General features: G+C 46.6%; 5 protein-coding genes, 1 non-coding gene and 1 pseudogene across 10 annotated transcripts in view; 2 read left to right on the top strand and 5 right to left on the bottom strand.

Moving 5' to 3' along the window:
• Positions 1-1062: 1062 nt before the first annotated feature.
• LOC113875675 lies at positions 1063-4102 on the top strand (annotated as a pseudogene).
• A 7851-nt stretch (positions 4103-11953) lies between these two features.
• Positions 11954-20263, bottom strand: UPK1A (uroplakin 1A). Its single transcript, XM_027514354.1, has 7 exons — positions 19958-20263; positions 18276-18476; positions 15603-15677; positions 15360-15467; positions 14030-14209; positions 12648-12731; positions 11954-12569 (listed from the first exon to the last, which is right to left on the bottom strand). The coding sequence occupies exons 1-7, from the start codon at positions 20120-20122 to the stop codon at positions 12525-12527; spliced, it is 858 nt and encodes a 285-aa protein (XP_027370155.1). The 5' UTR covers positions 20123-20263; the 3' UTR covers positions 11954-12524.
• A 9250-nt stretch (positions 20264-29513) lies between these two features.
• Positions 29514-29585, top strand: TRNAT-UGU. Its single transcript has one exon. It is a non-coding gene; the product is annotated as a tRNA-Thr (tRNA).
• Positions 29586-29985: 400 nt separating this feature from the next.
• LOC113875704 (cytochrome c oxidase subunit 6B1) lies at positions 29986-38586 on the bottom strand. Its single transcript, XM_027514401.1, has 4 exons — positions 38425-38586; positions 36748-36864; positions 35340-35440; positions 29986-30177 (listed from the first exon to the last, which is right to left on the bottom strand). The coding sequence occupies exons 2-4, from the start codon at positions 36851-36853 to the stop codon at positions 30124-30126; spliced, it is 261 nt and encodes an 86-aa protein (XP_027370202.1). The 5' UTR covers positions 36854-36864; positions 38425-38586; the 3' UTR covers positions 29986-30123.
• Positions 38587-47379: 8793 nt separating this feature from the next.
• Positions 47380-50154, bottom strand: ETV2 (ETS variant 2). The gene is made up of 6 exons (XM_027514420.1): positions 49652-50154; positions 49477-49554; positions 49122-49199; positions 48386-48844; positions 47834-47946; positions 47380-47595 (listed from the first exon to the last, which is right to left on the bottom strand). Exons 1-6 carry the CDS (start codon positions 49719-49721, stop codon positions 47395-47397), a joined length of 999 nt encoding a protein of 332 aa, XP_027370221.1. The 5' UTR covers positions 49722-50154; the 3' UTR covers positions 47380-47394.
• A 3393-nt stretch (positions 50155-53547) lies between these two features.
• Positions 53548-61040, bottom strand: RBM42 (RNA binding motif protein 42). Of its 4 annotated transcripts, none has more exons than XM_027514304.1 (10): positions 60819-61020; positions 60433-60577; positions 59056-59140; positions 58881-58955; positions 57298-57363; positions 57044-57219; positions 56245-56577; positions 55815-55932; positions 53874-54068; positions 53548-53793 (listed from the first exon to the last, which is right to left on the bottom strand). In XM_027514304.1, exons 1-10 carry the CDS (start codon positions 60944-60946, stop codon positions 53681-53683), a joined length of 1434 nt encoding a protein of 477 aa, XP_027370105.1. In that variant the 5' UTR covers positions 60947-61020; the 3' UTR covers positions 53548-53680. The 4 variants fall into 4 exon arrangements, with proteins under 4 accessions (XP_027370105.1, XP_027370108.1, XP_027370106.1 ...); XM_027514305.1 differs by having other exon boundaries at positions 53681-53793; positions 57044-57198; positions 60819-61040; XM_027514307.1 differs by lacking the exon at positions 57298-57363 and having other exon boundaries at positions 53550-53793; positions 57044-57198; positions 60819-61040.
• Positions 61041-67184: 6144 nt separating this feature from the next.
• HAUS5 (HAUS augmin like complex subunit 5) overlaps positions 67185-69222 on the bottom strand; it is a 10343-nt gene continuing 8305 nt past the window's right edge. The window contains exons 18-19 of one of the 2 annotated variants that reach the window (XM_027514218.1): positions 69156-69222; positions 67185-68987 (exon numbers count right to left, since the gene is read on the bottom strand). The exon at positions 69156-69222 is cut by the window's right edge and continues 66 nt beyond it. In XM_027514218.1, coding sequence (XP_027370019.1) covers positions 68870-68987; positions 69156-69222 — 185 coding nt within the window. In that variant the 3' untranslated portion in view covers positions 67185-68869. The remainder of the gene's footprint in view (positions 68988-69155) is intronic. The other variant, XM_027514219.1, reaches the window with a different exon arrangement.

Here is a 69222-nt window from a genome sequence, read left to right on the forward strand (position 1 = left end):
GTTCACTCAAACTCATGTCCATCGAGTCGGTGATGCCATCCAGCCATCTCATCCTCTGTTGTCCCCTTCTCCTCCTGCTCCCAATCCCTCCCAGCATCAGAGTCTTTTCCAATGAGTCAACTCTTCGCATGAGGTGGCCAAAGTATTAGAGTTTCAGCTTCAGCATCAGTTCTTCCAATGAACACCCATGATGGATCTCCTTTAGAATGGACTGGTTGGATCTCCTTGCAGTCCCAGGGACTCTCAAGAGTCTTATCCAGCACCACAGTTCAAAAGCATCAATTCTTCAGCGCTCAGCTTTCTTCACAGTCCAACTCTCACATCCATACATGACCACTGGAAAGACCATAGCCTTGACTAGACGGACCTTTGTTGGCAAAGTAATGTCTCTGCTTTTCAATATGCTATCTAGGTTGGTCATAACTTTCCTTCCAAGGAGTAAGCATCTTTTAATTTCATGGCTGCAGTCACCATCTGCAGTGATTTTGGAGCCCCCCAAAATAAAGTCTGACACTGTTTCCACTGTTTCCCCATCTATTCCCCATGAAGTGATGGGACCAGATGCCATGATCTTCGTTTTCTGAATGTTGAGCTTTAAGCCAACTTTTTCACTCTCCACTTTCACTTTCATCAGGAGGCTTTTGAGTTCCTCTTCACTTTCTGCCATAAAGGTAGTGTCATCTGCATATCTGAGTTTATCGATATTTCTCCCGGCAATCTTGATTCCAGCTTGTGCTTCTTCCAGCCCAGCGTTTCTCATGATGTACTCTGCATATAAGTTAAATAAGCAGGGTGACAATATACAGCCTTGACGTACTCCTTTTCCTATTTGGAACCAGTCTGTTGTTCCATGTCCAGTTCTGTTGCTTCCTGACCTTAGGGCCTCCTTATTTCCTGAAACACAACAATGCTAAAATTAAGCCAATTGATAATCCCACAATGGCCTGTAAATGTTCAAGTGAAAGAATTACATGAGAATTCCCTGGTGGTCCAGTGTTTAGAATTAGAGCCAGGAGTTCAATCCCTGGCCAGGAAACTAAGATTCCACAAGCCATGCAGTGTAGCCAAAAAAAGAGAAAGCATCGCACACCTGTCATTTTAAATAAAAAACTAGAAATGATTAAGCTTAGTAAGGCAAGTTGAAAGTCAAGATAGGCCAAATGTTAGGCCTCTTGTACCAAAAAGTTAACCATGTTGTCAATGCAAAAGAAAGTTCTGGAAGGAAATTAAAAGTTCTACTCCAGTGAATACATGACTGCTAAGAAAGTAAAATAGCCTGTTTGTTGCTATGGAGAAAGTTTTAGTGGTCTGGATAGAAGATTAAATCAACTACAACATTCTCTTCAGCCAAAGTCTAATCCAGAGCAGTGCCCTAATTCTCTTCAATTTTAGAGAATTATGATGGCTGAGAGAGGTGAGGAAGCTGCAGCAGAAAAGATTAAAAGCTAGCACAGACTGGGGGACTTCCCTCGTGGTCCAGTGGTTAAGACTCAGCAATTCCAATGCAGACGGTGCAGGTTCCACCCCTGGTTGAGAAAATAAGATCCCACATGGCACACAGTGGGCATCCCAGGTGGCACTAGTGGTAAGGAACCTGCCTGCCAATGCAGGTGATATAAGAGACATGAGTTCCATCCCTGGGTTGGAAAGATCCCCTGGAGGAAGGCATGGCAACCTACTCCAGTATTCTTGCCTGGAGAATCCCCATGGACAGAGGAGCCTGGCAGGCTACAGTCCATTGTGTCACAAAGAATTGGACATGACTAAAGTTAATGAACAACAGACTGGTTCCAAATAGGAAAAGGAGTACGTCAAGGCTGTATATTGTCACCCTGCTTATTTAACTTCTATGCAGAGTACATCATGAGAAACGCTGGACTGGAAGAAACACAAGCTGGAATCAAGATTGCTGGGAGAAATATCAATAAACTCAGATATGCAGATGACACCACCATTATGGCAGAAAGTGAAGAGGAACTAAAAAGCCTCTTGATGAAAATGAAAGTGGAGAATGAAAAAGTTGGCTTAAAGCTCAACATTCAGAAAACGAAGATCATGGCATCTGGTCCCATCACTTCATGGGGAATAGATGCGGAAACAGTGGGTGTCAGCTTTTATATTTTTGGGCTCCAAAATCACTGCAGATGGTGACTGCAGCCATGAAATTAAAAGATGCTTACTCCTTGGAAGGAAAGTTATGACCAACCTAGATAGCATATTGAAAAGCAGAGACATTACTTTGCCAACAAAGGTCCGTCTAGTCAAGGCTATGGTTTTTCCAGTGGTCATGTATGGATGTGAAAGTTGGACTGTGAAGAAGGCTGAGCGCTGAAGAATGGATGCTTTTGAACTGTGGTGTTGGATAAGACTCTTGAGAGTCCCTTGGACTGCAAGGAGATCCAACCAGTCCATTCTGAAGGAGATCAGCCCTGGGATTTCTTCAGAAGGAATGATGCTAAAGCTGAAACTCCAGTACTCTGGCCACCTCATGTGAAGAGTTGACTCATTGGAAAAGACTCTGATGCTGGGAGGGATTGGGGGCAGGAGAAGAGGACTACAGAGGATGAGATGGCTGGATGGCATCACTGACTCGATGGACGTGAGTGAACTCTGGGAGTTGGTGATGGACAGGGAGGCCTGGGGTGCTGCGATTCATGGGGTCACAAAGAGTCGGACACGACTGAGCGACTGAACTGAACTGAACTGAAAGTGAATGAGCACACACTCATACCACGCAGTCGGTCAAAAAATTAAAAACAAAAAAATCTAGCAGAGATTGGTTCATGAGGTTGAAGGAAAGAAGCTGTCTTCATAACAGAAGAGTACAAAGTGAAGAAGCAAGTGCTGATGTAGAAGCTGCAGCAAGTTATCCAGAAGATCTAGCTAAGATAATTAACAAAGGTGGCTATGCTAAACAACAGATTTTCAGTATAGATGAAACAGCCTTCTGTTGGAAGAAGATGCCATCTAGGACTTGCATAGCTACAGAGAAGAAAATGTCTGGCTTCAAAGGACAGGCTGTGTCTCTTGTTGGGGCTAATGCAGCTGGTGATTTTATGTTGAAGCCAGTGCTCATTTGCCATTGTGAAAAGACTAGGTCCCTTAACAATTACACTAAATCTATGCAGCCCGTGCTCTGTAAATGGAACAACAAAGCCTGGATGGCAGCACATCTGTTTACATGGTTTACTGAATATTTTAAGCCCACTGTTGAGACCTCCTCTTTCAGACAAAAAAGATTCCTTTCAAAATATTACTGCTCATTGATAATGCATCTGGTCATCCAAGAGCTCCAGTGGAGATATACACTGAGATTAATGTTGTTTTCTGCCTGCTAATACAACATCCACTCTGCAGCCCAGAAACCAAGTAACATTTTGATTTTCTTAAAATGTATTTAAGAAATACATTTTCTAAGGCTATGCTTCCGTATATATGATTCTTCTGATAGAGATGGGCAAAGTAAATTGAGAACCTTCTGGAAGGGATTCACCATTCTGGATGCCATAAGAACAGTGTGATTTATGGGATGAAATAAAACATCAATATTTAAAAAGTTTGGAAGAAGTTGATTCCAACCCCTTGAGGCGTTCAAGACTTCACTGGAGGAAGTAGCTGCAGATGTGGTGGAAATAGCAGGAGTTCTAGAATTAGAAGTGCAGCCTGAAGATGTGACTGTATTGCAGCAATCTCATGATAACCTTTTCACAGATGAGGAGTTGCTTCTTCTGGATGAATGAAGAAAGTGTTTCTTGAGATGGAATCTGCCTCTGGTGAAGATGTTGCGAAGACTGTTGAAATGACAATGGAAGATTTAGAATGTTACATAAACCTAGTTGATAAAGCATCAGCAGGGTTTGAGAGGACTGACTCCCATTTTGAAAGGGATAAAACGCTATTAAACAGTACTGTATGCTATATAGAAATTGTTCATGAAATGAAGAGCCAATTGATGTAGCAAATTTCATTATATTTTAATTATTTGCCACAGTCACTCCAACCTTCAGCAACTATCACTCTGATCAATCAGCAGCCATTAACATCAAGGCAATATCCACCAGCAAAAAGATTACAATTCACTGTAAGTTCAAGTGATGGTTAGCATATTTTTTAGCAATAAAGTATTTTTAAATTAAGTTTTATACATAATACTATTGTACACTTAATAGATGACAGTGTAGTGTAAATGTAACTTTTAGAAATACTTGGAAAACAAAATATTCTGGTGACATCCTTTATTATAATATTGACTTTATTGCAGTCATCTGGAACTGAACCTGCAATATTGCTGAAGCATGCTTGTATTTTAGAGGAATGTTTTCAGAAGATTAAACTTGATTGGGGTTTTATCACTCACTTGGCTTGATGATTACTAAGGTAATCATTATAAATATAAGTATCTATGGTCAAAATAGGGCATTTACCCATAAAATATTTTGATAGTTAAATAAAAAGCATATTATGTGTCTCATGGTGTCTGTTAACCTCATTTCTTCCTGATCAGAAAATTTGCCTTTACTGAGTTAAAGGTTTGGTGCCATGGCATGGAAATGTACTCATCTATTTTGAGTTGAAGAAGGTTAGGAAAGTCTAATAAGGAACAGAACTTGTGTCTTGCAAGCCTCCAACAAGTGTCAGTGATTGCACCTGTTATTTCTAGACCAGTCCTCTGTAAGTCCTGATGGTATCTCAGTTGACATCAGGCAGGGATGTGATCAGTAGATGTAATGCTTGGACTAGCAAGTAGATCTTCTGTGTAATAAAACTTTGCTATAATTGCTTATTAGTTCCATGGTTATTTTTTGGTCCATTCTTTTATATTTTTTACATAGATACTTAATGTCATCTGCACACAAAGACAATTTTATTTCTTCTTTTTCAATCTCTGTACATTTTATTTACTTTTCTTGTCTTAATGCATTAGCTAGGACTTCTGGCAGGATTTTGAGATGAGCGATGAGACGAGACATCCTTGGCAATTTGACCTTAGGTAATCTGACTACTAGGGACCTTCTTTTAATTATGTATCCAACAGTACTGAAGTAGAACTACAAAAAGACCACTTTCTTAACTTTTTAACTTTTATATTTCCTTTCCAATCCAGTGCCCATGGCATCTGAGGAGGCAATCTGAGAAGTATATAAGGGAAACTTGATGTCTTGAATAGATCTCCTGCTTGGGTTTTGAAACATGAATTCAGGCAAAAAAATCATCTCCTTAATCTTCTGTGATATCTGAAATTCAGAAAAAGGCACTTATTTATAGAACAACTCTTTGGTTACTGGAAGAGTGGCCCAAGGCATAGACTACTGTTGGCATTAACCATTTCCCATCTTGCTTCTGTCTGGGAACTGTTGGCTGTTTGAGGAGAACACAGCTGTGAAACACTCTCAACTAAAGGCATTTGACTACTTCTGCCAGGGACTGCTGGCATGTTTTTTTCATCCTGGTACATTTTTAAAATAGCCTCCATAACTCCCCTCCCTTCTGCACACCTCCCACACTAAATCTGGCCTTCGCCATTGACTTGTTTTGAACAATGGGATAATAACACATTTGGCAAAAGCAGAGACTTGAAAACTGAGTACACGTTTTGGGATTTCTCTTTCTGCTCTTGGGAAACCTGCAAATGCTGCCATGTGAATAAGCTTGGGCTGGCCTTCTTTAGACACATGGCCCAGTGAGAGTCCTCATCCCAGCCACTTATACGAACTTCTAGCCTGCCACATATGTGAGGGAGGCCACTCTAGACCAGTCAGCCCCCAGCCACCCCATTAGCTGACAAATTGCATGGGTAAGCCCAGGTGAGAAAAATGGAAGAACTGCCTGGATGACTATTGTTGTTATTCAGTCACTAAGTCATGTCTGACTCTTTGCAACCGCATGGACTGCAGCACACCAGGCTTCCCTGTCCTTCACTATCTCCCAGAGTTTGCTCAAACTCATGTCTGTTGAATCGATGATGCCATCCAACCATCTCATCCTTCTCTTCCTGCCTTCAATCTTTCCCAGCATCAGAGTCTTGTCCAATGAGTCAACTCTTTGCATCAGTGGGACAAAGTATTGGAGCTTCAGTTCAGCTTCAGCATCAGTCCTTCCAATAAATATTCAGCGTTGAGCTCAGCCCAAATGGTCCCACAGAATCAGGAGCTAAAAAAATCATTATTTTAAGCCACGGTGTTTTGGTGTAAGTTAACAAAAATTAACTTATATACCCTGGATCAGAGTGGTTTCTAGGCAACCAATATCACTTGCCTTGGCTCTGGGTATAGATCTTGAAAGTTGAAAAATCCCTTCAGTTTCTGCACTTGTCTAATCAACTGTCTGAATATGTTTTTATGAGATGAATTTTAATGCCAGGGATCAAATGCCAGGATCTTTTGATCATTTTTTCCAGCAGGAGTGGAATTGGTTCTTCAAAATGACCATTTTCTCTATTTTGCATCTTTCTACTTCTATTTGCAGACTATCTGAAAAAAATGAAAAATCATGATTCTATTTCATGTTTTCAATAGGTTTCTTACTTGGGTTAAGTGGTGCATTCCTAGTTGGGTTCAGGAAACGTGGAGAAGAGCCACAGGACCTGCTGGTTGGTCACAGCTCAGCAGTAACAAGAAGGAACCACTGGAATCTGGAGAGAAGCTTCGAACTTCTGCTGTGTCCCTCCAGCACCCTCTACTGATAAGACCTAACCTTGTGCCAAATGATACATTTTAGAATTCTGCAGCATAGCCATGATGTTTTTCAAAACCAAGAAATTAACACTAGTATGGGACCGAGTGACTGGGGAAGAAAAAAAAAAAAGACCATTAACTAAACTCCAGACTTTATTTGGACTGCTCTAGTTTTTTCACTAATGTCTTTTTAGGATTCAATCTAGGATGCGAGCTAAGTCACTTCAGTCACGTCTGATTCCTTGCAACTCCATGGACTGTAGCCCATCAGGTTCCTCTGTCTATGGGATTCTCCAGGCAAAAATCCTGGAGTGGGTTTCAATGCCCTCCTTATAGACTGTTCATAGAGAAAAATGCAAATTGCAAAACTGAATTAATGCTAAACACAATGCAATCTAGGATACCACATTTCATTTAGCATTAATTCAGCTTTTCACTTTGCATTTTTCTCAGTGAACAATCTATCTTGGAGATGATTTAATATAGCAAAAATAAATGGAGCTCCCTTTAAACTTAGCCGCATACTATTCTATGGTGTAAAAAAATGAATTGTATCACTAGTTCTCTTCAGTTACTGCGTTTGTTACCCTTGTATGTGGGTTTTTTTTTAACACACTTGAGAGTGTATATGCAAGATAGATTCCCAGAGGTGGAATCAGGTGGGTCAAAGGGGTGTGAGTTTTATATTTTAGTGAATAAATCAACTTGTTCTCATGGAAGGAATGTAAGCTTGAGTGCTATATAACATTGGTTTATCCTTTCCATTCTATGATCTCCAGTGGTGAGAGGTTGGCTCCACGAGACGGAAGGGAGAGGTGAGCTTGGGGAGGAAGAAAGGAGACAAGCCACAAGGGCCCCTCAACTCCAGGCCGAGGAGCTGGACTCTGTGCTGAGGGCACTGGGGAGCCATAGCAGGTTAGAGGTCGGATTCAGCTCTAGACAGATGTGGTCCTGCAGAGGTGCAGTAGGAACAGCCATCAAATGGCTGCCTCTCTCTTGGGTGGTCCTGGGAGCCTCATCCCTTTGCTCCTTTCTCACCCTCAGGAGTGGGCCTCTGAGTGGTAGGGCCGGGGCAGACAAACCCGTCCTGCCAGATGAGGCCTACCTTGGCCAGGTTACACTGCTGCCATTCCGGCTGAGCAGAAATGTGACCCGATGAAGCCAGAAAAAGGAGTGGCTGATGTGGGGCAGAGGTGGAGGTCCACCTACCCATGGCCCAGAGGCCAGCTTGACTCCAAACCCCAGCGTCTGACAAAGCCTGACCTTGTCTTAACTGTTCAGATAAAGTTTGACAATGTTTAGCAAAATAATTCTTTTCGCAATACACATCTCATGTCCAACAGTGAAGTTTTTATTAATATTTCTATTTTCTTCTTTAAAAAAATCTATCAATCATTATCTATTCAGCCATCCAGCCGAATGATGAATGATGAATATCATTCATCTATTTTATTTATACAGGTTACTACCAGAAATGAGAGAAACGAGAACAGCTTGTTTGCAGTTGTCTGCAGTGGGGGTTAGGGGCGGGAAGGGGCTGGTGTCTGGTTTTCCCAGCTCTGGTCTTCCTGGGACTGCCTAGTGGTGAGCTTCCTTTAAGTTTCCTTTGCCAGTCACTTATTTGGATCTTACTGGAAACAGAAAGGCCTATAGAGGGACCCCCTCCCCCATTGCTTCTACTTCACCAACTGCCTATCAGAAATTGGTTCACATCACATTTAAGCAGGCAAATTTAAGTGCCACTGTTAAATTGCAATGGCCAATGTGAGACCGATGTCCAGCAGGAGTATTTGTCTTCTGGAAGCTGTGGTTGTGTGACTGGAGCTAGCACTGAGTAGGAGTGTTAAGAAAATTCAGCTGAATAAATCTGAAGATCTAACTGGCTTAATGCAACGGGTCATGATTTAGACAGCATCCCATCTAGCAAGTAGAAAGGAACTCTTTTAATAGTTATTTTTATGGAGGACAAAAGCAACAGTTTTCATACAAATTTTTGGAAAATACCAAAATGCCCAAGAAATGAAACAAAGCCCCCCTTCAAGTGTCTCCTCTTCCTTGATAACCAAGGTTAAACTTTAGGATTTTACAAAGCTTTTTTTACAGTGTTTTACAGTTTTAAGGCAAACAACACACATATTTATCTTTTTATCAGCCTTACCCAGCAGTTTATTTCTGTATTTGATTCTGATTATACAGGATTGAGAAAATTCCTGATCCATAATAAAGAGGTCTATGGATTCCTGAGCTCTTAGAATATAATGAACCCTATGCCATGAAGTAGGGGCTGCAGGAACCCCATTTTTCTTTGTACTTTTCTTTTTTTGGCCATACCCTGCCACATGCACTATCTTAGTTCCCCGACCAGGTGTCAAACCCACGCCCCCTAGTGGAAGTGTGGAGTCCCAACCACTGGACCACCAGGGAAGTTCCAAGAACCCAATTTTAGAGAGGTGGGTACATGGAGGCTCAGGGCTTCCCTGGTGGCTCGGTAGTAAAGGATCTGCCTTCAATGCAGGAGACCCAGGTTTGATCCCTGGATCAGGGCAGATCCCCTGGAGAAGGAAATGGCAACCCACTCCAGTATTTTTTGCCTGGGAAATCCCACAAAGGAGCCTGGTTGGCTCTAGTCCATGCGGTTGCAAAGAGTCGGACACGACTTAGCGACTAAATGGCAACAGGGAGGCTCAGAGTGTGGTGGTGGAGGGTGAGAACTCAGTACTGCCTCTTTTCCTTTCCCAGAGAATCTGAGTCACTGACTAGGTCACTGTGAACTTCCACCTGAGAATACATCTGATTTTAAAAGTAGATTGTGACAAATACCCTCTTTTCCTTGACATGTTTACAACGTGGTCAAATATGTGCTCAAGGATGGAGGAGAAGTTTCATTCCTGGGCCTGCAGAAAAGCCTGTTAAGCCAGTTAATCTGGAGGTATGCTTATGTGTTAAAATACGGTACATATAACATCTACATCTACCTGGTGTTTAAAAAAAATTCTGTCTCGAAAAGCAAAGTTGTACATTGCTGAGTATTTCAGAAATCCCTTTATTAGATTTTGTTTTTGGAAAGTAACACATTATCTTTACAAAGCATTTTTTCCCAAACATCATAAAGATATATATGGTATGGAAATTCCTCCTCCTCTTGGCCCTCCATCCCAACTGTTTTTCAAAAAAAACTTTATGAGAAATATGTATATATCATTTTTATAAAAAAGAAATCACTTATGTATGTGGTTCTGCTCCTTGCCTTGTTTACTTACAGCAGAGTATGATGATCTGTGACATATCTGTATTCTAGAAAACACAGTCACAGTTTCAAAAAAAGAAGTGAATTCACATAAGCTGACATGAAAAGATGACCAAAATATATACTTAAGTGAAGGAAACAAGTTGTAATACATATTTCGAGCATGTTTCTATTTTTTTATATTTACTTATTTATTCTTGGTGGCATCAGGTCTTACCTGCAGCATGTGGTATCTTTCATAGTGATGGGCAGGCTTCTCTCTAACTGTGGTATGGGCTTAGTTGCTCTGTGGCATGTGGGATCCTCATTCCCTGACCAGGGATTGAACCCACATCCCCTGCATTGGAAGGCAGATTCTTGACCACTGGACCATTAAGGAATCTAATCCAAAGCATGATTCTATCAAACATGTGTATATATGTGCTTATATAAGCATATATCAATACATTGATAAAAATGTTTGAAAAGCCAAAGAGGACATTGATCATGTATTAATAGCATTACCTACAGGGTTGGAGAAGATCTGGAGGGATGTTTACTGGGGAATGGAACATGGGACACTTCCCATTTGTAAATTTTTATAATTTTTTAAATGGAAGCATTATAAATTATTTTTGCTTTCTAAAAAGTATTTCCCATATTCCTTTAAACATTATTTTAAAACCTTGATCTCTTTCTTTAAAAAGAAAAGACCTACCCTGCATAGAGATCTACAGGAATAAAAACACTGTACGTGCTTTGCCAGTATTTCTACTTGCATTCCTTGGAGATTTTTTTCATGTTAAAACATTATTCTTTAGTATTGTTTGTGGTACTCTAGAGTACAGACATAACATAGCTAATTTAACCAGTCCACCACTGATGTTCATTTGTTACATAATGAACACCCTTATATATGCTTTCCAATTATTTATACCATTATGACATCTTTTTATATCAGCTCACATAGATTTACCTTCTTTATGACAGCCACAGAGAATCCCAGTCAAGGATATAACATGAGTTGTACAACCCACCCTCTGCTGATGGATGTTCTGTTGTTTCCAATTTTTCACTGTAATAGATTTGACCATTAAAGTATGTTTTCAAAAGCTGACATATGATTCCAGCATTTGCAGGCCATTTGCAGACCAGTGGAGGAAATGAGGACCCTGACAAACCTCACTTAATGGGTAAGGACGAGTTCTCCCCATACGGCCTAACCACTGTCAAGTGGCCAGAGCATGGGCCTGCTTCAGACAGAACAAAAGAACAATGATGAGATTCTTAAACTGTTTGCTCTCATGCACCCCTTAGAGAACTTACTGGAAGCTTTAGTCCCTAGTAGGAGGATGTCTGGGGCTTCCCAGGTGGCTCAGTGGTAAAGAATATTCCTGCCAATGCAGGAGACACAGGTTCAATCTCTGTATCAGGGAAGATCCCCTGGAGATGGAAATGGCAACCCACTCAAGTATTCTTGCCTGGGAAATTGCACGGACAGAGGAGCCTGCTGGGCTACAGTCCATGGGGTTGCAAAGAGTTGGACAGGACTTGGCGACCAGATAACGACAATAAAGGAGGATGTCTGTCACCTGTACTGGCCCAGCAGCCCTGCACTTTGATTTTCTTTTGATAACCAGTCCCCTTCCTAACACCACCCCCTGGATGCATCTTTAGCAGGAATGTTAATCCACATTGGTTTCCCTTCCCAGACTGAAGAGTGGGGCTAAAACCTAAGCCAAAACAGTGAGATTTAATTCCTGACCTTGGTGAAAGCTTTTGGGAAAGAGGCCTTTTCTCACTGCCGTGTTGCTTAGCTATAAGGATGCCAGTCTGGTGTTACCAGAGAAATCCTGCCAGAGAATGAAGCAGGTTTCCTGGAAACCTAGATTGAGCCCCTGGATCCAGACATGCCTGAAGCCAGCACTACCGACTTGGTTACATGAGCCTGTACATTCCATTTTATGTTTCAGTCAGTGCTGGTTGGGTTTCTGCTACTTCCTCTGGGATAGTTCTTATTCATTTACCTTGGCCTTAGAAGAAAACAAACGAACTCATTCAAGTAGTATTTATTGAATGTCCGTGCTCAGCCCCATGCCAGGTGATGCAGGGGATGTTAAAGTGACCATAACAGAACTTGTCCCTCTCCTCATGGCAATCCCAGTTCTACCAGAATTTAAACAGACAATCACAAACTATTCAGTGATGATGATGACATCCACCATGGAGGAGGAGCTCTGGGAACTATAAGAAAGGCATCTGTGAATGGGGTGGTGAGATCAGGAAAGGGCCCCCCCGAGGACAGGACTTGAAGTTGACCCTGAAAGATGGGCCAAGAATCAGTCTAGTGAAAGGAGGTTAAGGACTAACGGTCTGTACACACATGCTACACACCCCTTAGAGAATTTGCTGGAAGCTTAGTCCTTAGTAAGAGGATGTCCAGGGGTTTTAGGGCACCCCGACTCTCAGCAGGGCTCAGAAACCTGGTAAAACATCTTTGGAGTGGAGGGAGGACTGGGCCAGGGAGGTGGGACAGGGAGAGGCGAGTCGGCCATCTCAGCCAGAGGAAGCCAGAGCAGGAGGAGGAGGAAGCCAGGTGTGCACGTGGCCTTCACTTCTCGTTCTCACAACGTGGTGTAGAAATACATGGCTATCAGCATCACGGGGAGCTGAAGAGGAGGCGTCAGGTGAGGGACACTCCAGCCTCACACCCCCATCCCACCCAGCTCAAAGGCTCCGCCTCTCACCGTCCACATCAGGATGGCAAACCCAAACCACGAGATGCCCCACGTGTAGCTGTCGATGGCGTGGCCAATATGTTCAAAGCAGCCCTGGGCAAGTGGAAAGTGGGAGTGTGAGATAATGCCCAGGGAGGCTGGCTGCTGAAAGCAAGAGTCACTGGGCACCCTTGGGAGAGTCACTTCCTGCTTCCAGTCTTGCTTTTCTTTCCTGTGTGATCACCAAGGGTGGGGGTTTCTCACCCTGGGGATCACAGCAGTGTCTCCCTCCCAGGGTGATTTCGGGGAGTCAGGGCTGTGACGATAACCCAGACTGCACAGGCAGGTGCTGCCTCCGATGGTGCAGTCTGAGGGCGATTCTGCCTGGAGCCGGCTTTCCATGCTGCCCCCAAGTTCCAAAGGTTTGAAATTTAACTTTAGGATCAGACCAGTTCTAATAGCTTCTCGTTTAGAGGTGAGGCTGAGCAGGGCCAGAGCCCCACACCACTTGCCTTCATGTAGATCCCCTGCTCCATCTGCCTTAAAGGTTCAGGATGTGTGCCCTGGAGTCAGCAGGACAGAGCTGAGGGCCAGCTCTGTCCTTTGTTGGCTATGGGGCCTAGCTACGATTCTGACCCTCTGAGCCTCAGTTTTCCCATCAGGGAAATAGCAATATTGACAGCACTACCGTCCAAAAAGTAGCTGTGATGATTCTGTGAGATGAGGCGTGTAAGTGCTCCGCACAGAGCCAAGGCTCAAGGAACAGCTATCTGACTCTAGAGGGGTGATGGCTTGCATCAGGCTCCTCTCTCCATGATACTTGATCTAAGACATGGCGCTGAAGGGCGCCCCTAGCCCACTGGGACTGGTTCCCCTCCTCTGGCTTCTCTCTTTGCCTCTGAACTCCGCTTGCAGGAGTTAAAGCACCTGGTTGGGGCCTCACTGCCTGAAATCACATCCCAGCTCCATCCCTCACTAGCAAGATTCATCATCTGTAAAATGAAAACATTACAACCTTACCTCATTAGGCTGCCGTGAGAAGGAAATAAGTAAAAAAGGAAAATGTAAAGCACCTAGAAGGATGCCTGCTACAAAGTAAAGGCTCAAGAAATGTTAGTGGTTATTGGTGGTGTGCTGCCGGTATTGTTCTTGTTGCTCTGATCCCCAGACAACCTGAGAAAAGTTTCAGGTGTCACCAGGTCTGGATCAGACCAAACCTGCGGTATGCATCCCGCTGACCTGCACAGGGAGGTGGCGGGTCGGTGGGGGAGGTGGAGGGCGGACAGATGGAAGATTGGAAAAGTCAGATGGGGGTTGGGGAGGAGATGACAGACAGACAGTGGGAGGGAGAAAGAGACAGAAGAACCAGAGAGGGCCAGACAGACGGAAAGACACAGCAGGAGGAGACACACCTTGGTGAACAGGTAGTCCAGGTGGCCCAGGCGGCAGCCTTCTTCATTGACTGGGATGAAGTTGCCGGTCCGTCGACAGCATAGCGGGGGCCAGGGGAACACCACCTCTGGGGTGGTGGCCCGGAAGGCAGACGTGAAGTTCACCCAGTCCATGGGGCCTGACGTGCCACAGCACTCTTGCTGGAGGGAGAGGCTGGGGTCAGGCGGGCTCCAACTCAGACGCTCCCCTGCGTCTCACAGCGAGGAAGGCCGAGGTGGGCCTGCACTCCACTGTCTGTGTGTGAGCAAGGAGCAGGCAATACTTGTCCCAGCACCCTGAGGCTGATGGGGGATTTGGATCAAACCCACATTCATGGTTTATTTTTTAAATTTTTTGAAAAAAAAAATTCATTGGAAAAAAAAATTTTTTTTTTAAATTACCCATCAACACAAAGAGTTAAACGACACCAAAGGGCCGATTTCTGGCTTCTCCTGGCCCTTGTGGGTGTTTAATTTGTGGCTTCCAAATGATGAAAACATAGGCCCCTTCAAACGTGGGCTCCAGTCCTGGCTAGGTTAAAGCAAATGGGGACCTCGGTTTCTGAGGGGTCCTCAACATTCTCCCTTTGTGCTCCTATATCACACTGAGTTTAATTAACGTGTGTTTTTTAGAACCTGGCAGCCCGGGTTTGAGTCCGTCTGGCTCTGTGACCGACCAGCCATGTGACCTCCTGCCTCCCTTTCCTCATCGCTAAGAGCTGATCTCTGTTATGGGGTGGCTGTGAGGATTAAAGAAGCTTGAAAGTGCTTTTGAACAGTGCTAAACAAAAGATTCTCCAGGCAAGAACACTGGAGTGGGTTGCCATTTCCTTCTCCAATGCATGAAAGTGAAAAGTAAAAGTGAAGTTGCTCAGTCGTGTCTGACTCTTTGCGACCCCATGGACTGCAGCCTACCAGGCTCCTCCATCCATGGGATTTTCCAGGCAAGAGTACTGGAGTGGGGTGCCATTGCCTTCTCCAAAACAAAAGGTAGTGCTGGTTGATGTTTGCTGTTATTATTATGACTATTGTTATTATTAAGATGGTGCATGCGATGGTTCAGAGCAGTGGGTCTGGATCTAGGCTGCCAGGTTTGAGCCCCAACTCTGTCCCTTACCAAACATATGGGCAAGTGCTGTTCTCTCTTTTGAGGTTTTTCATCTGGAAAATGGCAACGACCAGAGTTCCTCCCTCCTAAGAACCACTTGAGTAAATATCATCCACCATTGGGCATCATGGGAGCCCTAACTACCTCTGTGGTCAGAGCCCAAGATCCGCCCCCAACCCCCCAACACTGCAGACCCTTGCCCACCTCAATCATGATGCGATCCCAGAGGCGGGTCAGTTCCCGGCCCTGGTTCGAGTCTGCACTATAGAAGGTCAGCATCTGCTTGGTGATCAGGGACGGGTTGGACACCATCTGCAGAGGGCCAGGAAGAACAGGGTCCAGCCAGGCTGGGTGGGGAGAGAGCTCGACCTCCACTTCTACCAGAGACCCTCACCGAACTCCCCCCACCAGAAGTCACGTCCCTCCCCTGGCCTTCGTCGGACTCACATAGTCTCGGTGGGTGTAGGACGTGATGCAGGAGGCGCACTCAAAGATGTAGATGATGAGCATGAGTATCAGGTACTGCGGAGAGACGGAGGGAGGGATGGAGGGCCAGTGCCATCAGGGCAAAGCCTGTGAGGTCACACGCCTCACGGGATGGGTCCATGGATAGAAATGCAATGTTTTGTTTTTTTTGGCTGAGCCCTGCAGCTTGCAGGATGTTAGTTCCCTGACCAGGGATCGAACCAGGGGCCAGCAGTGAGGGCACCACGTCCTAACCACTGGACTGCCAGGGAATTCTCAGAAATGCAATTGTTTACAAAAGTATAAGACAACGTGAATGGAGGTCTTCCCTGGTGGCTCAGACGGTAAAGAAAATGCCTGTGATGGGGGAGACCTGGGTTCGATCCCTGGGCTGGGAAGATCCCCTGGAGAAGGGCATGGTAACCCGCTTCAGTATTCTCGCCTGGAGAATCCCCATGGACAGAGGAGCCTGGGGGGGCTACAGTCCATGGGGGCCCAGAGTTTGACATGACTGAGTGACTAAGCATGCACAATATGAATGGAAACATCTACATGGTGGATACATAGGTACTGTCTGTGCAAATCTTTCACCCTTTCTGTATGTTTGAAAATTTGTTATAATAAAATGTTAGGAGGAAATGAAATTTAAAAATTTGTAAGGTATTCCCTGAAGTTAACTATTAGCTTGGATGCAGTCAAATGAATGTCTACTATAGAAAAGAAAAATATAAAGACATTCCTGAGATAACCAGGGACATCTGAACACAGACTAGGTATTGGAAGATAGATAGGAAGGGAGTGGGGTAAATTTACAGGGTGTGCCCACGGTATAGTGGTTGTGCCAAAAAAAACTCCCCCCCCCCCAAAAAAAAAAACCCCTTTGGTGTTTAATGAAAATTATTTCTCTGACCCTCAGCTGTCCCCTCCCCTTACCCTTAAAGTAACAGAGGGTGGGGTGTGGACCTGCCAACCTCACTGCCCAGACGAGATGCTGTGGCCCAGCACACCTGGCTGCTTTAAAACCGTGTCCTTATCGCTCAGAGAAATGTGCACTCAAGTATTTACAGGGAAGTGACTTGGTGTCTGGAATGCACTTCAAAATACCCCAGGAAAGAAAAATGTGGGCAGGCAGAGGGTGGGGTAGGGGGCATGACGTGTGGGTGATATTGTTGAAACCAGGTGATAGGTCACAAGGTTCATAGTGCCATTCACTCTAGTCTGTTTGAAATTTCTCATAATAATTAAAGAAAAATTCTGTGTCTCAATTAATGACAAACTCACAGGGGAGACAGACACAGACTTTTTTTCTTTTACTAGTTGGGTGGACTTTTAGGACTGGAAAATTGTTGTGCCAGAGACCTAAATGCAGGAAAGAAAAGAATAAAAGGAAAGGCCCGGAAAAGAGTGTTTTCCATGGCTCCATCTTACACATAGTGAAGCCAAAGTCCTGACCAGGCCCACCTCCCCTCTCTCCCCTCATCGCCATGCCCATCCCCCAGTGTTCTCCTCTCCTGTCCGCCCTCAGTTCCTCTCACTACCTCCCCACAACTGGCTCCAGCCCCCACACACGTGGTTCACAGCCCCCTTCACTGCACACCCCCCACCAACCTCGCCTCTGCTTCACTTTACCTGCAAGTTCTCCACTCTCCCTTCCGCAGCTCCAGCTCCTCCTTCCCTGGTCACTGCCTCCCCATTACAGTATCCGGCCCCATAGCCAGGGCTTTTGTGGTTTGCTCACTAAATCACCCAGGGCCTAGCACAGGGCTTGGCACATGGTTCTTGCTCAGTACACACTTGTGGATTAGGTAAGTAGCTGCTCCTGGGAGTCCAAGAAGCCCTCAGATGGGGAGGAAGCTCCATGTTGGCTCTGGGTCAGTAGGGCCAAGATTGGAAGTCCTGCTTTCCCTATCATCTGGTCTGTGGGCCTCTTTGAACCTCAGTTTCTTCATCTGGTAAATGGGCAGAGAAGCACTCACTTCTCGGCCGCTGGTTGGCTTGAAGGCGTTCACTTTCTAAACTGCTTAGCCTCATGGCAGGTATGTGGGAGGTACTTCGGGGAATGTGGGTTATCGCTGTGGGCGGAGACTAAGAGCCTAGGCTCAAGCACTGACAGACTCAGGTTTAAATCCTGGCTCCGCCACTCACTTGCCGTGCCGCCCCAGAGAAGTGGATTCACTTCTCTGAGCCTCAGTAGCAGCTCTGTCGAATGGGCTCATGAGGATGAAGATGGAGATGATTATGGTACCTCATTACGGCCGGTGAAGCGCAAATGAACTCATCGGTGTAGAACACGGAGCACTCTTGAAATGGTAGCTGTGCTATTCTTATTGTCATTGCTATCAACAGAGCTCACAGGTGCAGACCCTGGAGACCAACTTGCTGAGGTTCCAGTCCCAGTCCTGCTGCTCAAGAGCCATCTTCCTGTGCAGCGCCTTTTTCCTTGCCTCCCGTGGGCCCTAGTTTTCCCAGTAAGACGAGAGTCACAGCTGAGCCTAGGTTATCCGCTTATGGACAGAGGAGATGACGTGATTGCCAGGAGGCCCCAGTGCCATGCCACGGGGAGGGCACACTAGGGGCTTCTGTGCAGTTGGTATTATGACTGTGAGGATGACCTCTATGGCCAGCCATGCCCATCCCTTCCTCCCGGGGCCTCACCGTGAGGATCATGGAGCGGCGGCGGCAGAGTGCTGCGCCCACACCAAAGCTGGCCACCACGAAGAAGGAGAAGCCGCAGAAGATGGCGATCCAGGCGCCGGCGAAGACGTCATCCTTGCCCGAGACGCCCATCAGCGGGTATATGCGGTACTGGTCAGCGGTCACCCATACCGTTTCAGCAAACAGGGCCAGGCCTGACAGCTGGACAGAACGGCCGGTCAGCAGGGGCTGGGCAGGCGCAGTTGGCTCACCCGCGTGAGTCTCTGTGAGCAAGCGCCTTCCCCACTCTGAGCCTCTGCTGCCCTCTTGGAAAGTAGTAAGAGTGACAAAGAAGTCCCCTCCCACGAGCAGGGATGAAGCTGGGCAGGGGACCGAGAAGGGAGGGAGGGCCCAGCCAGGCCCCTGAACCCCACCTTCACCCCAGCTGCTGAAGACTTCAAGGATACGAGGAGACACTACGAGCTAAGCCTGGAGCTCATGACTGGCCTCAAGGAGATGCTGGGTCTCCTGGAGAGAGTTGCTAGTCCCTGAGGAGAGGGGCCTGGCTGTGGCCAGAACAAATGACAAAGGCATCTTCCCTTCGGTCCAGCCGTTCCACTCACAGGAATTGATCCTCCGGATATACCTGCCCATGCAGGAAAATCACACACCCACCAGGTTATTCCCTGCTGCACTGTAGGGAATAAAGGAGCCAGGGTGCCACACAACGGAGGGCTCTGCAGTTGTGGGAAGGGGTGGGGAGGCTGGAGGAGGCCTGGTGTGGAGGGGCCTACACACAATGGGAGCAGGAGGATGGGGGAGGCACAGGCCAGGATGCGGAATGAGCAAGAAAAGGGAGAAAACAGGTACTAGTTCCTATCTGCTTGTATCTGCTTCAAGAAATATTGGAGAAAATAAAAATCTGGTTACCTCTTGGGATGGGGAATCAGGCAAGAGGAAGACTGCCCGGTGGTACCTTTGCCAACAATCAGACCAAGGTTCAGAGTATTTACTGTGTGCACTGGTCCCCAAAACTGCTTCCCATGTGATAATCATCATCGTCACCAGCTGTCCTGTACTATCGTTGTGATGGCCCGTACTGATAGCAACATGTGTGCCAGGCTCTGGCCTAAGCACAGGTCCAGTAACTCACTTGATCCTCTCAGCATTCCTATTTTATCTCCATCTTACAGATGAGAACACTGAGGCCTGGAGAGATTATATCACTGGCCCCAGGTCCCAGAGTAGAAGGTGATAAAGCTGAGGTTTGAACCCAGGCTGTCCGGCTCCACGTGCAGGTATTAGATAACTTAAAGACATTGCCATTACTCATTGCTATGGGCCTCCTGTGCACCCAGCAGGCGCTTTATGTCCATAATCATGTTAATGATGACAGCTGGCACTTGTCAAGCACTTTTTCTGATCTGAGGACCATTAATCTGAGGATTAATCCACTCGACAGTGCCCACAGTGAAGACATAATCTATAGATGGGGAAGTAGGCACAGAGAAGTCAAGTTGTTTGCTCAAGTTCACACAGCTGGGGAGAGGCAGAGCTGGGATCCAAATTAGGACCGTTCAGACTTGAGAAGCCAGGCGACGCGGGCCATTAAGTGGGTCCTGGGCTCTCAGCCGCCCCACGCCCAGGCTCAGGACGATTCCCTCCTCCTCACCTGCCCCCTGGGCTCCCAGTGAATGTCTCACCAGAATAATGATGTTGCCCATGACCAGCAGACCCACCACAACTGGAGACCCCTTCTCTGTCGTTGCTGCTGCTGCAGAAGCCATAGTCCTGCCTGGGACACATGAGACTGGGTAGAGGCTGGGAGAGGAGGGTGGGCCTTGCTGGACACGACCCACTGCCCCCATTCCACACCCCAGCTGCCAGGTTCTGCTCCCACCTCGCTGCTGGGCCCAGGCTGGTCTCCAGTGTGCCCACAACCCTGGCAGTGGGCCATTTTACAGAAGAGGAGGGACTCCCTTGGCAACCCAGTGGTTAGGATTCTGTGCCCCCACTACAGCGGATGTGGGTTCAATCCCTGGTTGGGGATCTAAGATTCTGCAAGCCATGGAGCGTGCCCCACCCTCCCCCCCCAAAAGAAACCAAGGCTGGGATGGGGCAGTCACTGATCAGAGCTCAGGGCTGGCCTCCGCAGCTCCCCCTACGCATCCAGACCCCCAGGGCCCCCTCCTCACCTTCTCTGCCTGTAGCCTCTCTGGCCAGCCCCTCCCACAGTGGCTCCCTATATACGCCCAGGCCCCTCCTTAGGCCAGTTTCCTGGAGGGGGGAGGGTGTCTGGAGGAGGGGACAAGAGGTCAAGCGAGCAGACCAGTATGGGAGAACAGCTTTATGACCCCCCTCCCCCACCCCACCCCCTGCCAGTGATTTATAGACCTGAAATTCCAGATTATGCTGGCCACATGGGCAGGGTGACATGCGGTGGCCTCTGGTTCTCAGTCCCTTGTGGGGGTGGGGATGGGGACAGGGTAGGGAGGGCGAGTATACCACCCGACTTCTCTCAGCAGGACTAGAGCCTCCCTGGGAGGGGGAGAGATTCAAATGAAATCCACACGCGAGTCCGGAATCCCAGAACTGCCTCCGCGGCTGGTTGGCTCCACCTCTCCAGGGCAGTGACCCCGGCCTGCCAGGGCCGCTGGACGAGGCCGGGAGGAGGGAGGAGACGAGGCAAGTGGAAGGGATGCTCCCCTCTGGGACCGAGGGAGAGTTTGGAAGATGTGTGTGTGTGACGGGATTTTGAGACGAGTGTTCAACGAGCAGGCGGGGAGAGGAGTGTGCAAGAAAAAGGGAAGGCATACTGAATGGACTTCGTCGGAGCACCCCCCACCCCCCGCCCCCGCGCCCCATCACCACACACTCGCGCTGACAAAGCAAGGTCACAGCGAGGAAGAGCCATGGTTGGAAATGTCTTCAGTCTGCGGAATCAAAGACCTAGGTTCTGAACCCAGTTTCGCCTACTCCGTGCCGCGCGACCTGGCGTGTGCATTTGCCCATCTGCAAAATGGGTATCACCATATCGCTTTCCTGGGCGGCGGTGGGAACTGAGGGCTGGGATGTCTGCAAAGGAAGTCTTCCCGCCAGGTGTGCAGCGGTCGAAGGCGCCTTACCAGCTGCGTTCCAGAGAGGCCCGCGGTCCCTCCGATGGCGCCCCCCAGTGGCACACAGGCCCATTCCGCAGGCGAAAATGGTGGCCTGGACTCTGTCCTCCAGAACTTCTCAACCCCGAGAGCTGGCGCGTTTGCTGGATTTTCTCTCTGGGTTTTGGCTCCCCGAGTGTGTGCGAAATGGGCACACAAACGCTACTTAAAATTCCATCGTCAAGATACTGGCTTGGTGGGACTGCCCTGGTGGTTAAGAATCCACGGCTTCCAATGCACGGGGTTCAGCTTGCATCTCGGGGTGGCGCTAGTGGTAAAGAATCCTCCTGCCAATGCAGGAGATGTAGGAACTGCTGGTTCAATTCCTGCGTCAGGAAGACCCCGCAGGAGATCATGGCAACCTATTCCAGTATTCTTGCCTGGAAAATGCATGCCATGGACAGAGGAACCTGGCGGCCTACAGTCCATGGGGTCGCAAAGTCGGAAAGGACTAAAGAGACTTAGCACGCGTGCACGTGGAACCAAGATCCCACAAGCGCTGCGGCTGGGAAAAAAAAAAAGATACTAGCTTAGTATAAGACACAAGAGATGTTTTCCAGCCAAAATGGATAACGTGATTTTTAGTCAATCCACTTCACATTTAAAATAGTTTTTCTCTGATGACTCACATCTATATTAGGGACTAAGGAGAACATCAAAATAATATTTATGTATATAACCTGTCAAATACATTTTATAAGTTTTAGCTAAAATAACTTGCAAAATAACAGGGCCATGCTGATAATATGTTATTTTCAAATAGTTCATAACTGTAATTGGATGTTATATAAAGTCTAATAAAAGCAAAAAGTTGTTGTCAGTGGGGGCATTAACATGTTATTTGTCATAAAAGGGATCTATTTTCTGAAACAAGAACCCAGTGTGTTTTGATGTCAAGGTTGAATTTTCACTATTCTTTCTGATTATTATATAAGCTAGTCTTCAAAGCAAGAAGATCTGAAGTGCTAATTACTCGGATGTTCAGAATGCTGATAAAAACCACAGTGCCAAGATCTTCTTAAGATGACATACACCTACACACGATCCAGCCATTTGTCCGTGGGAATTTCGCCACTTCCATCTACTGGATGCTGTGAATGTATTCCACATTGGAAACCACCCAAATGCCCCTTAACAGGAGGCTGGATAAGTCCATGATGGTACATGCATATACCAGATACTATTCAACAAGAGGGAATGAATTATGGATACATCCCACCACAGGGATAAATCTCAAAAGCATTACTCTAAATGAAAAAAGCCACACTTGAAAGACTACCATTATATGATTCTAGATAGGAAGTTCTAGAACAGGCAAAAGCAATAGAGTGATAAAAGTCAGGGAGTGGTTACCCATGGGATGTGACTGTAGGGGACAGGAAAGGGACTTCTCTTTCTGAATCTGGATACCAGTTATGCAAGTGTGTTCAGACTGAAAATTCATCAAGCAGTACCCTTATGATAAGTGCACTTTTCTGTTTTTTTTTTTTTTTTTTATTCCAATGCCTTCAAAAGAGGGTAGATCAAGAATTCCCTAGTGGTCCAGGGGTTAAGAATCTGCCTGCCAATGCAGGGGACACAGGTTCTGTTCTGGGAGGATTCCACATGCCTTGCGGCAACTAAGCTAGTGCTCTAGAGCCTATTAGAGGCGGTGCTCGAGAGCCTGCGAGACACAACTACTGAAGCCTGTGTGCCTAGACCCTGTGCTCTTTAGCAAGAGGAGCCACCATAACGAGAAGCCCCCGCACCGCAGTGAAGAGTAGCCCCTGCTCGCCACAACTAGAGAAAGCCCCACTCATAGCAATGAAGACTCAACACAGACAAAAATAAATGAGAGAGGGTAGATTCTTTCAAAAGAAACATATTTGACGTGTTAAAAGTGGTGTTTCCCAAAGAAGGCACACAAGATAATTTTAGGTGCTCCATGAACAGAAAATGCAATGGCACGAAAGGATATAAAAGTTATATGAAAATGAGCCACTTCTAACCAGTTTTTCTGATGTGTTTTGTTTTCCCTGGTCAGTGGTGAAAGGAAAGTTTTCTCAAATTTATTATAAATATTTCAGTATAGAAGAAAACGGAGAGATCATGTAACTGACACCAACATCCTCACTTCCCAGCTTCGTCAAGTCTATTTTACTGTATTCCCTGCAGATGGTTTTCTAAGGTGCACACATCGCAGATGGCATTTGAAGTCACCTCCTGCCCAGAGACAACTTCACTACTAAATTTGGGACTCCTACTCCTCTACATCCCTTCCCTTGTCTTCCTTTTTAGATCGCAGGTGTCACGGATTGCGTTAATCCCACACCCTCAGTTTATAGTTCATTATCCCCCGCAAGACATCTCTTGATTTAAATTTAATGTATTCTGGCCTTCACCAGTGGCTCAGATGGTAAAGAATCCATCTGCTCTGCAGGAGATGGGGGTTCCATCCCTGGGTCAGGAAGATCCCTTGGAGGAGGAAAGGTCAACCCTCTCCAGTATTCTTGCCTGGAGAATCCCATGGACAGAGGAGCCTGGTGGGCTACAGCCCATGGGTTCAAAAAGAGTTGGACATGACTTACTAAACCACCACTACCACTTCAGCTGAAACAAGAACAGGCTACATGAATGGATCACACATGTAACTGACCAATAACAAATATTCAAAAAATTTTTATGTATTCCCTCAGTCTCCATATCCCAGTCTCTTTTGGTGCCCCACCTGCTACTGACAAACATTCTAATATGTTCATATAGTATTTTTTGTTGTTGTTGAGTGAGTTCTTGTAAAATGAGTACCACTGTGTCCAGCGCACGTCTGTTCTAACTTATCTCCTCATGATCGTGTTAATAGCTTATCCTAGTCTTATTTTTCTTGCTGAGCACTAGTGTTATTAAGGGCCATCACTGTTACTCTGGGCTCATTGAGTCCGTGGCTTCTGATGGTTGCTTGGGACACCTCTGGTGCATCCCTCACAGCTCACTGTCTCCTCCCCAGAGAGGACAGTCAGGCTACTTCCAACTCCACCACCTCCACCATTCCCACTGTAAATAATGTGGCAACGAGCACCCTCATGTGTGGCCCTGTAGACAGATGCTTGTGTCTCTTTCTTAGGGAGCAGAATTTCTGGGTCCTGGGTATGTATGCGGCAGTTTGCTTTCCACAATGGCTGTCCCCTTTAACACTCCACCCAACAGTTCATGAGGGTTCTTGTATCCTTCCCTCACCATCCACGCTTGACATTACTCAGCTTTCTAGTTTTTGACAAGAGTAATTTGGTATAAAGTGATACATGCCATTATTTCCATTCTCACTCCATTTTATGACTGAGGATTTTGAGCATCTTTTCAAATGTTTGTTAGTGTTTGGGGTTTCTACTCCTATGCATGCTTTCACATTTTTAATATATATGCGTGTATTCATCAACGATGTATAGAATAGCTTTATTTTTACTGGAGTATAGTTACTTAACAACGTGTTAGTTTCTGCTGTGGAGCAAAGTGAATCAACTATAGGTATACATATATCCCCTCCTTTTTGGATTTCCTTCCCATTTAGGTCACCACAGAGCTCTGAGTAGAGTTCTCTGAGCTATACAGTGGTTTCTCATTAGTGATTTTATACACAGTAGTGTATATGAGTGAGTGAAGTTGCTCAGTTGTGTCCAACTCTTTGCAACCCCATGGACTATACAGCCTACCAGGCTCCTTCATCCATGGAATTTTCCAGACAAGAGTACTGGAGTGGGTTGCCATTTCCTTCTCCAAGTAGTGTATATAAGTGTATATAAGCAATCCCAATCTGCCAATTCACCCCAATCCCCTTCCCCACTTTGGTGTCCGTGCATTTGTTCTCTATGTCTGTATATAGAACAGTTTTAGATTTGGGGGCAAACTTTAAATAAATTGTGTCTTGTGCTACAGGCAATTGATATTTTTTATACCTCAGCATTACGCTTTTGAGATTTATACATCACCTAATATGTTGGTGATGGACAGGGAGGCCTGGCATGCTGCGATTCATGGGGTCGCAAAGAGTTGGACACAACTGAGCGACTGAACTGAACTATGTGGCTCTACTTCATCCATTCTTTTGCAAGAATATGTCATAGGTTAAAATTTCCTTTCCAAATGAACTTATCAAAGAGGATATAGGAAAACGCCATCAATGGCAGAACACAGGTACACAGACTTAGCAACATTCTGAAACCTGAAGTTTGGGTGCTAAGGTGATAAAGAGAGGCTGAAATCTCAGGTGCTCCTTTGGGTCAGCTGAGCAAAGGAAGACCTGAAATTCACGGGTAGGGGTGCAAGAGATGGGCATTACGCCCAAGAAAGTGAAGCTTCAGAGCTGAATGGGGCCAGTGTGAAGGGTGGCTTGATGCGGAGAGAGGAAGGGAAGCAGGGGTAGAGAGAGGAGTCAGGGAAGACTAGGACGTGCTGTGAGGTGGTGAAGCAAGGAGGAAAGCAGGAGAGCAGGGTGGTCAAAAGGCCTTTTTCTTTTTTTTTTAATATGTATTTACTTGGCTGTGCAAGGTCTTAGTTGCAGCATGTAGGATCTTTAGTTACAGCATGCAAACTCTTCATTGCAGCATGTGGGATCTAGTTCCTTGACCAGGGGTTGAACCCAGGCCCCTTGCATTGGGAGCTCGGAGTCTTAGCCACTGGACTAAGGGAAGACCTTTTTTCTTTCTCAGATTTATCAAGCACCAAGTATGTGATCAGGCCTGAACTAAGCATTAAGGATCTGATGCACATACTGAATTTTCTCCCAGTTCTGTGGGAGGCAAGGCTGGGAACACAGCGGTGATCACGATGGCTCTGTCCCTGCCCTCACAAGCTCACGCAAGAAGGGGCTGGCGGCAGGTGGGGGTGGAGGGAGTTGTGTGGACAGACAGTCACCAGAGAGTGATAGCTCAGCACGGTCAAGGGGATGCCAGAGTGACCAAGGGAGGACGCTCAGGCCGAGAGGTCAGGGCCGCCATGGGGAAAACAAAGGGAATGTGTGAACCCAAAGGAAGTGTCCAACCTAGCCAAGGGTGCAGAGGAAGGCTTCCTGGAGGAAGGGACATTGGAGGAGGAGATGGGCTGGCAGGTAAAAGGCAGAAAAGAACATTCCTGACAGAGGGAGCATGATCTATATATACAATGGAATATCCTTCAGCCTTAGAAAGGCAGGAAATCCCGCAATACACAACACGGATGAACCTAGAGGACCCGGTGCTGCATGAAATAAACCAGTCACAGAACAACAAATAGTGTATAATTCCACTTATCACAGGTAATGAAGGGACTTCCCTGGTGGCCTAACAGCTAAGACTCCATGCTCCCAGTGCAGGGGCCCTGGGTTTGATCCCTGGTCAAGGAAGTAGATCCCACATGCTATGACTAAGACCTGACACCGCCAAATAAATAAAAATATTTTTTTAAAAAAGAGGAAAATAGACTCATTAAAGCACAGAGTAGAATGGTGATTGCCAGGGGATGGGGAATGATGAGGAAAATGGGGAAATTACTAATCAACGGATATAAAGTTTCAGTTATACAAGATGAATAAATTCTAAAGGTCTGCTGTCCAACACTGTGCTTTCAAGTTAACAGTACTGTGCTGTGCAAGGCTGTCGTGGTGGAACTGTTCTCCATAGTACCATCCCACAGGTCACCTGCCAGATCTTTCCAGAGGAGACAAATAGTGGCCCCCACTAACAGGGCAATAAGATGAAGACAGAATATACATATTCCTTGCCCTTGTGCAAATTACGTTTTAGTGGTGGGGAGATGATTATCAAGGGCTAGAATGTAGGGAATATTAGTGGTAAGTGCTTAAGAAATGAAAGGGGTGAGGGCTGCAAAGTGTGTGTTTTGTTTTTTCGGCCCTTCTTGCGGGATCCCAATTCTCTTGGCAGTCAGTGTGGAGTCCTAACCACTGGACTGCCAGGGAATTCTCTGTGTGGAGGTGAACTGGTAGGTCGAGTGGTCAGGGAAGAGCTCACTTCATGGTACCTGGGAAGAGCTGAATGCAGGAGGGAGCAAGCCGAGTGGCTAGCTCGTGGGAAAGCACTGCAGACAGAGCAAGGGGCGGGTGCACAGACCTTGCGGTTGGAGCCAGCCTAGTGCGTTGACCTCGTTACCTCACAGTTCTGTCACAATCAAGAGCAGTGCAGTAGGAACTGCTAGAGCACATGCGCAGTGGGAGAGCAAAGAGGAAATGCAGAGCTGTGTCTATCCTTATCAAACCAACTATAGACAGAACCCGTATTTATGTTTCTAGATGCTTCTCTGGGCAATCTCTGAAACTGCTCATGGTGGCAGCCTCTGGGCAGAACTGGGTGAGTGGGGTCAAGGGAAGTCCTACATCTTGGTTTTTCACTGGACTGTATTCATTTGAAATTTCACCATGTTTACATTCTTTCCTATTCCCAACACATGCCACAAGCTTCTAGTTTCTCTGTGCGCACTACGCCCATTGGTTTACAGCCGCCCCTCCTCATGGGTGGCCGTTTCAGGAGCACTCTCACAGGGCCATTGTTCCTCAGTATGAGAATCATCTCTCTGCTCTTTTGAACGTAAGTTTGTAAAACAACCATTTATTGTCACCCTGCTTATTTAACTTATACGCAGAGTACATCAAGCAAAATGCTGGGCTGGATGAAGCACAAGCTGGAATCAAGACTGCCGGGAGAAATATCAATAACCTCAGACATGCAAATGACACCACACTTATGGCAGAAAGTGAAGAACTAAACAGCCTCTTGATAAAAGAGGAGACTGAAAAAGCTGGCTTAAAACTCAACATTCAAAAAACTAAGATCATGGCAGTTGGTCCCATCACTTCATGGCAAATAGATGGGGAAAACAATGGAAACAGAGACAGACTTGGGCTCCAAAATCACTGCAGATGGTGACTGCAGCCATGAAATTAAACGTTTCCTCTCTGGAAGAAAAGCTATGACCAACCTAGACAGCATATTAAAAAGCAGAGACATTACTTGGCTGCTGCTACTGCTAAGTCGCTTCAGTCGTGTCCGACTCTGTGCGACCCCATAGACGGCAGCCCACCAGGCTCCCCCGTCCCTGGGATTCTCCAGGCAAGAACACTGGAGTGGGTTGCCATTTCCTTCTCCAGTGCATGAAAGTGAAAAGTGAAAGGGAAGTCGCTCAGTCATGTCCGACTCTTATCGACCCCATGGACTACAGCCCATCAGGCTCCTCCATCCATGGGATTTTCCAGGCAAGAGTACTGGAGTGGGGTGCCACTGCCTTCTCCATTACTTGGCTGACAAAGGTCCATCTAGTCAAAGCTATGGTTTTTCCAGTAGTCATGTATGGATGTGAGAGTTGGGACTATAAAGAAAGCTGAGTGCCGAAGAACTGATGCTTTTGAACTAGTACTGGAGAAGACTCGTGAGTCCCTTGGACTGCAAAGAGATCCAACCAGTCCATCCTAAAGGAAATCAGTCCTGAATTGGAAGTCCTGAATTGGAAGGACTGATGCTAAAGCTGAAACTCCAATACTTTAGCCACCTGACGTGAAGAACTGACTCATTGGAGAAGACCCTGATGCTGGGAAAGATTGAAGACAGGAGGAAAAGGGGACGACAGAGGATGAGATGGTTGGATGGCATCACCAATTCGATGAACATGAGTTTGAGCAAGCTCTGGAAGTTGGTGATGGACAGGGAAGCCTGGCGTGCTGCAGTCCATGGAGTTACAAAGAGCCGGACACAACTGAGTGACTGAACTGACTGACTTGAGAAAACACCAATCTGACCACAACATGGTACGCTAGCTGTCACGCCGTCTGAGGAATTCCCTATTGACAAGTTTGCAGCGGATGATATTTTGTACTGTTGTGTGACAATTCCTTTGGGGATGTCAAGAAAGGACAATTCTTAACTTGGTCTACTTACATGACTTCCAACCGTCACTATGATCAACACAATACAGGAGGCCTAGAAAACTGGGAGAAATTAACACATTGCACGTTAGACTGCTTATTAGACAATATTAACTTCTTAGTTTTTAGATGTAATTATGATTGTTTAAAATAAATCTGTACCATATTTCTAGATAAAATATGATCTCCAGTATATGCTTTAAAATTATCTAGATAGGGAATTCCCTGATGGTCCAGGGTTAGGACTTGGTACTTGTATTGCCAAGGGTCTAGGTTCAATCCCTGGTTGGGGAACTAAGATCCCACAACCTGGTGGCGTGGGAATAACTAAATAAAATAACCTAGTAAAGAGAAGCAGCTGAGATGAAACTAATTGGTCATTTGTTGATCACTGTTGAGCTAAGTGATAGTTTTTATTATACTATTTTCGTGTGATTCAAAATATAAGTTTTAAAAATTGTACAGATAACAAAGCAGAATGTATGGATAAATTTTAGCACATACAGTAACTTGAAGTTATTTTGTATAATCATTTACTCTATTGTCTGGTAAAGAGGTGGTCAAAATTTATTCAAAGAAAAACAAATAAAAAACAAAAAACCCCACCCTGAATTCAGTCTCCTTTACTGATCATGGTACTAATTCCGCCCCAGCTTCTGGCCCCATCGTCCAGCTCTTTTACACATACACAGCCTTACACGTTTCCAACGAGCATTTATTATTAGTTATACCATGAGTCAGGATCCCAGGGTGGGGATCACCATGTACCCCGGTCCCCCTTCACCACCCTGGGGAGAAGGACGGAGGACAGAAGAGGTGGGATGGAGCCAGTTCAGATCTTCCCAGGAAACGTGCCTTCTGCCCGGCGATCGTCCCAAGTTGACACCTGTAGATAGACAGCCAGTGTTATTCCCTTCCTCCACAGGGAAACTAGATGGGCGGACTTCTTTGCCTTCCTTAGTCTGCCCACCTGTTCAGTCAACAAGGAACCCCAGTACCTGCTATATGCCAATACTGGCAGCTGTTCCAGGAGCCAGGGGACCAATACTGACCCAGAAGGACAAAAATCAATGCCTTGAATGAGCTGACGCACTGAGGGGAGAGGAGGTGGAAGGTGGGTGGAGAGGAATATCAGGTAGACTCAAAGCAGAGCTGTCCATGGGGAGATGTGTGTACAGAGCTTCAGGAGTGTGACTGTGTGTGCCCTGCTTCAGGAACCCCAAAGTCAACACTCAATGATGTTTGACAGAACAGAGGGAAGAAGGAATACTGGGCAGCTGTGGGGCAGGGGATGGGGGAAAGAGGCTATCTATACTTCAGCAGGAATGCATCTCCAAGATATACAATCAAGTGCAAAAAGATCCAAACTGGATATACAGCATGATCCCACTATTGCTCATGTATGTGTGCACACCTATGAAACCTAACAGAAAGGCCCACAGCAAACTGTTAACACTACCTAGAACTAATGCTCTGCAACGTGTGAACCCTCCTACAGGCAATCAGAAGCACATTTTTATACACACATGCACACTCACATGCGATACAGTAGAGGCAATGGATAAGTGCATGGACAAGGAAGACAGTCTGAACCCTCACTCCATCACTTCCCAGCTGTGATCTCCTCAGGCAAATCACTGAACCTTTCAGGGCTCCAATTTCCAATTCTGTAAAATGATGATCCTGATAAAAGGACCTATCTGTTTTTAACATGTTTGCCCTTTTATGACATAAAATACAACATTTAAGTGCCTTCAGTAAGTGCCTGTTTTATTTACACACACATACACCATGCATCACAAATACTCTGTACTTAAACTGTCATGCTACTTGCTTTTTTCATGAGTCTTAGAGCTCTTTCTGTATTCTGTCATGAAGATCAAGATGAATATCCATTTATTTAACGTGTTTCCGAATGTTCCCCATTACAAACCACTCTGCAGTGGATGTCTTCATACACGTTTTTACAGGATGTGTAGAGGTGAAAAGGCCATATCTGCAGTATGATTTTTTTCATTTTGAAAGATCCTGCCTCAGGACGGACCTTAAATGTGACTGGACCAGTCTACAGAACCACCAACACTGAGCACTATCTACCCCTGCCCACTTTCTTTTATATTGAAGGACCAGGCTGATCTGATCTTTTGGCAAAATAGTCTTTGCTCAATAATCTCATTTCATAGAAAGGAGATGCAAAATATTTCCTGTAGTGGAACTGTACACCGCAGTATCATTTAAAATAGTGAAAAAAGACTGAGTCCAGTTAAAGGGGAAGGAACTATTTTTTAACTATGAAAGACAATGGCTACCCAGTAATCGAGCAGGTTGTACTGACATGAAAATAAAACAAAGTAAAAAAGCCAAAGATAAGACAGTATCTAAAGTATGATCCATAACTATATTTTAAAAGCATATAAACACACACCCACACCTATACAAACATTAGCACACAGAAAAGGAAGTGGAAGATTTATACCAAATTTCGAAGGGAAGTTAACTTTGGATTCAGAAAGGGGATGACTTAGGAGATTTCCACTTTCTGCACTATAAAAACTTGTTTTGAAGCTTTCCAAAAAGCCACTGAATTTTTCATGGAGAAACTACAGATGTTTTAACACTGGAAAATAAAAGGCAGTTAGTTCCCTGGTGGCCTTGTGGTTAGGATTCAGGGCTTTCACTGCTGTGGGGGCCGGGGTTCAATCCCTGACGGGGGAACTAAGATCTTGAAAGCCTCAAGATGTGGCAAAAGAGAAAAAGGGAAAAGCTGATAAGCAAAAATGTTTTAAATGCTCATACAGAAAAAGTGCTGGACTCTCACCCCCATTCTTCTCCAAATACACATTTTGGGGTTAGAGACTAATTTTTAAAAACACACAGGGAACACTTGGAAGATGTTACATTATGATGAGCCAGATCATGAGGATGAAGAACAATTTTTTCCCCTTCCTCTATTTCTTAAGTTTTTATGAAGTGGTTTCATTCTTATAAAAAACAAAAACAAACAGCATTAACAAAACAGTTATTTTTGTGTCACCAATTTCTAAAACAAAGAAGTCACGGCTGCTGGGTATAAAGAGTGTGTTAAAAAAAATGTGTTCATATCCAGCCCTAAGAAGGGCTAAGAAGGCAGATACAGTGAGTGCTTGAAGGGATGGACCACATAATCTGATGATCCCCAGGTGCCAGGGATTGGGGTATGGGGCAGCACTGGGTCCAGAAGCACACTTCCTAGCACCTGGGCCAGTGTGCACCCATCCAATGCAGGCCCAGAGGCTGGAGGGTGGATGGTACCCAAGATCATGTAGGGACAAGGAGAAATCCTCAAAGGGCAGTGGGTATGCACAGGCACTTAAAAGTGTGTGGCTGGAGAGGTGTGAGGTACCAAAGAGGTTGAGGAAAAGTGAATTAAGGCAGTCTGTTCTCAACAAACAGGCCCCAGAGATGCACATCAAGGATGTTTAAAATACTGAAAAATGGGAATATAATCAAAGGGGACCAGTTGAATAAAACCATCTGTATATTAAGAACTTCCTTGGCAGTCAAGTGGTTAAGACTCTGTGCTTCTACTACAGGGGGTGAGGGTTCGATCCCTGGTTGGGAAACTAAGATTCCACATGCCATACAGAATGGCCAAAAAATTTTAAAAAAGGAAAGAAACAAACAAAAATGAGGTAGATCTATACGCAATGTCTTAAAAAAAAAAAAAAGGCTCAAAACATGTTGATAAGTCAAAGCACGACATAGGACAGACTATACAGTATGATCCATACTTACACAGAAGTTCCATAGGCTTATGAATGATAAATGTATACAGAGAAAAAGGAATCTGCTAATAATTGTTACCTAAGGGGAGAGGGCGGAGAAGGCAATGGCACCCTACTCCAGTACTCTTGCCCAGAAAGTCCCATGGACGGAGGAGCCTGGTGGGCTACAGTCTATGGGGTCACTAGGAGTCGGACACGACTGAGTGACTTCACTTTCACTTTTCACTTTCATGCATTGGAGAAGGAAATGGCAACCCACTCCAGTGCTATTGCCTGGAGAGTCCCAGGGATGGGGATTTTGGTGGGCTGCCGTCTATGGGGTCGCACGGAGTCGGACACGACTGAAGCGACTTAGCAGCAGCAGCAAGGGGAGAGGGGGACTGAGGAACGCAAGTAGATCTAATTTTTATTTTACTGTACTGCTCATATTTGTTTTGTTTTTAAAAATGAGCACTGTTAGTTTTGTAATAATATCATATTCTGATTTTAAGACACATTTTTTCATTTTAACATCTCTGAAATTAGCATGCTTGTCACATTCATTTCCAGCATCAAAATAAAAAAAGATTTAAACATCTCTAAGTGTTTCCTGTAGTCAATGGGGTCTTCAACTTGATGAAATAAAGTAATATTTTACTAAAAAAAAAAAAGAGGGTATGGCAGAGTATCAAATAGTAACAACAGGTCTGGTTGGATCAGGCCTAGAAGACTGCCTCACTGCATTCCTAGTTTTAGAGATGCACACAGAAGTAGGCAGGGGTGAAATGACAGATCTGGGGTTTGCTTCAGAATACTCCAGCCAAGGAAACAAACAAAAAGGACAGATGGGACTTCCCTAGTGGTCCCGTGGTTGAGAATCTGCCTTCCAGTGCAGGGGACTCAGGTTTGATCTTTGGTTGGACAACTAAGACTGTGCCCGCTAACCAGAGAAGTCCCCTCGCATGTCACAACAAAGAGCCCGTGTGCTGCAACACAGACCCAGGGCAGCCAAAGAAAACAGGGTGGGGGTGGGGATAGATGGAGGAGACATGGAGAAATCTTGAACTAACTACTCAGTTTGGGTGATGGGTATATTTGGGGTCACTTAATTATTCACGAGAAATACTGGGCTGGAAGAAGTACAAGCTGGAATCAAGACTGCCAGGAGAAATATCAATAACCTCAGATATGCAGATGACATCAACCTTATGGCAGAAAGTGAAGAGGAACTAAAAAGCCTCTTGATGAAAGTGAAAGAGGAGAGTGAAAAAGTTGGCTTAAAGCTCAACATTCAGAAAACGAAGATCATGGCATCTGGTCCCACCACTTCATGGGAAATGGATGGGGAAACAGTGGAAACAGTGTCAGACTTTATTTTTCTGGGCTCCAAAATCACTGCAGATGGTGACTGCAGCCATGAAATTAAAAGACGCTTACTCCTTGGAAGGAAAGTTATGACCAACCTAGATAGCATATTAAAAAGCAGAGATATTACTCTGCCAACAAAGGTCCATCTAGTCAAGGCTGTGGTTTTTTTCAGTGGTCATGTGTGGATGTGAGAGTTGGACTGTGAAGAAAGCTGAGCACAGAAGAATTGATGCTTTTGAACTGTGGTGTTGGAGAAGACTCTTCAGAGTCCCTTGGACAGCAAGGAGATCCAACCAGTCCATCCTAAAGGAGATCAGTCATGGTTGTTCATTGCAAGAACTGATGCTGAGGCTGAAACTCCAGTACTTTTCTGGCCACCTCACGAGAAGAGCTGACTCACTGGAAAAGGCCCTGATGCTGGGAGGGATTGGTGGCAGGAGGAGAAGAGGATGACAGAGGATTAGATGGCTAGATGGCATCACCGACTTGATGCACATGAGTTTGCGTGAACTCTGGGAGTTAATGATGGACAGGGAGGCCTGGCATGCTGCAATTCATGGGGTCGCAAATGTCGGACACAACTGAGCAACTGAACTGACTGAATTATTCTACTTTTATACACACTTGGAAATGTTCATATAAAGAAAGAACAAGACTCCAAAAGCAGATGAGCTCCACAGGGACAGGGCATGTACTCGTAGAGCACCTGGGTGAGATGGATCTGGCTGCCTTGGCTGAGAGCCTGGCTGGTTGAGAGTCCTGGTGAAAAGGAGGAAAGGCGGGCAATTCTAGAAAGAAGCAAAGGTGCATCCATGGCCGGTGTGAAGCCTTGTCCTCCCTCTGCCCCTCACAGAGAAGCTCCCACCAAGTCACCATACGCCCCTTGGCAAAAACCCCACCCCACCCTGGCATCCCAAGGGCCCCAGGAGGCACCTACCCAGGATATGGGGCAGAGGGACTTGTACACACGCCGGTACCATTCACACACGGAGACATCACCTCCTTTAGCGGTCATTGCCTTCTCACAGCGGTGGAAGTCTATGAAGAAAAGGGATCAGGGTCAGCCCACACCAAGGGCTGGAACACATTTCTGATCCAAACTCAGAGATACTTTTTACTTCACAACCAGTTACACGAATCCCCCCCACTCCCAAGTTTCACAAAGAAAGAATATCCTTACAAGGGTAGTACTGAAAAGGGCTAGACACACCACACTAAGCTTATTTTGCAATCCATAAAGAACTACTGTCTGGGACTTCCCTGGTGTTAAGAATCCGCCTTCCATTCATTACAGGGGATCTGGGTTCATGGCCTGGAGGAGGAACTAAGATCCCACAGGGCAAGGAAGCCTGGCCCGTGCATCACAAAGGAGACCCAGAGTAGCCAAGAAAAAAAGAAAAAAGAACTACTGTTCAACTTGGAACTTCCGGGTCAGGAACAACAGGGAAACCTGAGAGGTGTGTGTGGGGATTATGGAAGTCCAGAACCAGGACAAGGGAAGGGGAAGATGGTCTTGATGCTAAAATGCTGGCATCCAGGAGAGGAGAAAGGAGGGGGAGAATCTAGTTTTTAATAGGAGGAGATTAATTCAAAGATTATTCCAAGTATTACACTCCTGGGCACACTCCCTAAGACAGAAAGCATTCACAAAGACATCAAATTACATCAATTATAGCAGCATCATTCATATGAGCCCTAAACTGGAAACCACACCACTGTTCATGAATGAAATGTTGGAAAACTGTACAAAATAAAAATGAGCAAAATATATGCCACAGCATGGAAGACTATTCATAACTACTGAATGAAGAAATCCAAGCATAAAACAACACACAGTATTTATAAAGTTCACAAAGAAGCAAACCTGAAAGTGGTGATAAAACCAAAACATGACTGCCCTAAGTCTGTGCGATTACAACTCTAGTGGGGAGAGCAGAGTGTTGCTTTCAAGAGACGGCATGCAGCAGACAGGGGAGCTCAGAGGACTGACAGTATCCAGTTTTCTATCCAGATTATAATCACATGGAGGATTCAATTTAGAGTTATTCATTTAGCTGTACATTATGGTTTATGTACTTCCTATAAGTATGTTATATTCCATACAGACAGACAGACATACATATACATATCTTGTTGGGGGGGGTGGGCGGAAATCACTATGGGATCCAAAGTTTGTGATCCTAGGTCAGATCTTGAACACAGGTGGTGATGGGGGCATGGGCCCCATGAAGTAGGATGTTCAGAATAAAAGAGAAGAGGCTATGAGGAGGCAAGAGGTAAGTGATATGAGGTGTGGGATCAGGGCAAGGTCAACACTGCCCCCCTCCGCCCCAAGTCCTGCTCACCCAGGTAGTTCTGCCAGCAGTTCCTGGTCTGGTTCTGGTTGGGGAAGCGGCTGTCAAAAGGAGCAGTCTGGTAGTTCTTGATTTTGGCCTGGATGTCTTCTGCCATAGTGCTGACTCCTGGAGGGAAAGAGAGTGGATTCTGGAGAGGTCCTGAGGGCCTAGACACGGGGCTGTCAGCCCACCCAGGCCCAGTGGAGGCCTGACAGAGAAGAATGGGCTGGGTGTGAATGAGCCAATACCCCCTCCCTTTCAACATACAGACAGAGGTGAAGGGCTGGGCAAGAACACATCAGGTATGGAAGTCACAGCAAGATGTGTGGGGGTAGACAACTCCTTGGTTAAAAAAAACAGGCCAAAATAACACTAGTTGATATTCACTGAGTGCTTACTATAGGCAAGGAAGCTTTACTCCTAAAGCTATTCCAAAAGACAGGAACTATTATCACTGCTTCACAGACAAGAGACAGGGTGTTTAAGCAACTTCCCAAGGTCATACAGCACACATGGGATGGAGGTGCACTCCATCACTAACATAACCTACAATGCAAAAGTTCTTAATCTCTATTGGTGCCATGAAGTCCTCAGGAATCTAATGAACCCTTTCTCCGAATATGTTTCAGTGCATTTAAAAATGGCACAGGATCACAAAGAAAACCAATTACATGTAGCTGAGGATTTATGAACTACCACAGTTTCAAATAATCATGCCTGAAAAGGGTTATGCTGTGAAACCTGCAAACATAATGGATATATGATATGATAACCTGTGATTTTCACTGCTGATGATGCCAAATACTACCGCTATTGCCTCCATTCCCAAGCCAAGGAAATGCTACATTATCAATGAGAAACTGGCAAAAATACAGATGTAAATTTACCTCTATTCACTAGCATCCCTTGAGTTCCATCCATTCTGTGGACCTAGGGTTAAAAACCTGTCCCATAATCTTTTATGAGGTGACACACGGTTTTCATTAGGGAATCTGACACCGCCTCTATTCCAGATTATTCGAGGAGTCGTGGTATTACATAGAAGTTAAGTAGACCAGTAATAAATTCAAGCGACCAAGGGTAGTGGTAAGGATTTGGGGCACCGGAGTAGCGTCTTTCCGGGAGCAGAGGATGTGGAACACTAGACGCGGTGACATAGACACGGTCCGAAGAGTTGTTTTGAAAGCCATCTCCATCTGATTTCGGGATTAAGGGTGGACTGGGGATGACGCTGCAGCCCCTCGAACGTGCAAGGGGCGGGGGGTGGGGGTGGGGAGTCACCAGGAAGCCAGGCTGCAGCCCAGCCAAGCCTCGGGGGTCAGGGGCCGGGGAGAGAAATGCCTGCGGCCTGGTGATTAAGAGCAATGCAGTCCTAATGATTTCAAATCCTGATCGCTAGCTAAACTGCGTAGTATCTAAGCCTCAGTTGCCTCCTAGCTAAAAGAGATAATCACAGGCCTTATCTCATAGAGTTGGAGGGAAGCTTAAACGAATCAACATAAATCGCTTTGAAAGTTCTAGGCATCCGAGAAGAACCAAATAATCGTCAGTTACGACTAATAATTGAAACGACCCCAGGGTTCCGGGAGGTCGGCCACCGCCGGATGGAAACGTCATTTCATTTTCCAGTAGGGATCCTCAGTCCTCCAAGATGGGGTTCCAGGTTCCCGAGCCCTCAACACTCACCTAAAGATGCCCCTGAAGTCGCTGGGAGCTCAATGTGACCCTCAGCAAAGACGCCAGTACCGGACCGGAAGCGGAAAAAAGATCGGCCGGAAGCGGGACGGAGCCGCGCACAGAGGAGTCTTCCGCACGGCCAGAGCGCCGTCCCTGGAGCCGTTCGGGCCACGCCCATATTTGCGAATTCCAACCTCCTATTGGGCCGAATGCCTGTTCATCCTATCATTCTCGGCCCAATCGTAAGCTTGCGTGGCACTTGGTAGGTATCTTTCCGAGCTGTTCCAAGCTGTGGACTCTGTTCCAAGGTATTGACGCGACCTGGTCAGCTCTCTGTCTTTGCTAGGAGAAAGGGGTTCTGGGTCCTGGAATTGGCTGGAGAGTGGTCCTGCGGAAAATATTCCAGCAGAAATGCTCCTATTCGTGTAAGAATTACTTATTGAATATTTACCCAGTGCTGGGTACTTCTATTGACCGTTGAGGAAGCATAGTTGAACTAATCTCTGTGATTATTATGGGGCCAATTGTTAGTCTGAAAGTGGCTCAGTCATGTCCGACTCTTTGCGACTCCATGGAATTCTCTAGGCCAGAATACTGGAGTGGGTAGCCTTTCCCTTCTCCAGGGGATCTTCCCAACCCAGGGATCGAACCGGGTCTCCTGCGTTGCAGGTGGATTCTTTACCAACTGAGCTATCAGTTCAGTTCAGTTGCTCAGTCGTGTCCGACATTTGCAGCCCCATGAATCACAGCAGCCAGGCCTCCCTGTCCATCACCAACTCCCAGAGTTCACTCAAACTCGTCCATCGAGTCGGTGATGCCATCCAGCCATCTCATCCTCTGTCATCCTCTTCTCCTCCTGCCACCAATCCCTCCCAGCATCAGGGTCTTTTCCAATGAGTCAACTCTTTGCATGAGGTGGCCAAAGTATTAGAATTTCAGCTTCAGCATCAGTCCTTTCAGTGAACACCCAGGACTGATCTCCTTTAGGAAGGACTAGTTGGGTCTCCTTGCAGTCCAAGGGACTCTCAAGAGTCTTCTCCAACACCACAGTTCAAAAGCATCAATTCTTCAGTGCTCAGCTTTCTTCACAGTCCAACTCTCACATCCGTACATGACCACTGGAAAAACCATAGCCTTGACTAGACGGACATTTGTTGGCAAAGTAATATTTCTGCTTTTCAATATGCTATCTAGGTTGGTCATAACTTTCCTTCCAAGGAGTAAGCGTCTTTTAATTTCATGGCTGCAATCACCATCTGCAGTGATTTTGGAGCCCCCAAAAATAAAGTCTGACACTGTTTCCACTGTTTCCCCCTCTATCTGCCGTGAAGATAGTATTGGATAGGAACCTGACATTATGGGTTCCTGTGCAATACTGCTCTTTACAGCATTGGACCTTGCTTCTATTACCAGTCACATCCACAACTGGGTATTGTTTTTGCTTTGGCTCCATCCCTTCATTCTTTCTGGAGTTATTTCTCCACTGATCTCCAGTAGTATATTGGGCACCTACCGACCTGGGAAGTTCCCCTTTCAGTGGCCTATCATTTTGCCTTTTCATACAGTTCATGGGGTTCTCAGGGCAAGAAAACTGAAGTGGTTTGCCATTCCCTTCTCCAGTGGACCACATTCTGTCAGACCTCTCCACCATGACCCTCCTGTCTTGGGTGGTGCCACACGGCATGGCTTAGTTAATTCATTGAGTTAGACAAGGCTGTGGTCTGTGAACTGTGCTATTAGGGAAGCCCAATTGTTAGTTTGGCCCCAGGTAAATAGCATGGAGAGAACACAGCTCCACCCATCAACAGAAAATTGGATTTAAGATTTACTGAGCATGGCCACACCCATCAGAACAAGACCCAGTTTCTTGATCAGTCAGTCTCACCCATCAGAAAGCTTCCACAAGCCTCTTATCCTCCATCAGAGGGCAGACAGACTGAAAACCAGAGTCACAGAAAACTAACGAATCTGATCACATGGACCACAGCCTTGTCTAACTCAATGAAATTATGAGCCATGCATGTAGGGCCACCCAAGACAGATGGGTCATGGTGGAGAGTTCTGAAAAAATGTGGTCCACTGGAGAAAGGAATGACAAACCACTTCAGTATTCTTGCCCTGAGAACCCCATGAACAGTATGAAAAGGCAAACAGATAGGACACTGAAAGATGAACTCCTCAGGTCAGTAGGTGCCCAATATGCTACAGGAGATCAGTGGAGAAATGACTCCAGAAAGAATGAAGAGATGGAGCCAAAGCAAAAACAATACCCAGCTGTGGATGTGACTGGTGATGGAAGCAAGGTCTGATGCTATAAAGAGCAATATTGCATAGGAACCTGGAATGTTACATCCATAAATCAAGGCAAACTGAAAGTGATCAAACAGGAGATGACAAGAGTGAACATCGACATTTTAGGAATCAGCGAACTAGACTGGAATGGGTGAATTTAACTCAGATGTCCATCATATCTACTACTGTGGGCAGGAATCCCTTAGAAGAAATGGAGTAGCCATCATAGTCAACAAAAGAGTCTGAAATGCAGTACTTGGATGCAATCTCAAAAACGACAGAATGATCTCTCTTCGTTTCCAAGGCAAACCATTCAATATCATGGTAATCCAAGTATATGCCCCAAACAGTAATGCTGAAGAAGCTGAAGTTGAACAGTTCTATGAAGACCTACAAGACCTTCTAGAACTAACACCCAAAAAAGATGTCCTTTTCATTATAGGGGACTGGAATGCAAAAGTAGGAAGTCAAGAAACACCTGAAGTAATGGGCAAATTTGGCTTTGGAATACAGAATGAAGCAGGGCAAAGGCTAATAAAATTTTGCCAAGAGAATGCCCTGGTCATAGCAAACACCCTCTTCCAACAACACAAGAGAAGACTCTACACATGGACATCACCAGATGGTCAATACCGAAATCAGATAGATTATATTCTCTGCAGCCAAAGATGGAGAAGCCTTATACAGTCAGCAAAAACAAGACTGTGGCTCAGATCATGAACTCTTTATTGCCAAATTCAGACTTAAATTGAAGAAAGTAGAGAAAACCACTAGACCATTCAGTATGGCCTAAATAAAAACCTTACGATTATACAGTGGAAGTGACAAATAGATTCAAGGGATTAGATCTGATAGACAGAGTACCTGAAGAATTATGGATGGAGGTTCATGACACTGTACAGGAGACAGGGATCAAGATCATCCCCAAGAAAAAGAAATGCAAAAAAGCAAAATGGCTGTCTGAGAAGGTCTTACCAATAGCTGTGAAAAGAAGAGAAGCAAAAAACAAAGGGGCAAAGGAAAGATATACCCATTTGAATGGAGAGTTCCAAAGAATAGCAAGGAGAAATAAGAAAGCCTTCCTCAGTGATCAGTGCAAAGAAATAGAGGAAAACAATAGAATGGGAAAGACTAGAGATCTCTACAAGAAAATCAGAGATACCAAGGGAACATTTCATGTAAAGATGGACACAATAAAGGACAGAAATAGTATGGACCTAACAGAAGCAGATATTAAGAAGAGGTGGCAAGATTACACAGAAGAACTATACAAAAAAGATCTTCACGACCCAGATAACCACGATGGTGTGATCACTCACCTAGAGCCAGACATCCTGGAATACGAAGTCAAGTGGGCCTTAGGAAGCATCACTATGAACAAAGCTAGTGGAGGTGATGGAATTCCAGTTGAGCTATTTCAAGTCCTAAAAGATGATGCTGTGAAAGTGCTGCACTCAATATGCCAGCAAATTTGGAAAACTCGACAGTGGCCACAGGACTGGAAAAGGTTAGTTTTCATTCCAATCCCAAAGAAAGGCAATGCCAAAGAATATTCAAACTACCACACAATTGCACTCATCTCACACGCTAGTAAAGTAATGCTCAAAATTCTTAAGCCAGGCTTCAACAGTATGTGAACTAAGAACTTCCAGATGTTCAAGCTGGTTTTAGAAAAGGCAGAGGAACCAACAATCAAATTGCCAACATCCACTGGATTATCGAAATAGCAAGAGAGTTCCAGAAAAACATCTATTTCTGCTTTATTGACTATGCCAAAGCCTTTGACTGTGTGGGTCACAACAAACTGTGGAAAATTCTTCAAGAGGTGGGAATACCAGATCACCTGACCTGCCTCTTGAGAAATCTGCATGCAGGTCAGGAAGCAACAGTTAGAACTGGACATGGAACAACAGACTAGGAGTACATCAAGTCTTTATATTGTCAGCCTGCTTATTTAACTTAAATGCAGAGTACATCATGAAAAACGCTGGGCTGGATGAAGCACAAGCTGGAATCAAGATTGCTGGGAAAAATATCAATAACCTCTGATATGCAGATGACACCACCCTTATGGCAGAAAGTGAAGAGGAACTAAAGAACCTCTTGATGAAAGTGAAAGAGGAGAGTGAAAAAGTTGGCTTAAAGCTCAACATTCAGAAAACGAAGATTATGGCATCTGGTCCCATCACTTCATGGCAAATAGATGAGGAAACAGTGGAAACAGTGACAGACTTTATTTTGGGGGCTCCAAAATCACTGCAGATGGTGGCTGCAGCCATGAAATTAAAAGACACTTACTCCTTGGAAGAAAAGTTATGACCAACCTAGACAGCATTTTAAAAGCAGAGACATTGCCAACAAAGGTCTGTCTAGTCAAGGCTATGGTTTTTCCAGTAGTCTTGTATGGATGTGAGAGTTGGACTGTGAAGAAAGCTAAGCGCTGAAGAATGGATGCTTTTGAACTGTGGTGTTGGAGAAGACTCTTGAGAGTCCCTTGGACTACAAGGAGATCCAACCAGTATCCTAAAGGAAATCGGTCCTGAATATTCATTGGAGGGACTGATATTGAAGCTGAAACTCCAATACTTTGGCTATCTGATTCAAAGAACTGACTCATTTGAAAAGACCCTGATGCTGGAAAAGATTGAAGACAGGAGGAGAAGGGGTCGACAGAGGATGAGATGGTTGGATGGCATCACCAACTCCATGGACATGAGTTGGAGTAAACTCTGGTAGTTGGTGATGGATAGAGAGGCCTGATGTGCTACAGTCCATGGGGTTGCAAAGAGTTGGACATGACTGAGTGACTGACCTGAACTGAATTGTTAGGGGATTGAAAACAAATCATTTTTTTCTCCCAGGGTCGTTTGTCACGCTATGAGGGTGCCCAGACTGCACCTCCCTGTTCATTACCATCTTTCCCCAAACCTTAGAAGGTACAAATTAACAAAGATTTGAGTGACTGAGAGCTCATAAACCAAATTCCTGCCTCACAGAGAGGAGGTTAAGAGTTAAGAGTTAAAGCTTGGGTCCGTGGAGGGTCTGGCAGAAATTGACCCATCTCTGAAATGACAACTTCTGGTCACAGACATGTCCTTGTCTCCTTTCTCTCACACCCCATAGCTGATCAATCAAGAAATGCTGTTGCCTCTGCCTTAAAAATATATCCAGAATCTTCTGATTCAAGTCACAGGCACCTCCAGCCTGGATTATTGCAGTGGCCCACTCCCTGAGCCCTAAGCTTCCATGCTGCCCTCCGAAATCAGGTCACTCAGCCAGAGGGACCCTGTGAACTCCTCAGTTAGATCACTTCTCTTCGTTGGCCTGGAAACCTCCCCACGTGCTTGGTCTGACTCTTTTAGTTGAAACCCAAAGTCCTTACAAATGACCTACACAGCTTGGCTCCCTTTATATCCTTGTTATTGTTTGGTCTCTAAGTCGTGTCTGACTCTTTGCAGCCCCATGGACTGCAGCATGCCAGGCTCCTCTGTCCTTCACTATCTCTGGGAGTATGCTCAGATTCATGTACACTGAGTCTGTGATTCTATCTAACCATCTCATCTTTTGCCACTCCCTCTTCTTCTCCTTTTGCCTTCAGTCTTTCCCAGCATCAGAGTCTTTTTCAGTGAGTCGGCTCTTTGCATCAGGTGGCCAAAGTATTGGAGTTTCAGCTTCAGCATCAGTCCTTCCAATGAATATTCAGAGTTGATTTCCTTTAAGATTGACTAGTTTGATCTTCTTTCTGTCCAAGGTACTCTTCAAGAGTCTCCTCCAGCACCACAATTTGAAACCATCAATTCTTTGGCACTCAGCTTTCTTTACAGTTCAACTCTCACATCCATCTGGTGACTCAGATGGTAAAGAATCTCCCTCCAATGTGGGAGACTTGGATTTGATCCCTGGGTCAGGAAGATCCCCTGGAGAAGGGAATGGCAATCCACTCCAGTATTCTTGCCTGAAGAATCCCATGGACAGAGGAGCCTGGTGGGCTACAGTTCACAGGGTCACAAAGAGTCAGACACGACTGAGCAACTAACACATACATGCTCACATCCATACATGACTACTAGAAAAAACATATATTTGACTATACGAAACTTTGTCTGCCAAGTCTCTGCTTTCTAATATGATGTCTAGGTTTGTCATAGCTTTCCTTCCAAGGAGAAAATGTCTTTTAATTTCATGGCTGAAGTTACTATCTGCAGTGATTTTGAAGCCTAAGAAAATAAAATCTGTCACTGCTTCCACTTTTCTCCTTCTATTTTCTATGAAGTGATGGGACCAGACCCTTATCTCCTTTTAACTGCTGCTGCTCCAGCCACTCTCGCCTCCTAGCAGTTCCTTAAACCTGCAAGCTGGCTTCCCCCAAGAATCTTGCTGTCCCCTTGGCCTTGAATGCTTTTCTGTCAGCTGGCTCCCTCCATGTCCTGCAGGTCTTTGTTAAAATGTCACCTTATCAGTGAGTTCTTCTCAGTCCAAATATTTAAAATTGCTATCTTGTCAGTTTATTCCCTACTTTATTTCTCCAAAGCACTTATCTTCTAACATACTATATACTTCCTTTTATTGTTTATCTCTCTCTCTCTTTTTGTTTCCCTCAATATAATAGAAGCATCATAAAGGAGCAATTTTTGTCTCTTACTCACCACTGTATCTCTACGACTTAATTTCTGGTACATAGTATGATTACTCTATAAATATTTGTGGAATGAGTGAATTTTTTGTGTAAATAAAGTGGGCTTCTGGGGACTGGAAGAGGAAGCCATGAAAGGCTGTGCTGCTGCTGCTGCTAAGTCGCTTCAGTCGTGCCCGACTCTATGGGACCCCATAGACGGCAGCTCACCAGGCTCCCCCGTCCCTGGGATTCTCCAGGCAAGAACACTGGAGTGGGTTGCCATTGCCTTCTCCAATGCATGAAAGTGAAAAGTGAAAGTGAAGTCGCTCAGTTGTGTCCGACTCTTAGTGACCCCATGGACTGCAGCCCACCAGACTCCTCCGTCCCTGGGATTTTCCAGGCAAGAGTACTGGAGTTGGGTGCCATTGCCTTCTCCGATGAAAGACTGTGGCTCAACCTTAAAAAAAAAAGAGAACTGTTATTGCCTCTCCCCTCAGTCTGGCCTCCAAAGCTTCTCATGTGCGTGCGGTGTGCAGTGTCGAGGCCTAACTGGGTTGGTGGGTTCTTATGCTCTGTGTTCATCAACGCTGTAATTTTTTGTGGAGCTGCCTGTTTATGTGCCTGCATTACCCCCTTCGATGAGATCTTCCTCAAGCCCAAATCCCTTCCCTGCTTAAACTCCCTGGCTCCCCTGTGCCCTCAGGACATAGTCTAGGCTTCTTACCTCGGCCAACATGGGCACTTCATCTTGGAGCTTTGTGAACTGACTCATGGTCCCCTCTCCAGCTACGCTGATATTTTAATTCATGAAACAGTGCTGTGAGATCTACCTCCAGGCCTTTGATTTCTTCTGACTGGAACATTCTTTGCCTACCTGATTTTTTTTTCTTCCTACCTGACTTCTTAACGGAGAAGGCAATGGCACCTGACTCCAGTACTCGTGCCTGGAAAATCCCATGGACGGAGGAGCCTGGTGGGCTGCAGTCCATGGGGTTGCACAGAGCCGGACACGACTGAAGCGACTTAGAAGCAACAGCAGCAGACTGCTTAAATCAGCTATTTTTCTCCTCCAGTAAGTTTTCCCTGACCAACCCCCAACTTCCTGCCTTAGGCTAGGGCAGGTCCCTCTTTGGGGGCCACCTCTACCCCTGCAGAGTTCTCCCATCTCAGTCCTGACCACTCTGGCCTGTCCCTGTCTGGTGGGGGGTGGGGGGGTGGGGAGGTGTCTCTCTCCTCACTGGACTGTGAACCTCCCATGGGCAAGGTCCAGAGTTGTCTTTGTCATTGCTAAATCCCTAGCAGGGCCCACAGGAGGACCACTTAATAGGCTCTCTTTCAGACTTAGTAGTTCCCCAATCTCCAGTACTTTGGCCACCTCATGCGAAGAGTTGACTCATTGGAGAAGACTCTGATGCTGGGAGGGATTGGGGGCAAGAGGAGAAGGGGACGACAGAGGATGAGATGGCTGGATGGCATCACTGACTCGATGGACATGAGTCTGAGTGAACTCCGGGAGTTGGTGATGGACAGGGAGGCCTGGCGTGCTGCGATTCATGGAGTCGCAAAGAGTTGGACACGCCTGAGCGACTGATCTGATCTGATCTGAATCCGGTAGGCTCTTCTTGGAGTATGAGTTCTGTGTCCCGTGGGTTGGAATAGAGGCTTTTAGGAGGCAAGCACTATGTCTAATTCCGTGATGGTCGCTAGTACTGGGAAGGCACACAGTAGGCCCTTTTTTTGGGGAATATAAGCCTTCTCTTCAAGAGGGGAACAGTTGGTAAAGTGGAAAGTTAGTGATAGGGTCTGATTTCGGTGCAGGTCCCAGCACAAGGCAGGCGCAGTGGGGACTCAGTTTGAAACCTCTGCATATCCCATTACACAGCGAGCACACAGTATTTCCCCTTAGGGTCTTGGGTCTGTTTTGGTCATCGTGTTTCCTGGGATCACATGGGGTTTGTTGGGGGCGGGGGGGCTGGGATGTGGATGTGATGGTGTGCACAGACTCCCAAGCAGAAGTAGTCTGTATCAGTGGGAAGGATGCAAACAGCACAACGAGGCTTGATTGGGTATTTTTATTGGGTCGGTGCTTCTAGCCCGCCTCCCATAAGGTCAGGATAGACTAGACTCGGCAAGCGGCCCCCGAAGCGGTACGTGTACTTGCGCCCCCCGCTCTTGCGCACGATGTCGCGGCGGTAGTAGTAGCGCAGACCTCGGCTCAGCTTCTCGTAATTCATGCCTGGCTTCCTCTTGCGCTCACCCCACAGCCGCGCCACCTAGGGAGGAGCCCAGGCTTAGTCCGAAAGGGCGGGAGAGGGTTGGGGAGGGCGGGGCTAGACGGTGGATGGGTGGGGCGGGGGCGGGGTTCCGGTCTGTCTGCAGAGGGGTTAGTCGGGGCGCAGCAGGCAGGAGATGAAGGCGAGGCTGGGGGCGGGGCCTAGCACTAGGCAAAGTGCTGATGGCGAACACGGGGAGACCTGGGCGGAACTTGGCGGGTCTGGGAAACTGACTTACCTCTTTCGGGTCGCACAGTTGGAACTCTCGGCTATTGCCGGTCCAGCGGATGCAGCTTCTACGCGCTCCGTCGTGGAGCAGCTCCAGGAGGAACTGCCACAGCTGAATGGGACCTGTAGTGTGGGGACAAGTGTACACTCAGGTTTCCTGGCCCCAGATGATGTCGCTTCGATGACCCAGGAATCCGGATCTGCTCCTCCTCGGAGACCAGCAAATCCTGATTCCTCCATCTAAGGGACCTAAGAATTGGCCTGGGGACCCAGGAGTCCAGAGACTCCTGTTGGAGATTTAGGATTTTGGCTGCCCCATCTCAGGGACCCAGGCATTCAGATCCTCATCTCTTTCTTCTCACCTAGGAGCCTAGGTCCTTGTCCCTTGCTCCCTAGAAACAATAGAAACTACTTGTGTCTTATTCCTCTCCTTACTAGGTACCCGGCAGTGAGGCCCCTCCCCCTCCTCTCTGGAGCGCCGCCAATTTCCTGGGTTCCGCCCCCTTAGCGCCTCCTTAGACACCCGCTTCGCTCCCATCCGACAAAGTCTCGCGGACCTCACCTCTGTGGTTAGTTTTGGGGTAACGAGCCAAGGTTGCGCGGTCCGACTGCTGGGTGGGTTCAGAGGAAGTGGTGAGATCTGAGCTCTGGTACTCTTTGGAAGAGCTGGTGCAATCCGTGTGCAGCCCTGAGTCCCAGGAGGTGGTACAGTCCGAAGCCTCAGGCCCGGCCCAAGGAAGGGTCGAGTCGGCACAGAGCTCCCCGCCGAGGCTCCTGCCCCAGCAGGTGGCGCCGTCGGGGCCGATAGAATAGTCCCAGCTGGTGGAGCTGGAGGCCACCCGGGCGCGCGACCACGAGTTGGTACTACCCGCGGAGGTGGTGTAATTCTGGCCAGTAGCCCCTTCGGAGCCGGTCCAGGTGGCGGGACCCGGGGCCTGGGAAACACCGCTGCAAGAGACGGTGCCGGAGCACGGCAGGTCTGTCCAGTCTCCCGGCCACGGAAGAGCTTGAGGGGCGGGCTCTGCGAGGACAAATGGACCCCAAGTGAGAGGAGCCCAGGTGTCCCGATCCCCGCTCCCCTCTGGAGTTCTGGGAGGCGAAGCTCTCAGCCCTGGCGTCTGGGACTCCAGGCTCCAGGATCTAGGTCATACCACCTTAAGGACACAGTGTCCCTCGTCCTAACCCCCTTCCCCTTCATAGATCGCGGAATCTAAACCTCTAGTCACAGTGGAGGACCCTAGTCCCCTCCTCCCCGCCCCGCCCTCCCCTTCCTCCCGCGCTTCTCCGTACACACTCACCCGCCCCCCATGCAGCTTCTGGGTACGGAGTAGAGCTCCAGTCTGGCTGTGGGAGCCCTGCAAGGAATAAGGTTGTAGCTGATTTAGGGAAGGGCGTGCACAGTGCCTGGAGACTCCCCTCAGCCACTCACCCAGTGGACTTTGTCAGGGACTGAGAGTTCTCAACCCCAGCTCCTACTCACTTAGACCTAGGACTCAGGACACTGGCCCCCTCCTCCTCCTCCTTCAACCTCTGCAGTTCAAGCCCATATCCCTCTCAGGGTTCAACTGCAGGAGAAGCATGCCCCCTTCCTCAGACCTAGGTGCCCAGCCTCACCTTCTTCCCCAGTGCCCAGAGGTCCCAGCCCACAGCCACCTTTCCAGCATGTGTCTTCTGTCAGTGTATCTGCTTGGACTGCCAGTTCAGGGATATAGAAGTTGAGTTCAGCTCCTTCTGCAGGCAGTGAAGTTAGACAGAGCCCCATCAGGTTCAGCGAAGGCCCCCACCTGCGTACCCACCGCACACACATTGTCACACCCCTGGGACCTACCCAGCCCTGACATCCTGTGCCCCAGAGGCACTTCCTGTGGTGATACTTCATCCCAGTTCCACAAGTCCATGGATGTCCGTTGTGAATGTACTGGGTCGGAAAAAACGGGGGGGTGCACAGGGTGAGCCGGTGACACTTAGGGACCCTGGAGTCTGAGCCCTATCCCTTGCTTCCCTCACAAGGAGGAGTCCAGGCCTCTGCTCCCTTCTTCCCCAGGGCCCTGAAATCTTGGCCTCCAGTGTCCTTTCCTCTCAGACCCAGGAGTGAGGGCTCCCAGACACCCAGCCAGACCCAGGAAACCAGGCCCCCAGACACCCGGTCTTCCAGCCCCCAGTTCATGGCTCACCTCTGGCAGGTCCTTCTGCCCCTGGTCGGGGGTCTCAGCCCCATTTCATACCATGCACCCCTCCCCTGGGGGCCTGAGCAGGGGGAGCGGATTTTCCAAGACGTCAGAGCTGGGGGTCGCAGTAGGGGTCGAGTTGCAGGGGCTGAGGCGTGGCCAAGCCATGTCACCCCCGCCCCACTCCTCTCTGGCCCCGGGGATGACCGCTGGCCTCCAGGGTAGCTTTAGGAGGCAGCTTTGGTTGTCCCGCTGCATGGCTGGCCTGGACTTGAACGGGAGCTTGGGAAACAGCAGGCTGGGTTGAGACCAGGGTGCAAGGGATGTTTCCGGGGTGACAAGAGCCGGGAGGGGGGTGGGGATTGGGGACTTGATCCTGCGACATGGGAGGTGGTGGGGGAAGCGGGCCAGGGGTCAGCTGGGCTGTGCCAGGCTTATCTTCAACAGGAAGGGGGATTTCCGGCCAGACCCCCGGTCGGTCGACAGACGTCACAATCGGCAGGGGCCCTGTGGGGGATAGGTGGGGGTAGATCGACCTGGGATCCTCCACCAGGCCCAGTTCCCCGCTTCCTAGGGCTTTGATGAGGACATTCTGGATGCTTCCAAGGACAGTAACAATGTAAACAATAACAGCAGTGATAGTAATAGCTGACATTTACTGGGGGCTCATTGCATACCACCAAACTATGGGCCTTTGTTTACTCCCCTTAAGAGGTAGGTATTAGTCTTATCCTGATTTTATGAAAGGGGAAATTGAAGATGACTCCCACTTTTCTTCATCTCCAGAATCTGCGCCCTTTCATGCTATAATAGTTCAGGACAAATGGGGAAAATTTGAGTAGGAACTGAATATGAGATATAGAATGGATCATTTTCTTCCATGTGACAATGCTATATAATATGAAATGCTATTTCTAAGAAACGAAGCTCTTTACAAACAACAAAGGCTCACAGCTATTTAGGAGTGAAGTGTTATGTCTGTAACTTTTCCAATGATTCAGCAAAACTAAACCAAAACATGTATACTTGCAACATATACATACACACATGCAATATTTGGAACATACAATTAGAAAATTATGTTAAGTTCCAATTTAGCTAAGTGTCTTGTATTTTTATTTTCTAAATCTGGCAACCCTACACCCTGGTTGCTTGACTTCAGAACCTATGTTGTTTCTATCCTGAAATATTGATAAATAGATATGTATCATTAAAAATAACCCCTTTAAGACTCACAGACTTAGAAAATGAACTTATGGTTGCTGGGGGCGGGTGTGGGGGAAGGAGTAGTCAGGGACTTTGGGAAGGTCATGTACACACTGCTATATTTAAAATGGATAACCAACAAAGACCTATTGTATAGCACATGGAACTCTGCTCAATGTTATGTGCCAGCCTGGATGGGAGTGGGGTTTGGGGGAAAATGAATATATGTATATGTATGGCCGAGTCCCTTTGCTGTTCACCTGAAACTACAAATTGTTTATCGACTATCCTCCAATACAAAAATTTTGTGTTAAAAAAAAATAACCTCTTTAATATGGACCTTTTCCAATATTCACCCAGTTTGATCATTAACCACTTGCCATTCTGGGGGGTGTGGGCACTGCCTTTCTGTGTTACACAGAGGAAACTGGGCCTCAAGAGGAAGAGCTACTCACTAGGTCACACAGTGGGTGGCTGGTGCTGGGACTGGACCCGGTGTTGGTTGAACCACAGAGCCCTCAGGAGTCATTGGTCCCTCCATCCATCTAACCCAGGGGTCTGAAAGGAATCTCGTATCTCCCATGCCCCACTAGGCCTGGGGCCTCCTCTCCCTGAAGCTGGTCTCTCTCCATGTCTTCCTGCCCTGGGTTGGTGTCCTCTGTTGTACCAGGCCTGACTCTTGGTTGTGGGATCTTAGTTCCCTGACCAGGGATTGAATCCTTGCCCCTGACAGTTAAAGTGTGGAATCCTAACCACTGGACCACCAGGGAAGTCCCCCAAGTCTCTTCTGGTGTCTCAGTCCCTCTCCATCTGTCTCCAAGTGTTCCTATCTCTCTCCCTACCTTCTTATCTGTTTCCATCTCTTTCCCTCTCTGGACTTTTCCCCCAACTCCTTCCTGTTGTACAGCCTCTGACCCACCCACTCTCTTTTCTTCCTCCCTCCCCACCCCTCAGTCTCTGCTCACTACATTCTCTCCTTTGTCCATCTCTCAACCCCATTGATTTTCTTCTCTCCTGGGACTTAAATGCATGTTTAAAACCCTCCTTTCTGGAATCGTTTGCATCTCCTCTCTTGCTTGCAGTGAATAGAAGGGGTTTAGGAGAAGGGAAGGGCTAGTGATGTGGGAATGGGGTTTGAGGATTCTGGAGCTGGGTGGTCCAGCCAGGTGGCAGGGGGCTGAAGGGCACTTCCTGTCATTGAAAGGAGGCCCTCACCCCTCTCACCAGACTGGAAAATGTGACGTCAGAGTGGGCAGTAAGGGAGGAAGACCGGAACAGAGGAAATCTGACACCTCTCCTGGGTGACTGGCTTCCCGAGAAACCTTGGTATTGTTTCTCCCCTCCCAATCTGGGGTTCTGATGGCTATGCCCCTGGGAGACCCTTGTCCCCTCCCTTTGGCTGGTCACTGCTCCAACCTCCTTCCTGGACCTGTTTTCTCTGAAGTGCAAATCTGTGATGCCAGTCCCCTGCCTGAGCTTTGTCTCAGCTTCTCACGGCTGGCTGCTGCCTTCAGGGTAAAGGCTAAGCTCTCAGTCTGGCATTCAAGGTCCCGCACGCACACTTACTTCTGACAGGCAGACAAGCTGGAGCTGGGAAACAGGAGCTGGGGAGAGACTTACAGACAGACAGAGAGGAGAGACTGAGACATTTAGAAAGAGGCAAGAAGCAGAGGGGGACTTAAGAGAAACAGGAGGAGGCATAAACATTCAAAGAGACAGCAGAAGTCGACCAGGTTTTGGCAGAGTGAAGAAACTGGAAAACAGTCTCAGAGACCTAAAGGGTGAGAACGGCAGAGACAAGGAGAGAGAATGATATTAATAGGAAGAGAATGAAATAGTTTCAGAAATGGCCAGTGCCTTCAGGAAGCCTTCCTGGATCCCTAGGGATGGTTCCCCATCCCAACCCTGATAACTCTGGGCTGTCATTGTCTGGCAATGGCCCTATCTCTGCCACTGAACCATTAGCTAGGAACACTGTTACCACTGTATCCACACACTGTCCTTGATGAAAGCGGATGAATGAATGGACGCCTGGAAAGCTCTGAGCTCCAGAAGGGCAGGGCCCAGAAGACCCACTACCTTGGTGCTGAGAACACAGGGTGGAGTCAGAAGACCACTGGTGTGAGCCTCCACTCGGCTTTGACCTTGCGCTAAGCCTCTACTTCCTCCTGTGAGGAATGGGCTGCACTCAGTGTACACTTAAAGAGGTTTCAAGAAGATCTAACGGGCAGGTAGCAGCGTTGAAAACGCCCATCTGCATGTTTATGTAAACTTTCAAGGCTCCCCACTGTCTCCAGAGTGGGGGATGCTAAACCCGGCTCTCCAAAGAGTGCTTCCAAGCCTAGCCAAGGATGGAAATGAACGTAAATTTATTGAAACTGGTATTGGGGAGGATGGGTGGGTAGACAGTTGAGGGTTTTCCAAAGAACTGTGGGGAGGAACCAGCGCCCGGCCGGATGGGAGCGGGTGCCTGGCCACAGACCCTATCTCAGGCCCAATTTCTTCTTCTCCTTCTGCTTCTTGCGCACCACGTCCAGGTTCCGGTCCTTCCACATGCTCTTGCGCAGCTTGATGGGGCGTGAGCCCACATACTTCCCTGTGGGAAGAGACGGTTCAAGGCCATGCTCAGACCAGATGCCTGCCATGCCCACTGACCCTAGGGGAGACCGCACTCACCGTTCATCTCACGCATGGCGCGCACATAGTCACTGGGGTCCTTAAAGCTGACAAAGCCATAACCCTTGGTCTTGCCTGTGCGCTTGTCGCGAATAACCTTAGCCTTAAGGAAGGATGGGAAGCGGCTGAAGGCTCGGGCCAAGATGTCATCGTTCACCTCGTTGCCCAGGTCCCCACAGAAGATCCGGAAGTCATCTGGGGTTGGGAGAGGGAAGATCAGAGGATACACATGTTGCAGCCCAGTGTCTGTCTTACTGAAATGATCCCACCTTCTCTGGGAGCACCCCCTGAGCCCTCTTCCCTCTGTATCCCAGCAGTCTCGACCTGAGGTCCTCTTAGTTATAACAGCCAACACTTGGGTAGTATTTACCCTGTGCTAGACTCTCTGCAAAGAGTCCATAAAGTTTTCACATACCTGGCATTCCCAACAGCCCCTTACACCAAGGCACAGAGAGGTCAAGTCACCTGCCCAAAGTTAATCAGCAAGCAGCAGAGCTGGGACAAGAACTCAGGCATCCATCTGGCTCCAGAGCCTTCACTTTCAACTAATGGCACTGCCCTGCCCCACCCCAGGGCCACCTCACCTACTCCCGTGATGAAGCCCCTACCTTTGTCATCACAGCGCTGGCCTGTCCTCTGAGCCCCCAGCATCCTTTGGTCTACTGAACACCTCTCCATGGACACTCCCTGGGCCCCTGACACCCACTGGTTCCCATAATGGCACCCCAGGACCGCAGACTTCGTCATTCCTCAACTCTGCCTCCTCTGCAAAGCCCTCTCTGATCCCCTTTGAGTCCCTGAAACCTGAACACACTGCCTGATTCTTCTCCAAGGTCAACTTCAGCTGCCATTTTTGGATATACCTCCTGAGCGGAGTCTGGTCTTGACCAAATGTGCTCAAGCTCAAAGAATCCCTTCCCCCACGAGCATATACTATTACTATCTTCTTGCTGGAAAATGAGGCTTGCAAGGCTGAGTGACTTGTCCAAGGTCACAGAATTAGGGTCTACCACCTAGCCACCTCTGGGCCAGTGCTGTATGGCTCTGGCCTGGGGTGGGCAGATGGTCCCAGGAAAAGAGGCAGAAGTAAAGGAATGGGGTGGGACTTAGGCCCCTTTCCTTGGCTACCACTGTGGTTGCCTCACAGCTTTGTTCAAGAGGGCACTCTTGAACAAGTTAGGTCACTCCAGGCAGAAGTAATCTGACAAACTTAAGAGGGTAGGACCGTCCATAAACCAACTGATCTGAACACTTCAAAAAACTATTATACCTGAGACAAAGCAGCGGGAGGGAGACATTCTCTTTAAAAGATAATCTAGTCACACAAAACTACACAAAACTGCATGCCTCCTGGTTTAGGGGAAAAACAGCTATAAGAAAATAGTTTGGAGACAACTGGGAAAATCACAGTACAAACAGAATAGGAGATAACACAGAGTTACTGTTAATTTTCTTAGATGTGTTAACCATGTAATGATATGAAAGAAAATATTACTTTTCTTAGGAGATGAATATTAAGGTTTTTAGGAGTGAAGTGATAACCTCATTTATAATTTACTTCACATGATTGAGCAAAAACCAAAAAAAGATACACATGGAGGGTTACAGTGAAGATAGCAAAATGTTAATTGCTGAATCTAGGTGGTTGATATATAGTTAACTGTGCAACTGTGAGAAATTTATTTCTCACAAAAAGTTAAAGAATGGTCTTTCTTCTTTAACAAGCCAGGCACCTCATGAATGAAATGGGCCAGAGGTCCTATGCACCAATCCCCTTTACCCAGTTCTGTTCAGTGACTAGGTGAGGGCCTGCCCCCTGAGCCACAGTCTGGCTCTCCAGGAGGCGGGCTAACAACACTGCTGCCCTACACTGAGGTGTGGAGCTGCCCGGCTCACCTTCCTTGGCTGAGCAGCACAGACCCTGCACTCGAGCCCACTCACCTGCATCCCACTCTAGCAGGCTGGGGTCCTCCCAGCTGCTCCCAGCTGCTGTGCGAATGCAGCGCTTCAGTTTCTCTGGTTTCCCTTTCTTCTTGTCCTCACTCAGAGGTTCCGGCACCTACAGAGGAAAGGAAGGGTGCAAAGGGCTAGATCTGAGTCTCTTGGGCCCATCTGCCCTCTTGAGGCTCTTCCATTTGGTCCCCCTAGTTCTCCTGTCTCCATAGTTAAAGCACAGGATACGCTTCCGGGTGTCAGGTGTATGTGTGTGTCTGCCTCCCTCTTCCCCATGTTCTCCCAAACCTTCCAATTTCCTGGGTCCCTCCTACCTCCACGGACAGAACATGACCTGTGTTTCTGTGTGGGGAAGCCCATGGGCTGCTGTCTGCCCATCCAGCCCTTTCTGTCCCCCACTACTCTGCTCCCTGCTTACCTCAAGAGCCATGAGGCCAGGGGGTGGTTCAGGCCGAGGTGGCCGGGGTCTCGGACGCAGGGACAGGAGCTCAGGAATGCGCAGTGGGGGCAGTAGGCCTCGCACAACTTCCAGTGGGAGGGGCAGGGGTTCAGGCTCAGGCAGAGGCATGGCCAGGGCCAGTGGCAGGCTGGGCCCAATGACTGCAGGGCCAGCTGGGGCGCCCCCGGCTCCCACCGCCACTGCTGCACTAGCCTCCTCCAGCCCAGCCGCTGCTGCCACCACAGCCTCTTCCTTCTCTTTCAGGCCCAACCCCAGGCCTAGGCCCAGCTCTCGGGGTGTTGCTGGCTCTTCCTGCGGGCAAAAGGAGGGCATGAGTGGGGCCAGATCACAGGCTCAGACCTCCCTCTCATCCTTATCCTGTACAACAGAGCAAGGGCACTGGGACCAGAGAGCAGGCAAGAGACACCAAGACAGGGAACAGTGTCTCTGTTCCTGTCAGACCAACACAGGGATAGAGAAACAGGCAGAGAGACAAACACACGGACCAATAAATAAATACAGAAAAAGAGAGGGACAATCAAAGGAAAAATAGAGACACACACAGAGAAATGCACCTACAATTTGTGTTTTCTCTCTAAACTTCCCTCAAAAAAAAAAAGCAAAAAACAGAATGATATGGCCACAGGAAGAAACAGGGAAAGACAGAGGCAGAGACATGTAAAGCCGGGGAAAGGCAGACTTGGTGGACACAGCTCATTAGGCCAGGATGAGTCTCTCTGTCCACCACACCTGACCCTCAGTTCCCTGACCAACTCACCAGAGGAGGCCTCAGCGCAGCCATGGAGCCCAAGGGCGGTCCGGGGGCCCGAGCCATTGGTGGCAGCATCATAGGTGGTCCAGGGGGCCCAGGCAGCGGGGGGCCCACGAGGGCCTGGTGAGGGGGCCGCAAGGCCATAGGGCGGGGCCCAGCTGCTGCAGAGGTAAGAGCAGAATCTGTCAGGGTGTTAGTGGGGGAGTTGGAGGACTTGGGGAGGAGTTATGTGGCAGGGATGATGACCTTGGCCCCCTCACCTGCTCTCTGCAGCACGTGAGGGACGAAGGCTGGACGCAGAATAGTGGCACTCTGGGGGGCCACAGCTGTGGGAGAGATGAGGGTGTGTGTCAAGGGGGACTGGGGCACTCAGGGCAAGGTATGTGCCTGTGGGTGCTCTGAGCACCCAAGAAATTCTGCCGAAGAGCCTGGGGAACCCTCTGGGAGATGTGGGGTCCTTTTCATTTGTTCATTCAGCAAAACACTTACCACTGATGATCTCCTCTGGGCCGGGCCCTGTCCTGGGCAATGCTAGGGGCACACCTAAAGACCACAGGCCCTACGGGAGCTCCTGGTCCAGAGCAGGAAAGAACATACTCATCACCAGAGTGACAGCCAGAGTGATCAGGGCCGGGATGGGGGAAGCCCAGGCAGGGTGACTGAGGCTGGCAGTAGGGAGCTCAGAAGAGGGACATCAGGGGGACTAGAGAAGGCTTCTGGCAGAAAGGGATCTGTAAGCTGAGACCCAAAAGATAATGAAGAGCTAGTAATGCAAAGGCTAAGTTTGGAAATATTACTGGCAAGGAGAATGCTTATAAACCAAAACCTTTCCCTCTTTAGTTTAGCCTGATTCCAACAGGGGAAGTCAGGAGCTGAAGAGCATCATAAGAGGATGGTCAAGCGGTCAGTAGGCATCCAAGCATAGTCTTGGTGGCTGAAAGACTGTTTCAGTGGTTGTTCTCTGGAGGGCACTAGGGTGCCACAGCAGGGCTGGAAGCTGGGCAGGGTGACTAGGTCAGATGTGCACTTTCATTAAAACCATATAGGAGATACTAAACCTCAGATATCAGGTAAAAGAGTCTATCAGGATTTAAGTGACACAATTAACAAGTTTGATCTAATGAGATGACACCAGAACATTACAGAACACATATCCTTTTCCTACAAGTAAGGAAGTTAATGTCACAAAAATTGACTGTTTGTATAAGTCATCTCAACAACATGAAGTAAGAGTGTCCTGTGGAGACAATATATTTTAGTTAGCTAGATTTTGGTTTAGTTGATAGGTTTGGAAGGTTAAAAGTTGGGTGACAATGAGCAGGAGAGGGAAGGGACCTCAACAAGAGCCTTGCTGGCAAATCCCAGCAATGTCTGGGGCTCCAGGGAAGGAAATGGGGATCTCTCTCCACAAGGGGCTGGCTGATGTAAGGTCTTGATTGTCAGGTGAGGACCATAGGTGCTTGTCTGATGGTCTGGTTTGTTCATCCCATCAACAGAGAACATGTAATGCTTACAAGATGGTAGGCAGCCTCACAGATGTTATATTTTAGAGAAAGCAAAAGATGGTAATCATAATAAACAAGTAAGTTGTATAACTTGTTATAAGGCTATATAGCTTTGTAGCACATGAAGTGCTATGAAGAAATAGCAAAGAATATGGATTAGGAGTCACAAGAAAGGGGCTGGTTTGCAATGACCCAGTAAATAAGGCCAAATCAACGAAGTACATGATTAGGTTTATGCTTTAGAAAGACAATGATATCTTGGGGATGAAATGGAGAGGGTGAAGTAGTCAAAACAAAAGTGCTTGGTGAAATGTGGGATTCTCTGGCCTCAGACCTACCTGCTCGCCGCAGGAACATGGCTTCTCGAGCCTCTGGACTGTCCAGGTGACTCCGATCACCAGGGCCAAAGCCAACTGTTGGGAGGGGAGTGATGAGGATGGGGGGGAGGGGAGGAGAGTCCCAGGCTTCCCTTTTTACCACCCTGCTTCCCTCGTCCCACCACTCCTTACTTACCTGGACCCACAAAAGGCGGGCCACCCACCATGGGAGGAACCACTGTGGCTGCAGCGGCTGCTCGGGCCTCCAGAGTCTGTTGGACCTGTGGGATGGGGGTTGGGGTGAAGGGTCTGACTCAGTGCCCCCAAGCTGCCTGGCAGGCTCACCTGGGAACCAAGGGTTTTGTTCTTTGCACTGTGTGGCTATCTCTCAAACTTTAGGTCTCAGCTAAAACATCACTTTTCAGAAAGGCTTCTGGGATCACACTAGCTCAAGGTGTCCTTAGTCCCTCCCTGGTGCAACTTCTTTCATCATCCTGCTTCACCTTCCCCAAAGCATTCAGCACTACCTGAAATTATGTCCAGCTTGGCCTCCTCATCTCCCATGCCACCACCCTGCTCCAAGCCACCATTATCTCTTGCCTAGAGTATGATGGTAGCCTCTTCCTCAGACTGCTTGATTCTGCCCTGGACCCCTATAACCTGTCTTCTAAACACAACCAAAGTGACCCTGGTGACATCTAAATTGGACCATATCACCCCATTGCTCAAAATCCTTCAACTGCTTCTCATCCCAGAGTAAAAACCAAGGTCCTTATGGTGATCCACAAGGTCCTACTAGATCTGTCTCTATCAGCTCTCTGTCCATATCTCCTCCTATCCTCTCCCTTGCTCAATCCATTCCAGCCACCCTGTTGTCCCTGCTGGTCCTTGAACATGTCAGGTATGCACCTACCTCACAGCCTTTGCAGAGCAACAGTTGTCTGGGAATACTCTTCTCCCAGATATCTGCACAGTTCCCTCCATCATGCTCTTTATATTTTTGCTTACATATCACCTCCTCAGAAAGGTCTTCCCTGACCATGCTGATAAAATTCTGCCCTTCTGAATCTACTTTAATCTGTCTCTCCACAGTAAAACAGAAACTCCAAAAAGGTAGTGAATGTTTATCTGTTTCATTCTCTGCTATATGTTTAGGGCCTAGATTAGCACCTGGCGCAGAAGAGGGACCTGAAAATTATTTGTCGAGAGAATGAACAAGTTTCATTTACTTGTTCACTTTTTGGTAATCTCTTTCTTCACTAGTCACATATAGTTAAATATGGAGAACTTGAATGTGATTAATGAGTCTGAGGAACTATGTAACTCTAATATGAATTTTAAATAAATACAGAACATTTTCATCATTGCATTAAGTTCTACTGGCCATCATGATCTAGAATAAAAGCATGCAAAGGGCAGAATTATTGTCTCAGTCGTTACTGAGTCCTCAGTGCCTGACACCTAAAATATTTGTCATGCTAATTAATCAACAAGCCAGCATCTCAAAAGCTCTCTGTATACAAACGTGTGTCTGGGGCATTGTGCTCTCTTCTATGCCTTATTTCAGCCGTACCTGCTGGTATGTGTTGGTCGCGATAATTGGGCGGATCACAGGAGCTGCTGGGACTTGCATCGCTTCAACCGTGGGGACTGTGGGCACCGCAGGCACGGCAGTTGGGATTCCTGTTACGGGAGCCCCCAGAACTTCCTGCTCAAACCTGGGAAGGCAGGACAGACACCACAGCTCAGGACCTTGCACCAATTCTGAAACGGTGGGTATATCGCGACAGCGCCTTCACCCCTGCCAACCTCTCCTCCTTAACCCTCGTCCCCACAATTCCGAAAGTCCCATTTCCCCAAGACAGAACTATATATCGAGTCTATCGTGGCCTGGAGGCTCTAGGGCTCGACGACTCTGACTCTAGGACGGCTTTTATAGCTCCCTATCGCGGGCCTTACAGGGCCATCTCCGCCTCCATCTCCTTCAAGCGTTCCTCGCCGCTCTTTCCAGGGATGCCGGCACCAGGACCCGGAACCACGGGTCCTCCTGCACCCGGCAGGCCCGGGGCTGGCCCCGCTCCGGCCATTGCTGCTGCCGTCACTGTCTCCGGTACTACCGCCTTAGCTCTGTGGCCTCCGCCGGTTCCGCTGTATACTCTCTGGCTACGTCAGGGTGGGCGCCCGCGGATGACATATAAGCGAAAGCGACGGGCGCCGATACATGACGTCATGCGCCAACAGGGCTGGCCTTTGGAGTGAGAGCCAATGAGAACCTGGCCACACCCAGAGAGCCCGCCCCCAAGGAGAACTATAGGCCAGTCAGAGTGCCGGAGAAAGGAGTCAACGGAAGAAACTGCGTTTAGGGGCGTGCAACCCAGAGAGACGGCCACGCCTTCATGGGGGAACACGGCCCGCCCCTAAAGTGAAATCTTGGCCTTTGAGAACTCTGGGAAGTTCGGAGGTTCCTCCCGTGCCACTGCGAGACCCGTTCCGGAAATTTTAAAACACAGGGACATCCCAGTCACCCCAGTGCAGGATGGGGTTGGAGACAGCTGGAAGCCGTGGTCGTCCACTTTCGGACATGCTACCAGTGAGTTCCAGAAAAACCAGGACCATGATGTGGGAATTTCAGAGGAGGCGCCTGACCCAGGCTTCCTGGAGGAGGAGGTGACACCTGAAGATTTCTGCTAGATAAAATGAGTATAGAGACTCTGGGTAGGAGGAATAGTTCATGCAAAGGCCAAGGGACGGTAGTCAAATATGTCAACTCAGAAGGTCACGTGTATAGGTCTGTTGTTTGTGCTTCCTTGAGACACAGCTCTCTTTCTCTCTTTTTTTAGTCCTCAAGATGTTTTATGAATATTTTCAAAACTACACAATAGTAGAGAGAATAATATAACGGACATCCACGTCCCTCTCAAGAATTTACTAAAATTTTATCCTTCTTGTTTTGTCTATACATTTTTTCGGTTTACATTATAGCAAATTGAAGACATCTGTCAATTCGCCTGTACTTGCTTCATAATGTATAACAGATAAGATGTCTATTAAATAAGGAGTATTTAAAAGAAAAAAATACCATGTTCACATACAGGAAACTGTTCTATTATCTTACACCTACATTGCGTTCTATTTTCCCTGACTCAAAATGTCATTATATTACAATAGTATTGTAAAAATCAGGATCCAAGTAAGCCCCACATTTCATGTGGTCAGTGGGTCAGTCTCCTTCACCCCCCATCCCACCCCTTAAAACTTAATTTTACTGCCTGCCTTGGTTCCTTGAAGTTCGAGTTTGAATTAGCATAAATGAGAGATTTGTTAAAATAGTTTGGTTGCTTCTGTGCTGGAGATATTATAAGAAGAGAATAAGATACCTTAAAAATTATTAACCAGAGTCCGTACTTTATTCAGTTTTCCTAGTGTTTACCTTATCTGTTTTCTGTTCACGCATTCTATCCAGGATAACACGTAACATATAGTTGTCATGTTTCCTTAAGCTCTTCTTGCCAGTGACAATTTCTCTTTCTTTTTTCATGACTTTGATAGTTTTGAGGAGTACTGGTCATGTATTTTGTAGAATATTTCACATTTGGGACCTCTCTGATGTTTTTCTCATTATTAGGCTGAGGTTATATTTTTTTGAGGGGCGGGGGGAGACCACAGAGGTAAAGTGTAATTCTTATCATATCAAGGGTACATACTGTCAACATGAATTATTATTAATTTTCATCTCCTGAGGTAGCACTTGTCAGGCCTCTACTATAAAGTTACTTAAAAAAAAAAAAAAGAAACCTCCCTTTTCAACTCTCTTGCAATGTTGATGGCAATGTAAAGTGATACAGCTACTACAGAAGACAGTATGAAGATTCCTTAAAAAAAAACTAGGAATAAAACTACCATATGACCCAACAATCCCACTACTTGGCATGTATCCTGAGTAAACCATAATTGAAAAAGATACATGTACCCCAATGTTCATTGTAGCACTATTTACAATAGCTAGGACATGGAAGCAACCGAGATATCCATCAACAGATGAATAGATAAACAAGCTGTGGTATATATATATAATAGAATATTATTCAGCCATGAAAAGGAACACATTTGAGTCAGTTCTATGAGTTGGATGAACCTAGTGCCTATTAGGCAGAGGGAAATAAGAAAAGAGGAAAACAAATATATTGACATATATATATATATATATATATATATAATCTAAAAAAATGGTACTGATGAATCTATTTGCTGGGCAAGAATAGAGACTTGGACCTAGAGAACAGACTTGCTGACATTCGGGGGGAGGGGAAGGAGAGAGTGTGACGAATGGAGAAAGTAGCATGGAAACATAAACACTACCAAGACAGCCAGTGGGAATTTGCTGTGTGACTCAGGGAACTCAAACCGGGGCTCTGTGACAACCTAGAGCAGTGGGATGGGGTGAAAGGAGGGAGGGAAGTTCAAGAGGAAGGGGACATATGTATAACTGTGTATGATTCACCAGAAACCAACACAGTATTGTAAAGCAATTATCCTTCAATTAAAACAAAAACAAAACAAAAAACCTTTTCAAGCTCTTTTTCTTGCATAGGGGATGTCTAGTCTACCCCCTTCATTTAATTAGTAAATCATTTGTATCAGTATGGACTCATGGATATCTTATACTTTTGGTTATTATTCAATACTTATTTTGTTGCTCAAATTGTTTCAGCTTTTAAGTCTTTTTTTTTTTTAACCGAAAAATGTCCTTCTCTTTATCTTCCTCATTTTTTCTTTTCTTTCTCCCCCAGATCCTCTCTCTCTTTTTCCCCTATTTGTTGGAGAAACTGATCACTTGTCCTGTTGGATTTCTCATATTTTGGGTTTAACTGATTACATTGTTTCACTTGTTCCTCTCCCTTTCTTGACAGAAGCTTAGATTTAGATTTAATTTTGTAAAAGAATGCTTAAGAGGTAGTGCTGTTATAAAGTAGCCATTGAATCCTACATGTAGCTCAGTCCGGTAAAGAATCTACCTGCAATGCATGAGACCCAGGTTTGATCCCTGGATTGGGAAAATCCCCTGAAGGAAATGGCTACCCACTCCAGTATTCTTGCCTGGAGAATCCCATGGAGGAGCCTGGCAAGTTACAGTCCATGGGGTCGCAAGAGTTGGACATGACTTAGTGGCTAAAGCACCACCACTGTCCTGTCAGGAGTGGGTGGTGTCTGGTTGTCCTGCTTCAGTGATGCCAAGATTGATCAGCAGTGTCATCCTGTTCATCCATTTAAAAAAGCTCAATCAGCCCTTCCAGTCCTTCCATTAAGTTTTAGCAGCACTTGATCATCATCACCTGTATCTATTACGCCATTAATGTATTGAAGATAGTGGTTTTCAAATTTTATTATTCTGAAATCATTAGTGACTTTTATAAACTTCCTCTTTTCAGAACTTTGGTTACTTTTTCACAAACAGGAAGGAAGACAGAAAATGTCTGATTCTTTCCCTATTTTATGGGAGGGAGGGAAGAAATGAGTTGGTTACCTAGCACCCTTCAAAGGACCAATGAGGTATATGTGTATGAATATCAATATAAACTTACATTTTCAAACATATGTATGTGCTTCAAGTCATTCTAATTGCTGCTCAAAATGTCCCATCTTTAGCCAATATGTATGGATACACAGATGCAAAATTTTCCATACAATTTTAAATGGTTTACTCAACTATTTGAATCTTCCTAGAGTCAATCCAGAGAAGGCAATGGCACCCCACTCCAGTACTCTTGCCTGGAAAATCCCATGGACAGAGGAGCCTGGTAGGCTGCAGGCCATGGGGTCGCTAAGAGTCAGACACGACTGAGTGACTTCCCTTCCACTTTCCACTTTCACGCATTGGAGAAGGAAATGGCAACCCACTTGTGTTCTTGCCTGGAGAATCCCAGGGATGGGGGAGCCTGGTGGGCTGCCATCTATGGGGTTGCACAGAGTCGGACACGACTGAAATGACTTAGCAGCAGCAGCAGAGTCAATCCATGGACCATGGCTGGGGTAAGGACTCCTGCTCTTCTATGTATAAACTGATTTCCTATCAGTCAAGGATGTTTTCATTTAAATGCAAGCCAGATTCCTTTGGGTATGATATATAAAAATAACTATAAAGGTTAGCTGTATACTTTCAAAAGATCTTGACCCTGTGTACTATTGCATTATGTGTTTAGTTCACGTTTGATTTAATGTGGTTTTTATGAGATTTGTTATAGAATTTCTTTTCTTTTTAATAACTAGTAGCTTTGGCTTATCTTTCATATGCCAAGGAAAAACCATTACAATTTTTTTAGTACATAAATCAATATGGAACCATGTTGAGTATTGTTTTGGAATACATATATTTAGATACCTATCTTTCCAAAACATGACTCCTCCTTTTCTTTCATTCTGTTCATTTTCCTACTGATGTAACAAAGATTTACTAAATACACAGGCTGGAAGTGCAATTCATTGACCCCTAGGACAACTGCTTTTCCTTGTCCTGGCTGTGAGCATGATGTGGATCTTGGAAAATGGGGACTCAATGGTCTGTTTTGAAATTTCACTTGGGAAATTGTTGTTGAAAGATAATGGCAGGCAGCCAGGCCAGCCACAGCCAGTATGTGTGACCTTTGTAAACGATCGCCTCAAGAATCCACAAAAAGTTGCATGGACTGTAGTGCAAACTACTGCAATTAATGCTTCAAAATTTATCATCCTTCTGGGTACTGTAAAAGCACAGCGTGAGTATGTAGGCCCAACTACAAATTTTAGATTCAAGATAAGTTTCTATTAAGATAGAGTATTAAACTTAATGGGCTTGCCTGATGGCTCGGAGGTAAAGAATCCACCTGCAATGCAGGAGACTTGGGTTCATCCCTGGGTCTGGAAGATCTCCTGGGGAATGAAACGGCAACCCACTTGAGTATTCTTGCCTAGGAAATCCCATGAACAAGAGAAGCCTGGTGGGCTACAGTCCATGGGGTCGAAAAGAATCGGACATGACTTAGTGATTAAGAATCAACAACCTCTTCATATTGACTTCTGAGTCCTTTGACTCAATCCCAGTAGTTTTAGAGTACTTCCTTGCTGCTGGCACAAATGCTTCATACTCGTTTTGCACATTTCTTTCCCCAGACTAGAATCAGTTATTTCCCCAAGGATCCTTGGTTCCTTTGAGTCAGACGTGGTATTTAGAGACCACAACCTGGGCATGAGGGTTACTGGGTTTGTTGTATCTAGAGTTTTTCTGTGGACTTAGCTAGGGAACTATATATATTTTGTTTGTTTGTTTAAGAAAGAGGAAAACCCATGAATTCATTCTGGTATTTCCAATTCAAATGAAAGATCACAGGGTATTACTTCTTATATTTGTTTTTTTTTTTCACTTGCATTAAAAACTTGGTCCCCAGTAGTGTTAGCATAGATACTTATATGCTTTAGTCTAATATATATAATTTCAAAATATATGATGTTGGCTTTCAAAATTTTAAACTTTTATCAAAATAAAAAAATCAGTATTATGAACAATAAGACTACTTGAAAGTAAGTTGCAGACATCATCCTTAATACTTTGTCCACATTCTCTCACCTAACCACAATACCATTATCACACCAAAGAAAAGTAATAAAGATAACACTTTCCAATATACCAATTTTCCATTTCTCATGAAAACCTCCCCCATTGATTTAAAAATGTTACTTTCAAACTCAAACACTTAAAAATCACAACAGCTTGTGATACAATCAATATCTTGCATTACATTTGGCTGTCATGTCTCTTTTAATCTAAAACAGCCCCCTCTGTACCCCCACTGACTCTCTGAGGATGTGATCTAGTAGTTTTGTACAAAGCCCCACAACTTATGTTTCGCCCAGTATGTCTTCGGGATAGATTCCTATAGGTAGCATTGTTTTGGCAAAGAGCATGTCCTCATAGTTTTGCTGGAGATTATCTCACAGGTGTTCCATATGGCATACCCACTGATACATCAGAGTGCTGCTTCCCTCTGCCTTGTCGACAGAGGGAGCTGCCCAAATCCCAGGTTTCCTTTTCCCTGTCTGATAGGTAGGAAATGTGTCAAAGTGGGGTTTTCATTAGCTTTTCTCTTATTGATTTTGAGCATATTTTCTGAGAACTATTCATTCATATATTTTGTCCATTTTTCTATGGACTTGGAACTTTTCTTTTCCATTTTGACACTACACACACATACACACACACTCACACATCCTTTTATGGTATAAACTGCAAATATTTTCCCCTAACTAGCCTTCTTGTTAACTTTGCCTTTTTTTAAAAAAATCATGTAAAAATTTATGTTTTTGTCAGTATTATTTTCCCTTATTGCATATGGATTTCAAATCATATTGAAGACAGTTTGTCCAGGTTCTAGTTTACAGAGGAATTCGCCTTTGTGGAGGTCACATTTTGTTTGAGGAGGACAATAAAAGATAAAATAGTATATGTTAGAAGCTATGTTACAGAAAAAAAAGCAAGGACAGGGTAAGGATCACCTTGTTCAGTAGGGAGGTGGCTGGGAAGTGAGACGAAGAGAAGAAAAAGGAGAGGGGGAACACTAAGGTGGCATGTGGGAAAGCAAGTGTGTGAAGACTGAGAAAGAGCAGCGAGGGACAGGAGGGGCACTGGGAGCAAGGGTGCTCCGGAGGTCGAGAGAGGAGCTATGGGAAGGGAGCTGGAAAATCAGGTTTAAAATCTCAAAGATGGCAAATATTCCTAACTGGCAGACTAACTGCAACCCCAGTAAAACTCCTATCTATGTATTTCTTCAGGAACCAGCCAAATTTCGTATAATTTCACTTAACAGAAAAAGACAGCAAGTAGAGACAGGGAAACACTGACAAGTAAGCGCAAGATGGCAACCAGTCATTGCAGTTAAGACATATTACACAGCCTTTAAAATTAAAACGCTGTGGCGTTGGCACACAAGAGTCAGACGGATAGCGGTCTTGGATACAGCCAGATAAAACAGATACAACCCAGATACAACCCAATTAGCCATGGAAGTTGTGTGTATGAAAAATATCTAAATCTACTTTATAAAGTTTAGGTGGGTAAAATTTTACTTTACAAATTGAAGATAGATCACGGTGAAATACACAGACCTAACGAGTACAGCGAGATTAGTTCTGACAAATCCGTACACCTGTGTAGCCCTCACCACCTTCAACACACAATGTATTTTTAACTCTAGAAAGTTTGTCTCCTCCTTGCCACCCACCCCTCCCTTAGAGGTGACCACTGCTCTGAATGAGAATTTTAGTAAGTGCTTAAAATAAGACAAAATGGAATCCATCTGGATAAATTCCAAATGGCTCAAAGATTTAAATGTAAAAAAAAAACACAACTGTATAAAAACTCAAAGACAATCCCATCTCTTAAAGCTTCCCTTCTTCCAACAGCGACACTGCCTCCTCAGCCCTCGCAGCAACACACGTGAACTGGGGCCCCTGCATGCGCTGCGGTCTCCCCCTGCAGGCCCTCCTCAATAGCCGGGTGCTTCCTCCTCACTGCCTTTACAGTGTCACCTTGCTGCGCAGTCCTCTAACACTGCACCTCTGCAATCGCTTTTTCTCATAGTGCTTCCATGTACTAGATATTCTGCTTACTTATTCTGTCAGCGGTTTGTTCTCCTGTCCTAGAATAACTCCCTGAAGGCTGGGGCTTCTGTCCATTTTTTCAGTGCTGGATCCTCAGTGTTTACAGCAGGCAGTTGATTATTTCTTACTGAGGGTAAAAGCGATGAGGCGAGTTTCAGCTAGGGTGGGGCTCGTAGTATCTCGTTCGTCTGGGCTTTAGTGCAATGACAGGACAGGGCAAGGCAATTGAGAGAACCACCGAGAACAGCCGGGATGCAGGCGGCAGGTGTGGTAGAGACCATGGGCGGATGTGTCCAGGCAGTGCTTCCAGAGGTCTTAAGGGAAGTGATGTGTTGGGATGAACAAGTGCGAAGCTCTTGACTTCTTTTTGAGCTACCTCTTCATCTGCACAACTGCTGCAGGGCACCTTGGGCCTGGACCCAGCGCAGCTGCCACTGGGACAGCGACAGGCCTTGGCAGAGCTCCCTGGAAAGGGCGGCTTGTCCTGGCTGCTCCCACCTGGAGAAGGGGATGGGGTTAAAAGGGAAGGTCTAGGACCTCCAGACGTTCACTAGCTGACCCTCAACACCACGGTCTGCTTGTCACCAGCCCCCCACCCCCTCCCCCGGCCTAAGTTCTGCCCATTGCACCCAGTTCAGCCCCCACCTCGTCATGTCCCCCTCTCACCAGTCCCCCACAACTCCCTGAAGCTCAGGGACTCGCTTCAGTGCTTGTTTCAGCAGGTTCTCCAGCC

This window comes from Bos indicus x Bos taurus, chromosome 18 (assembly GCF_003369695.1).
Source record: "Bos indicus x Bos taurus breed Angus x Brahman F1 hybrid chromosome 18, Bos_hybrid_MaternalHap_v2.0, whole genome shotgun sequence".
In the NCBI taxonomy this organism is placed as follows: Eukaryota; Metazoa; Chordata; class Mammalia; order Artiodactyla; family Bovidae; genus Bos; species Bos indicus x Bos taurus.

Bases quoted from the DNA above. Each gene is read 5' to 3' on its own strand.
- UPK1A (XM_027514354.1), bottom strand. From the start codon at position 20,122: ATGGGGGCAGTGGGTCGTGTCCAGCAAGGCCCACCCTCCTCTCCCAGC. The intron at 18,477-19,957 runs GTGAGACATTCA...CGTTCTGTCCAG, and splicing joins TGGGCAACATCATTATTCTG to CTGTCAGGCCTGGCCCTGTT. The intron at 14,210-15,359 runs GTGGGCAAGGGT...CTCTCCCTCCAG, and splicing joins GGGATCGCATCATGATTGAG to CAAGAGTGCTGTGGCACGTC.
- LOC113875704 (XM_027514401.1), bottom strand. From the start codon at position 36,853: ATGGCAGAAGACATCCAGGCCAAAATCAAGAACTACCAGACTGCTCCT. The intron at 35,441-36,747 runs GTGAGCAGGACT...TTTTCTTCATAG, and splicing joins CTGCTGGCAGAACTACCTGG to ACTTCCACCGCTGTGAGAAG. The intron at 30,178-35,339 runs GTAGGTGCCTCC...GTCTATCTACAG, and splicing joins CCCTCTGCCCCATATCCTGG to GTGTCAACTTGGGACGATCG.
- RBM42 (XM_027514304.1), bottom strand. From the start codon at position 60,946: ATGGCCGGAGCGGGGCCAGCCCCGGGCCTGCCGGGTGCAGGAGGACCC. The intron at 56,578-57,043 runs GTGAGTTGGTCA...TTTTGCCCGCAG, and splicing joins CTGCGCTGAGGCCTCCTCTG to GAAGAGCCAGCAACACCCCG. The intron at 53,794-53,873 runs GTGAGTGCGGTC...CTCTTCCCACAG, and splicing joins CGCCATGCGTGAGATGAACG to GGAAGTATGTGGGCTCACGC.
- ETV2 (XM_027514420.1), bottom strand. From the start codon at position 49,721: ATGGACTTGTGGAACTGGGATGAAGTATCACCACAGGAAGTGCCTCTG. The intron at 49,555-49,651 runs GTAGGTCCCAGG...CACTGCCTGCAG, and splicing joins GCACAGGATGTCAGGGCTGG to AAGGAGCTGAACTCAACTTC. The intron at 47,947-48,385 runs GTGAGGTCCGCG...CCCACACTACAG, and splicing joins CCCCAAAACTAACCACAGAG to GTCCCATTCAGCTGTGGCAG.